At 37.0% G+C, this 72089-nt stretch overlaps 2 protein-coding genes and 1 long non-coding RNA gene across 4 annotated transcripts; 2 read left to right on the top strand and 1 right to left on the bottom strand.

Moving 5' to 3' along the window:
- The first annotated feature begins 48280 nt into the window (after window positions 1-48280).
- On the top strand, window positions 48281-51175 carry LOC123879963 (protein ALP1-like). 2 transcript variants are annotated; one of them, XM_045927820.1, is made up of 3 exons: window positions 48281-48736; window positions 50063-50277; window positions 50542-51175. In XM_045927820.1, exons 1-3 carry the CDS (start codon window positions 48438-48440, stop codon window positions 50949-50951), a joined length of 924 nt encoding a protein of 307 aa, XP_045783776.1. In that variant the 5' UTR covers window positions 48281-48437; the 3' UTR covers window positions 50952-51175. The 2 variants fall into 2 exon arrangements, with proteins under 2 accessions (XP_045783776.1, XP_045783775.1); XM_045927819.1 differs by having other exon boundaries at window positions 50063-51175.
- Window positions 48933-51826, bottom strand: LOC123879964. The gene is made up of 2 exons (XM_045927821.1): window positions 51487-51826; window positions 48933-49691 (listed from the first exon to the last, which is right to left on the bottom strand). Exons 1-2 carry the CDS (start codon window positions 51752-51754, stop codon window positions 49012-49014), a joined length of 948 nt encoding a protein of 315 aa, XP_045783777.1. The 5' UTR covers window positions 51755-51826; the 3' UTR covers window positions 48933-49011.
- Window positions 51827-58360: 6534 nt separating this feature from the next.
- Window positions 58361-67493, top strand: LOC123879968. The gene is made up of 3 exons (XR_006799122.1): window positions 58361-58371; window positions 61203-61205; window positions 67422-67493. It is a non-coding gene; the product is annotated as an uncharacterized LOC123879968 (long non-coding RNA).
- The last annotated feature ends 4596 nt before the right edge of the window (window positions 67494-72089 follow it).

Raw genomic sequence — 72089 nt, 5'->3', positions numbered from 1 at the left:
CAAAAGAGGATCAGGATCCAAAGGTCTACTCGATGAATAGAAAAAAAATTCAAAATGGCGGAATTTATTTTCCCATACATTTTGTATGGCGAATATTGAATGTCTCATTCTCCTAGAAAGAGACAGAAAACGATACAATAATGTAAGGGAGATGTGTTCGGGTGGGGGAGGCAAGTAGGGAAAAATTATGATATTTCAGAAAAACAAGATGGCGGCCTATATGATTTTTGCAACTCTTTTGTTTTCCAACCGATTTCGTTGAAACTCGCAATCTTTAAAGAATGTAGGAAACGATTAATAGAAAAAGTGGAAAATTTTGGAAAAACAAGATGGCCGCCGTACAAATTTCGTCGGTGTCTATCTCGGAGGCTATAAAAGATGAAAGAGTGGTTTCGTGGCAAAAGATGATCAGGGTCCGAAGGTCTACTCGGTGGAACAAACTCTGCATGCTCGCGGACCACTTTAGTGGTCCGCGCACCCACGCACCCTACTAAATTATTATCCTAATCTACAAAAAATAATATGGATGTCGTTTTCAGGGTTTTCCAGGGTGCTGATTTTGATAATGACATTCATTTTTAAATCCAAGATGGCGGATTTATATTTTCTACAAAAAATAGAAATGCCTGTCATTTTATGGGTTTTTTCGGGGTGAATTAATCGGGGTTAATAAATAAATTTAGTTTTATATAATAAAGTCTACCTTATCACGTCACGCGAGCTGCTTTAGCAGCTCGCGCACCGAGCAAAACACTAGTTATACTATATATAGCTCAATTACCACTCACTCACTCACTCATTGACATAATTGTTCTCCTAGAAGGAGACGGAAAATGATATGGTGATGTAGGGGAGATGTGTTTGGATTCGGGAACCCTCTGGGGAAAAATTATGACATTTCGGAAAAACAAGATGGCGGCCGACGTGATTTTTGCAGCTCCGTTGTTTTACAACCGATTTCATGGAATTTTACAATCTTTAAAGAAAATAGTAAACGGTTAATAGAAAATGTGAAAAAAATTGGAAAAACAAGATGGCGGCCGAACCGTAGCGTTTTGAAAATTTTGAATTTTCGACCCCGAACCGCGGCGCCACAGATCCAAGACGGGGTAGTCGAGGATAACTATTTTTTCGTGTTTCGCCCACGATTATCCTGTATTTTGACAGAACGGGAGTGGTTTTAAAAAATTCAAGATGGCGGCTGTCATGGCGGCCGTTTTGTTCGAAGTACGAAATAATGCAATTTTAAAAGTTATATATCTCAAAGTTGGCAACATCGGAGCGATTCGGCTTCTATCAAGCGATTGTACGTATAGGCTCGAGGTGTAGATCGGAGGAAAAAAATTACCCCATTTTTCGGGAAATTTTGAGATTTTCGGGAAATTGTAAAAAATCGAAATACGGACTTTTAGCAAAATTCAAGTATGAGTGATTACGTGTTTTGCTCGTACAAATGACATTTGGGTATTTTTGTCACCGGAGACTGGCAACACTGGAATTTATCAAAGTAAAAGTGATTTTCGACACGGTCTTTTTCACGGTATCCCCTTTCGCGTGGGTGCGAGCGAGAGGAAAGATTGAAACGTCATCGGGCGCGGTATATCCTGTAGTTAATAGGAAAATTATGAAACCGTGTAAAATCTTTCTGTGAAACGAGTTGGCGGCCATTTTGTATTTTTTTTCATTTTTCGAAATTTTGATCACGTTTTTGAGGCAGTTGGCAACATTTTGGAAAGTCAATATGTATGAATCGATTGTGTATCTCGGCTGGCAGTATAGAAATATGCAACCGGTGTTGCCACTTTTGCGGAGATTTTCGAGATTTTCAACTAAGAAACTGCTGTAAAATTTTGTATGAAAAATTTTTTTTTCACTGATGGTGTTATATAGAAAACAAAAACTTAGTAAGCCAAAATTATGGAGAGAGCTGATGATTGAGGATATCGGAGACGGGTGAAGGGCCCGCTTAAGGTATTGAAGATAGGTGGGGGGTGCTCGAGCAAATGTCATTCATGACGTCATCCAATTGCCAAAAAAATGAAAAAAAATTCAAAATGGCGAAGAAAAGATGGCCGCCATACAAATTTCGCCGGTGTCCAGCTCGGAGGGTATAAAAGATGGAAGTGTGGTTTCTTGGCAAAAGAGGATCAGGATCCAAAGGTCTACTCGATGAATAGAAAAAAAATTCAAAATGGCGGAATTTATTTTTCCATACATTTTGTATGGCGAATATTTTATGTTTTATTCTTCTAGAAAGAAACAATAAACGATACGATGATGTTCGGGAGATATGTTCGGGTGCACGATATGAGTAGGGAAAAATTATGACATTTCAGAAAAACAATATGGCGACCGACGTGATTTTTGCAACTCTTTTGTTTTCCAACCGATTTCGTTTAAACTCGCAATCTTTGAAGAATGTACTAAACGATTAATAGAAAAAGTGGAAAATTTTGGAAAAACAAGATGGCCGCCGTACAAATTTCGTCGGTGTCTATCTCGGAGGCTATAAAAGATGGAAGAGTGGTTTCTTGGCAAAAGATGATCAGGGTCCGAAGGTCTACTCGGTGGAACAATCTCTGCATGCTCGCGGACCACTTTAGTGGTCCGCGCACCCACGCACCCTACTTTATTAACCTCAACTACCCCGTTTTTTACAAAAAATGATATGGATGTCGTTTTCAGAGTTTTCCACGGTGCTGATTTTGATAACGACATTTATTTTGAAATCCAAGATGGCGGACATGCATTTTCTAAGAAAAAAATCGATGTGGGTGTCGTTTTATGGTGTTTTCGGGGTGAATTTTGTATCTTAATAAATCAATTTGGTTTTATATAATTAAATTAACCTTACCACGTCACGCGAGCTGCTTTAGCAGCTCGCGCACCGAGCAAAAGCTAGTTATACTATATATAGCTCGATTACCACTCACTGACTGACTGACTCATTGACATAATTGTTCTCCTAGAAAGAGACGGAAAATGATATAATGATGTAGGGGAGTTGTGTTCGGTTTCGGGAACCCTCTGGGGAAAAATTATGACATTTCGGAAAAACAAGATGGCGGCCGACGTGATTTTTGCAGCTCCTTTGCTTTTTTAGGGACTCCGTTCAAATTCGCAACTATTAAAGAATGTAGTAAACGATTAATGGGAAATGTCGAAAAAATTGGAAAAACAAGATGGCGGCCGAGTCGTTGCGTTTCAAAATTTTTGATTTTTCGACCCCGAACCGCGGCGCCACAGATCCGAGACGGGGTAGTCGAGGATAACTATTTTTTCGTGTTTCGCCCACGATTATCCTGTATTTTGACAGAACGGGAGTGGTTTTTAAAAATTCAAGATGGCGGCTGTCGTGGCGGCCGTTTTGTTCGAGGTACGAAAAAACGCAATTTTAAAATTCGAATATCTCAAAGTTGGCAACATCGGAGCGATTCGGCTTCTATCAAGCGATTGCACGTATAGGCTCGAAGTATAGATTGGAGGAAAAAAATTACCCCATTTTTCGGGAAATTTCGAGATTTTCGGGAAATTGTAAAAAATCGAAATACGCACTTTTCGCAAAATCCCAGTATGAGCGATTACGTGTTTTGCTCGAACAAATGACATTTGGGTATTTTTGTTGCCGGAGACTAGCAACACTGGAATTTATAAAAGAAAAAGTGATTTTCGACATGGTCTTTTTTAGGGGCGATCGGTTCGCCTGGGTGCGAGCGAGATGAGAGATTGAAACGTCATCGGGAGCGGTATATCCTGTAGTTAATAGGAAAATTATGAAACCGACTAAAATCTTTCTGTGAAACGAGTTGGCGGCCATTTTGTATTTTTTTTAGTTTTTCGAAATTTTGACCACGTTTTTGAGGCAGTTGGCAACATTTTGGAAAGTCAATATGTATGAATCGATTGTGTATCTCGGCTGGCAGTATGGAGATATGCAACCGGTCTTGCCACTTTTGGGGAGATTTTCGAGATTTTCAACTAAGAAACTCCTGTAAAATTTTGTATGAAAATTTTTTTTTTCACTGATGGTGTCGTATAGAAAACAAAAAGTTAGTAAGCCAAAATTATGGAGAGAGCTGATGATTGAGGATATCGGAGACGGGTGAAGGGCCCGCTTAAGGTATTGAAGATAGGTGGGGGGTGCTCGAGCAAATGTCATTCACGACGTCATCCAATTGCCAAAAAGCTGAAAAAAAATTCAAAATGGCGAAGAAAAGATGGCCGCCATACAAATTTCGCCGGTGTCCAGCTCGGAGGGTATAAAAGATGGAAGTGTGGTTTCTTGGCAAAAGAGGATCAGGATCCAGAAGTCTACTCGATGAATAGAAAAAAAATTCAAAATGGCGGAATTTATTTTTCCATACATTTTGTATGGCGAATATCGAATGTCTCATTCTCCTAGAAAAAGACAGAAAACGATACGATGATGTTCGGGAGATATGTTCGGGTGCAAGATGGGAGTCGGGAAAAATTATGTTGCCGTCCATAGTTATTGTTAGGCGATTCAAATAAAACTGGCTTTTGGGATCATGAAAATCATTTATTTGGGAACTTGTTATATACAATTTTGGGACTTACGAAACTGACTACATACACGAGTAGATTATTCGCAATCGACAAATCATAAACCGCAATATCGGCGCAGGCGCAACAGACAGCTTCGAGCAATAAGTGTCGTCTATATAAGGCAAGAAACCGTGTCTTCGAAACTCAGTCTACAGCGGGCAGCGGTGCGGCGTGGAGCGACCATCCATCGGCGAATGCATCTCTCCGGGCAGCCTCTGTATGTGGAATGCACGGCCGCATGAAGCTCAGTCCGTCGCCGAACGGCGCAGCGTGCACACGCGCCAATGAGGATGTTCATAGCCGCTACACCACCCCCTCATCAGCGAAGCGTTTGGGTTGTTTCGAGACTCTTCCATATCTTGTTACATGAGCGTAGCTTTTAGGTTCTTGAGCTTCTTCTTGATCGGGGCTCTTCACTACATAGGCAGGCTTCAGTCGGTCGATGGAAATATTTATTATCTTCTTATTTACGGAGATCTTGAAAAATTTTGCACATCGCTCGATGACTTGAAATGGGCCGTCGTAGGCGGGAGTGAGAGGCTTGCTTACTGCGTCGTGTCGCACAAATACATGTTCGCACCTTAAAAGGTCTTGAGGAACAAATATTGGACGACAATTTGGCTTTCTTTGCTCTTGTGATTTCTTTATTGCATTGCTTATGTTGGTCATTAGTTTTATGTTGGATTCAGTTGAATTATTGTTCGCTGCACCATAGAACTCCCCTGGCAAGCGAATCGTCTGTCCGTACAATAACTCAGCTGCACTGTACCCGATATCTTCTTTGACAGCTGCTCGAAGTCCTAACAAAACGGTAGGTAATTCGTAAGACCAGTTATCAGCGTTTAGGCGTGTCGTTAATGCACATTTCAGGGTTCTGTGCCATCTTTCGATTATACCGTTAGTCTGTGGGTGGTAAGCTGTGGTGCGGTTCTGCAGTATTCCCATACGTCGTGCTAGATTCTTAAATATTTCACCCTGAAATTGCCTCCCTTGGTCTGTTGTAATCTTCTCCGGTGTCCCAAAACGGCTTATCCATACTTCATAGAATGCTGTGGCTACAGTTTCTGCAGTTATATCCGTTATAGGGCATGCTTCAGTCCACCTCGTTGCTCGGTCTATCATAGTCAGACAATAACGATATCCGTTGGATGTGGGTAGTGGTCCAATGATATCCAAGTGCACGTGTTGAAGCTTTTCTGCGAACTCGAAACTTTCCAGGGGTGCGTGGACATGTCGTTGAATTTTCGATTTCTGGCAAGGTATGCAAGTTCGAGTCCATTCGTTTACATCTTTATTCATGCTGGGCCAAAAAAATCGTGCAGTGATCAATCTTCTTGTTCCTCTAACGCCTGGATGACTGAGCTCGTGAATTGCGTTATATGCTAGTTTACGAAACTCCTTGGTCAGGTATGGGCGTGCGCTTCCCGTGGACATCTCACAGATGATAGTTATTGAAGTGTCGGGTAGGGTTACAGATTGGAATTTCAAGTTGCTGCGGTCTTGTAGATTGACAAGCTCGACATCGTGTTTCTGACTCTGGGCCAACTGTTCGTAGTCGATCGGAGAAGGGCAGAATAAGGTTTCGACTCTTGATAAGGCGTCTGCAACTTCATTCTCTTTGCCGGAGATATATTTAATTTCAGACGCGAACTGGCCAATGTAATCCAGGTAACGTGCTCTGCGTGGAGATTCTGTCTTGCTTTGCGCAGTCAGTGCATATGTTAATGGCTTGTGGTCAGTATATACCGTTAGTTCCTGACCCTCGAATATATGCCGGAAATGACGAATGGCCATGTAGATCGACAATAGTTCTCTGTCGTATGTGCTGTATTTCCTTTGTGCTTCATTAAACTTCTTGGAGAAAAAACCAATAGGTACCCATGATCCTTTTCTTTTTTGCTGTAGGACAGCGCCGGCGCATGAATCTGAAGCGTCGGTCATAAGAGAGTATGGCATTACTGAGGATGGGTGGTATAGCAAAGCCGCGGACTTGATATCTTCTTTACATAACTCGAAAGCCTTTTTAGCTGCGTCTGTCCAATGTACTCTTGTTGTGTCGTTCTTCTTAGTGTTGTGAAGGTATCTATGGAGGTCTTTTTGGTGCTCTGCTGCTTGTGGTATATTTTCCCGGTAAAAATTTAACATTCCCAAGAATCTTCGGAGTTGTTGTATTGTTTCAGGTAATGGATATGTAGATATAGCTTTGACTTTCTCTTCTGTAGGTCTGATGCCCTCTTTAGACACGGTGTAGCCCAAAAAATCTAGCTGTGGTACACCGAAGATACATTTTGAAACGTTCAGTGTCAACCCATTTTCTTCCAAGCGTTTAAAGACTTCTTCTAGATGTTCTCTGTGTTTCTCTTCGGTCTCCGAAGCTATTAATATGTCGTCGATGAAAGGAAATACTGGTAGGCCCCTTAGTACGTTATCGATGTGTCTCTGGAAGGTTTGACCTGCATTTCTCAGTCCAAAACACATCTTGGTGAATTCAAAAAGTCCGAATGGAGTGATGATCGCAGTCTTTTGAATGTCGCTTTCTCGGACTTTGATTTGGAAGTAAGCTTTCTCTAAGTCAAGTTTTGAGAAAATGTTCTTGTTTTCCAAACAATGAGTGAAGTCGTGAAGGCGCGGCACGGGATACCGATCAGGAACTGTCATCGCATTTAGTCTTCTGTAGTCACCGCAGGGGCGATATTGGCCATTTTTCTTTTCCACCATATGTAATGGACTAGCCCAAGAGCTGCTGGAGGGTCGACAGATCCCTTGGTCCATCATGTGTTGGAATTCTTCCTTGGCAATTTTGCTTTTCTGTGGTGATAGTGGTCGTGCCTTAGCGAATACTGGTGGGCCGGTGGTCTCAATGTGGTGTTCTACGTTACTTCGAGAAGTTTTCATTGCATTGGGTCTTGTGATGTCGGGATACTTCGCCAATAAATCGTGATAAGGTTGCCTATCGTCGATGGTACGTATGCTTGGTTCTACAGACGAAGATACACATCCTCTTGCTATCGAAGTACCTCTTGAGTCGATTAATCTTCGGCCTCGAATGTCGACCATCAGGTTGTAATGCTGGAGGAAATCTGCGCCTATGATGGGTCGGCTCACTGAAGCTATGACGAACGTCCATTTGTATGATTGTCGTAGACCTAGGTCGAGCTCTATTGTTTGGCTGCCGTATGTAGGTATGGAAGTCCCGTTAGCTGCATACAGGTAATTTTGAGGATCACGCCTTTTTCTTTTGCAGTTTTGCAGTGGCAGGACTGATATGTTGGCTCCAGTATCGACTAGGTAACGTAATCCGCTTGATTTGTCCTTGATGAATAGACGGTTCACTTGTACTTCTTCGACCCGGGCTCCCGTCGCAGCTTGAGTCGTCGTTAGTTTCCCGTACTTTGGTTGTTGACCTGCTTCTTGTAATCACAAGGTGATAGGCAGCGATAAGCTTGGTCTCCAAACCGACGATGGTAGAAACAAACTCTTGAGCGATTAAACTTCTGTTCTTGCGATACAGGCGGGCGATACAAATTGGCTCGGTGGGGCCGACGAGAGAAGTGTGATTGGTTCAATTTAATAGCGGCGATTTCCTTTGATAATTCTTCGATTTTGTTCAAAACTACATCACTGTTGCCCTGTGTTGATGTTGATGGTTGGCAGACGGAGTTCACTTCTGAATTCTGTTGTTCAATCATCTTGTCAGCTGTCGTGGCGAGTTTATCTAGGCTCGTTTCTGTACTCATAGTAAGCGGGGTGCGAACTCCTTGAGGGAGATGACTAATCCATAGTAGCTTCAATGTGTCTTCTGGAAATAATTTCTGTGCCACATCTCGCATTCGCCTTAACAGTTGTGATGGCTTCTGACTCCCAAGCTCCATTTCATGTATTACCTTGTGTAATCTTTTCGTATTTGTTTCTTCGTAAAGGTCTATTAACCTCGATTTAAGAGTTTCGTACTTTGCGGTCGCGGGGGGGTCCAACACGATGTCGCCGATTTGCTCGATGTCGCATAATTCAAGCTGTCCGACGGCGAATTGAAATTTAGCTTCATCGCCGAGTTTCTGGCTTGCTACTATACATTCAAACTGGGCGAACCATAATCGTGGTTTATGCCGCCAAAATACCGGAATGCGGGACTTGAGTGATATTGCTGCGAGTTCTGTAAGATCTTCTTTTTTTACGTCGGAGTTACCAGTGTTGCCGTCCATAGTTATTGTTAGGCGATTCAAATAAAACTGGCTTTTGGGATCATGAAAATCATTTATTTGGGAACTTGTTATATACAATTTTGGGACTTACGAAACTGACTACATACACGAGTAGATTATTCGCAATCGACAAATCATAAACCGCAATATCGGCGCAGGCGCAACAGACAGCTTCGAGCAATAAGTGTCGTCTATATAAGGCAAGAAACCGTGTCTTCGAAACTCAGTCTACAGCGGGCAGCGGTGCGGCGTGGAGCGACCATCCATCGGCGAATGCATCTCTCCGGGCAGCCTCTGTATGTGGAATGCACGGCCGCATGAAGCTCAGTCCGTCGCCGAACGGCGCAGCGTGCACACGCGCCAATGAGGATGTTCATAGCCGCTACAATTATGACATTTCAGAAAAACAAGATGGCGGCCTAAGTGATTTTTGTAACTCTTTTGTTTTTCAACCGATTTCGTTGAAACTCACAATCTTTGAAGAAAGTAGTAAACGATTAATGAAAATAGTGGAAAAATTTGGAAAAACAAGATGGCCGCCACACAAACTTCGTCGGTGTCCATCTCGGAGGGTATAAAAGATGGAAAAGTGGTTTCTTGGCAAAAGATGATCAGGTTCCGAAGGTCTACTCAATGGAATAAACTCTGCATGCTCGCGGACCACTTTAGTGGTCCGCGCACCCACGCACCCTACTAAATTATTATCCTAATTTACATAAAATAATATGGATATCGTTTTCAGGGTTTTCCAGGGTGCTGATTTTGATAGTGACATTTATTTTCAAATCCAAGATGGCGGACTTTCATTTTCTACAAAAAATAGAAATGCCTGTCATTTTATGGGGTTTTTCGGGGTGAATTCTGTATCTTAATAAATGAATTTGTTTTATATAATAAAGTTAACCTTACCACGTCACGTGAGCTGCTTTAGCAGCTCGCGCACCGAGCAAAAACTAGTTATTATATTATTATATTATACTATATATAGCTCAATTACCACTCACTCATTGACATAATTGTTCTCCTAGAAAGAGACGGAAAATAATATAATGATGTAGTAGAGATGTGGTCGGATTCGGGAGTCCTCTGGGGAAAAATTATGACATTTCAGAAAATCAAGATGGCGGCCGAGGTGATTTTTGCAGCTCCGTTGTTTTCCAACCGATTTTTTTGAATTTTGCAAACTTTGTAGAAAGTAGTAAACGGTTACCAGAAAATGTAGAAAAAATTGGAAAAACAAAATGGCGGCCGAGATGGAGCGTTTTGAAAATTTTCATTTTTCGACCCCTAACCGCAGCGCCACAGATCCGAGACGGGGTAATCAAGGATAATTATTTTTTCTGGTTTCGCCCACGATTATCCTTTTTTTTGACAGAACGGGAGTGGTTTTTAAAAATTCAAGATGGCGGCTGTCGTGGCGGCCATTATGTTAGAGGTACGAAAAAACGCAATTTTAAAATTCAAATATCTCAAAGTTGGCAACATCAGAGCGATTCGGCTTCTATGAAGCGATTGTACGTACAGGCTCGAGGTATAGTTTGCAGGAAAAAAATTACCCAATTTTTAGGGAAATTTCAAGATTTTCGGGAAATTGTAAAAAATCGAAATACGCACTTTTAGCAAAATCCGAGTATGAGCGATTATGTTTTTCGCTCGTGCAAATGACATTTAGGTACTTTTGTTACCAGAGACTGGCAACACTGGAATTTATCAAAGTAAAAGTGATTTTCGACACGGTCTTTTTCACGGTATCCCCTTTCGCGTGGGTGCGAGCGAGAGGCAAGATTGAAACGTCATCGGGAGCGGTATATCCTGTAGTTAATAGGAAAATTATGAAACCGTGTAAAATCTTTCTGTGAAACGAGCTGGCGGCCATTTTGTATTTTTTTTAACTTTTCGAAATTTTGATCAAGTTTTTGAGGCAACATTTTGGAAAGTCAATATGTATGAATCGATTGTGTATCTCGGCTGGCAGTATAGAGATGTGCAACCGGTGTTGCCAGTTTTGGGGAGATTTTCGAGATTTTCAACTAAGAAACTCCTGTAAAATTTTGTATGAAAATTTTTTTTTTCACTGATGGTGTCGTATAGAAAACAAAAAGTTAGTAAGCCAAAATTATGGAGAGAGCTGATGATTGAGGGTTTCGGAGACGGGTGGAGGGCCCGCTTAAGGTATTGAAGATAGGTGGGGGGTGCTCGAGCAAATGTCATTCATGACGTCATCCAATTGCCAAAAAGCTGAAAAAAAATTCAAAATGGCGAAGAAAAGATGGCCGCCATACAAATTTCGCTGGTGTCCAGCTCGGAGGGTATAAAAGATGGAAGTGAGGTTTCTTGGCAAGAGATGATCAGGATCCGAAGGTCTACTCGATGAATAGAAAAAAAATCCAAAATGGCGGTTTTTTTTTTTCCATACATTTTGTATGGCGAATATTGAATGCCTCATTTTCCTAGAAAGAGACAGAAAACGATACATTGATGTATGGGAGATATGTTCGGATGCGCGATATGAGTAGGGAAAAATTATGATATTTCAGAAAAACAAGATGGCGGCCTATATGATTTTTGCAACTCTATTGTTTTTCGACCGATTTCGTTGAAACTCGCAATCTTGGAAGAAAGTAGTAAACGATTAATGGAAATAGTGGAAAAATTTGGAAAAACAAGATGGCCGCCACACAAACTTCGTCGGTGTCTATCTCGGAGGGTATAAAAGATGGAAGACTGGTTTCTCGGCAAAAGATGATCAAGATCCGAAGGTCTACTCGGTGGACAATCTCTGCATGCTCGCGGACCACTTTAGTGGTCCGCGCACCCACGCACCCTACTTTATTAACCTCAACTACCCCGTTTTTACAAAAAATGATATGGATGTCGTTTTCAGAGTTTTCCGGCGTGCTGAATTTGATAACGACATTTATTTTGAAATTTAAGATGGCGGACATGCACTTTTTAAGAAAAAAATTGATATGGGTGTCGTTTTGTGGGTTTTTGTAGTGAGTTGTGTATCTTTAATAAATAAATTTGGTTAAATATAATAAAGTTAACCTTACCACGTCACGTGAGCTGCTTTAGCAGCTCGCGCACCGAGCAAAAACTAGTTATATGTATATAGAGGAATGGTGCAGCACCCAGACAAGTCGACGAGACTTAAGGGCGCTGAGAATATATGTAAATAGTTTTAAGCTTATTAGTTGATATAATAAAATAAATAAATCATCCGCAGGAACTAATGATCTTACATGTATGTAAACAAACAAACAAACACATACATAGACTACTATGACCAAAATATGGAGTACGAATACGTATTCATACAGCAGTCGAATGTGTGTGTGAACTCTTTAACAGTTGAACATTTCACATTAGATTAGGATAGCAATGCTAATTTAATTATGGCGACCTTTCTATATTGGAGTCAATTGTCGGCCGAGATAGCGATTAGCAGGGTCCATACTGAGTGAGCAGCCTCGCGAAGCATCGTGTAGGTTAACACTGTCCAGTTAAGTAGCTTAAATTTATTTGCGTGAGGCTGAAAAAAGAGAAATTGTGCGTGCAAATATTTTATCCATTGAAAGGTCAATGCAGCACTTGAGCGATGGTATACATAATCTATTTGTCCTTATATTCATACTTAAATAGTAAATAAGTACCTGCTTCCCGCTGAAATGCGTAAGAGGCGCACTATACGCGGCCCCGCCAGCCAGCCCCGCAGGCTGCGCGTTCAAAGTGTACTCGGCTATTAAAGAACTTGGGCTGAGGACTAAAGTTATGTCGTAGGAGATCTATAGAGAATACTTTGATATAAGATACTGTTAAAACGAGACAGTGTTATATCGCCGGCATCAATCTATCCCATTTTGACCAAAACTTAAGTCTAAGCGCAGTCAAAGTACGCTCGATAGGTACATCGACCTTAGATTGAAATGTATAGAGCGCACTTTGACTTCACATAGACTTAAAACGAGACAGATTTATGCCAGCGGTATAACGCTGTCTCGTTTTAACAGTGTCTAAATTCTGAGCAAAGTCAAAGTGCGTTCTATAGATCTCAGGCTTAGTGTAGGGTGTAGGGGCTTAGGGTTGTGACAGATCGTTCTTCCATTCGTTATACCGTTGTCAGAGTGAAGTCGAAGCTCCATAACTATTCTGAACTGTGTGGTTGTGAAACAGCGGTTGACCGATCGTAGAGAATCGAAGCGTCACATGCGTCGTGAAGTTAACTCGCTATCTATTAGCGAATAGGGTGCCCACCTTTACCAAGAAATATACAAGTGTAAATTAAAAATTTTCAACACCCCCGACAAATCATTTTCAAATAAATAATTTGTAACGCGCGATGAGCGGCGAGAGAGAGAGAGAGGGAGAGAGCAGCGAGTAGTGGCGAGGCGAGGCGTGTCGAGCCGAGGCGAGGAGAGGTGCGGAGAGGAGAGGAGAGGAGAGGAGTGTTGGCTACGCATAAAAGCGGTTGTCGGGCCGCGTGCGTGCATTATTACGTGTAGTTTTGAGTGATTTATTTACTGCATATAATCTTGTGAATATCGGAATTAAAGTCCTGTTGGTTTTTTACAAGTTAATTTCTTTTATTTCTGAGTGTCGTCACATTCAGAAGCGGGATGAATAAGGCCCACAAAAATCTCACAATGAAGCGAGAAAAGCCAGAAATATCCCTGAGGTCGAAGAGAATGCGAAGGTCAGCAAGAGATTGTGAGAGTGCTGATTTTTTTCAAGACCCGTAAGTGAGTACAGATGCAAATTTAGTTGCCATTTCACAGACTGAACTGAAGGTTATGTTTGATAGACGTTGGTAAAGCCGCTAAATTATTATTTTTTTGGGGGTACTTCGGAAAATTATCCGAGAAAAACGTGTTATTACATAGATTTATCATGTGTTATTATGTAGAAAGCTGGATTAGCAAAATTGTTCAGTTGGACGAGATCTATCAGTGGAGTGACGAAATAAAATAATTGAATTTGTAATCGAAATTGCTGGGTCAGGCACATGGTTAGAATAACCATAACCTATTAAAGTCATACAACCGCACTTGGAAAAATGGAAGACGATGTTATATATACCATGATTGTGTAACGCGTGTTGCTAGAGGAGTTGATGTCCAGGAAAAAAATTACTAATGGGATAATAACAAAATGTTTTCAAGAAAATGCAATGCGAGAGGTTCTTATCGGACATTAACAAATATTAGACCACAATAGAAAAGAGAACAGCATTGCTCATGCTGAGCAGTGTTCGGAGATAGCAGAGGTAAGTAAGGTAAGAGGTACGTGCAAATCTACTGCTTTATTATATTGTACCTAAATGTGTGTTCTTTGAAGACTTTGGATTTTGACATCGAGATAAGATTTTGATATAAAGTTTTTAGTTTAAGATTCTGATGTTGAGTTTAAGATTTTGATATAAAGTTTTTAGTTTAAGATTCTGATGTTGAGTTTAAGATTTTGATATCACGTTAAGATATAGAGTTGATGTTGATATAGTGTTTAAGGTAATGATATCGAATTTAAAATTTTGATGTCGAGTTAAGATTTGAAATTGAGTAAAAATTTTGTTATTGAGTATATGATCTTGATATTGAGATTAAGATGTAGACATTGAGTTTAGGATTTTGATATTGGAATTTAAGATTTTGATATTGAGTTTACAATTTTGATATTGAGTTTAAGAATTTAATATCGAGTTTAAGATTTTGATAACGAGTTAAAGATTTTGATAACGAGTTAAGATTTTGACATCGAGTTTAACATTTGATATTGAGGTAAAAATTTTGTTATTGAGTAGGTACATGATTTTGATATCGAGTTTAAGATTTTGATAACAAGTTTAAGATTTTGATAACGAGTTTAAGATTTTGGTAACGAGTTAAGATTTTGATAATAAGCTTAGATTTTAATAATGAGTTCAAGATTTTGATAACGAGCTTAAGATTTTGATAACGAGTTAAGATTTTGATAACAAATTAAGATATTGATAATGAGTTCAAGATTTTGATAACGATTTCAAGATTTTGAGATTGAGTTTAAGATTTCGATATTGAAATTGATAAAGATTTGGATTTGGATTGAGTTTAAGATGTAGACATTGAGGTTGGGATTTTGATATTGAATTTAAGATTTTGATATTGAGTTTACAATTTTGACATTGACATTAAGAATTTGATATCGAGTTAAGATTTTGATAACGAATTCAAGAATTTGATAACGAGTTAAGATTTTGACATCGAGTTTAACACTTGATATTGAGGTAAAAATTTTGTTATTGAGTAGGTACATGATTTTGATATTAAGTTTGAGATTTTGATATTGAATTTAAGGATTTGATATCGAGTTTAAGATTTTGATATCTAGTTTAACATTTTGATATCGAGTTTAAGATTTTGATAACGAGTTAAGATTTTCATAATGAGTTCGAGATTTTGATAACGAGTTAAGGATTTTAATAACGAGCTAAGCCTTTGATAATGAGTTCAAGATTTTGATAACGAGTTTAAGATTTTGATAACGAGTTATGATTTTGATAACGAATTAAGATTTTGATAATGAGTTCAAGATTTTGATAACGAGTTCAAGATTTTGAGATTGAGTTTAAAATTTCGATATTGAAATTGATAAAAATTTGAATATGTAGTATATGATTTTGATTTCGAGTTTAAGATGGAGTTTAAGCTTTGATATTGAGTTTAGATTTTGAAATCGAGTTTCAGATTTCACTTTGAGTTAACATTTTGACGTTGAATTTAAGGTTTTGATATCGAGTTAAATAACGAGGTTTTGGTATAGAGTTTTATATTGAGTCTTAAGATTTTTACACTGAATCTAAGATTTTTAGATTGATTCGAAGATATTTCCACTGATTTCTTAGATTTTTACAATGAGTCTAAGCTGTTTACATTGAGTCTAAGATTTTCACATTGAGCCTAAGTTTTCACATTGAGTTATTGGTTTAGATTAAGCAGTTAATTTAAATGGAACAGTTGATTTAGATTGAGCAGTTAGTTTAGATCGAACAGATGGTTAAAACTTTGGATTGAGCAGTTAGTTAGATTGAGCAATTAGTTCAGATAGAGCAGTAAGTTTAGATTGAGCAGTGTGTTGAGATTGAGCAATTGGATTAGATTGAACAGTTTGTTCAGATTAAGCAATTGGAATAGACGAGCTGTTGGTTCAAGTGAGCAGTTGGTTTAGATTGAGCAGTTATTTAAGATTGAGCAGTTATTTAAGATTGAGCAGTTAGTTTAGATCGAGCAGTTGGTTTAAATTGAGTACCTAGTTGGTTTAGATTGAGCAGTTAGTTTAGATTGAGCAGATGGCTAAGGTTAAGCAATTAGTTTACATAGAGCAGTTAGTTAAGATTGAGCAGGTGGTTGAGATTGAGCAGTTGGATTAGATTGAACAGTTAGTTCAGATAAAGCAGTTGGTGTAGACGAGCAGTTGGTTCAAGTTAGCAGTTGGTTTGGACTGAGCAAATAGTTTAGATGGATATTTTAGTTTAGATTGAGCAGTTAGTTTAGATTGAGCAGTTGGTTAAGATTGAGCAGTTAGTTTAGATTGAGTAGTTGATTTAGATAGAGCAGTTGGTTATGATTGAGCAGTTAGTTTAAGTAGAGTAGTTAGTTTAGGTAGAGCAGTTAGTCTAGGTAGAGCAGTTAGTTTGGGTAGAGCAGTTAGTTTAGGTAGAGTAGTTAGTTTAGTTAGAGCAGTTGGTTAAGATTGAGCAGTTAGTTTGGAATGAGTAGTTGATTTAGATAGAGCAGTTAGTTTAGATTGAGCCGTTGGTTGAGATTGAGCAGTTGGTTTAGATTAAACAATTGGTCCAGATCAGCCAGACCAGATGAGAGTTGGTCATGATTGAGCAGTTAGTTTGGGTAGAGCAGTTAGTTTAGATTAAGCAGTTGGTTAAGATTTAGCAGTTAGTTTAGATTGAGTAGTTGATTTAGATAGAGCAGTTGGTTATGATTGAGCAGTTAGTTTAAGTAGAGCAGTCAGTTTAGGTAGAGCAGTTAGTCTAGGTAGAGCAGTTAGTTTGGGTAGAGCAGTTAGTTTAGGTAGAGCAGTTAGTTTAGTTAGAGCAGTTGGTTAAGATTGAGCAGTTGGTTAAGATTGAGCAGTTAGTTTGGAATGAGTAGTTGATTTAGATAGAGCAGTTAGTTTAGATTGAGCTGTTGGTTGAGATTGAGCAGTTGGTTTAGATTAAACAGTTGGTCCAGATCAAGCACTTGGCTGGGATGAGCAGTTGGTTCAAGTGAGCAGTTGGCTTAGACTGAGTAGTTGGTTTAATTTGAGCAGTTTGTTTAGTTTGAGTAGTTGGTCTAGTTCAAACAGTTGATTTAAATTGAGCAGTTGTTTAAGATTGAGACTGAGTAATATGTTTAGATTGAGCAGTTGATTTAGATTAAGCACTTGGTTTAGTTTGAGCAGTTGGTTACATTGAACAGTTGGTTAAGATTGGGCAGTTGGTTCAGATTGAACAATTGGTTTAATTTGAGCAGTTGGTTTAAACTGGGCAACTGGTAAAGGTCAAAAATCCTAATTGAGTAAAGTTTAAAATTGTGAGCTGAGGAGATTCAATTGGAGAGCTAAAGTATGTTTTTGCGCCGCGCCAATTGCGGTGCAATTGTTTCAGGATGGCCGACTGTAACGCGCGATGAGCGGCGAGAGAGAGAGAGAGGGAGAGAGCAGCGAGTAGTGGCGAGGCGAGGCGTGTCGAGCCGAGGCGAGGAGAGGTGCGGAGAGGAGAGGAGAGGAGAGGAGTGTTGGCTACGCATAAAAGCGGTTGTCGGGCCGCGTGCGTGCATTATTACGTGTAGTTTTGAGTGATTTATTTACTGCATATAATCTTGTGAATATCGGAATTAAAGTCCTGTTGGTTTTTTACAAGTTAATTTCTTTTATTTCTGAGTGTCGTCACAAATTATGTATATCTAGGCAACGTCCATCTTGACAGCTTGACATTTGTCAATTGACACTTGAATATTATGAACCTAAGGGTTATCTAACCTTCTTTTCTACAAGAAAACTAGAAAATAGCTGATAACTTTTAAACGGCTGAACCAATTTTTTTGGATTATAGCTAAGAACACTCGATCAAGCCACCTTTCAAACAAAAAAAAGTAAATTCAAATCGGTTCATTCGTTTAGGCGCTACGATGCCACAGACAGATACACAGATACACAGACACACAGATACACACGTCAAACTTATAACACCCCTCTTTTTGGGTCGGGGGTTAAAAATAAACACAAAAACCCGCCAAGTGCGAGTCTGACTCGCGCACCGAGGGTTCCGTACCTGGGGATTTTTTCCGACATTTTGTAGGATATATCAAAAACTATTAGCTTAAAAATAAATGAAAATCTGTTTTAGAATGTACAGGTAAAGTCCTTTCATATGATACCCCACTTGGTATATTAATCTTACTTTAAAAGTTGATAATACTAATTTGTTCATGAACAAACACATTTTAATTTTTTTTTTTGTGATGTAACCTAAGTAAATGTAACTAATTTATAGTTTTCGGATTTTTCCTCTTAAGTGTGCTAGACACCTACTTGCCAAATTTCGTGATTCTAGGTCAACGGGAAGTACCTTATATAAATAGGTTTCTTGATAGGCACGACTGACAGACAGACAGACAACAAAGTGATCCTATAAGGCCTCCTTTCTTCTTTTTTAGGTACGGAACCCTAAAAATAGACTCGTTGGTGATTGTTTGGTGACTCAAAATGGTGAGCGTCCGCTGACTTTTTTGTGACTATACCTACTAACTTATTTCCACGACAGAGTAAACTTAAAACTAAAAAAACATACGAGGATTGTTTGATGAATCAATCTCAGACGTGGGCGCGTTTGAAACCCTCGTAGCTTTAGTTTTAAGTTTACGTAATTAATTATCACCATTACCATCTTACAGAATAGAATAGAATATGTTTTTATTCAAATAAACTTTTACCGAGAAGAATCAGCAAGAAACTCGGCGGTTGCTCTTTTCAATTAAACTCATTGAAATTCATTTCAATTCAATTCAACTTATAATAATATTCCATACTATACAAGCAATTGCAGCCCCGCGCATTGCTGGAGCGAGATCTAACAGACATCAGACTGATCTAACAATTGTGACCCTCAAAAGGTGTAGGTAGGTACATACCTACATTGTATTGAATAAATCATTGAATTTGAATTTGAATTTGAATTGAATAAATGATTTTGAGTTTGAGTTTGGATGTACTCAACGTTTGGCCACCCTACCGATTGCGCATGTCTCCACAAATCACCATGATAGTAATTGGCGGGCAATTAGGAGAATAAAAGCAGTTGGCGCAACTCAACGGTCGGTAACGCGATTTGTTTGTGCGAAATGAAGATAAAACCTTTACTTGCTATTACACAATCACATCTGTATGTAAGTGCTCGTAGTAAATTATTCATTTATTTTACAACGCGCAATTGAAAATGAAAGCTTCTTAGGTTGAAATGCATCGAGAACACTTTGACTTTGCTTACAGACTTAAGAGGGCTCCCTCCGTCACTTACTCCATACAATCGTAGTTCCAATTTCATTTGAATATTAAGCAACCAAAGTCCATGTGCAGACATATTCTAGAAACTAATATCTATGCCTGTGGTTTTCCAGATTTCTGTTAAAATATTCGGTTTAAAAGTTACGCGGTCTTAAAAATTCACATACAAATCTTTGAGCCCCTGTAATATTAAAACTACATATTTTTAGAAAAATCTAAAACACCACAGGCACAGATATTAGTTTCTAGAATATGTCTGCAAAATTTCATGGACTTTGGTTGCTTAATATTCAAATGAAATTGGAACTACGATTGTATGAAGTAAGTGACGGAGAGAGCACTGTTAAGTTTCAATTAAAACAAGACAGATTTAGACCTAGTTTCACCATACTCCGTTTGTCAATTTACCATCCTGTGAAATGGTTTACCAGACTGTTAATGGAAATGAATGTCCCACCATGCACAAACGAGGCATTAACTTCCTTAACGAGGCATTACATTTAATGACAGCTATGGAGGTCCGTTAACTTTGTAAGGGACCGTCAGGTTCATAATATTATGTCAATTGACAAATGCCAAGCTGTCAAGATGGACGTTGCCTAGTTACATAATTATTTATATTTTGAAAATGATGTTTTGGAAAACTCCGATACTTTGGATCGTAGGCGCGGAATTTCTAATTTATAAAATATTATAATCACAGTCAAACGAGAAAACATCAATTCAATTATAATATTAACAATCAACAAAAGGCCATGAACAATCAACCCAAATGCTTGAGATTAACATAACATTGGTGTTATTTTTGAAGAGACATCAGTAAATGTCTCGTTTAGATTTTTTTGGCGAAATTAGGGCTATAATAAGGAATATATATATATATATATATATATATATATATATATATATAAGGAATAAGCGTTATGCAGCTGGCATACCAGCTGCATAACGCTTCTCTCATCAGAAATATTTATGAACATGTGAACATGACAGAACATCTTCTACGAATGACTTGTCGGTATAATCTTTCCATCCTTGTCTACCCCTCTTCCTCTCTGTTAGGACCACCAGTACATAATATGATGAATTGAGGATTCAAAACAATTAAATAGAAACTGTGTTTATAGTACGAGACCCTGAATTGGATACCGACTGACAATGGCTGGATATTATAGAGTTTTGCTGTTTTACTGAGGTTTTTCCTTTCAGCCTTAATTACTGCATCCATTGACCAACCAGCAACTCGGAGACCTTGCATTTTCAGTCCAAAATACTATGAAACCATTTAAGTTATAGTGCGTACATTTTGAGAACTCATCGTCATTTTTGGTGTTTTTGCTCTATGTGTGCCAGACCTTCGTTATAGGAAGTTTTTCTGCATAATATTGTCCCCAACACAGGGAAGAACGATCAGCGGCTATGTAGTGTGGATCATGGAGGACACTTTATACTTTGACGTAAAAAATATTACGTCATTTTTACCTGTTCTCTCTCAAAGCCATCATGATCCAAACTTCATAGTCACTGATCGTTTTATGTGTTGGGGACAATATGCAGAGAAACTTTCGGCTTTTATTAAATAACGGAGGTTTGGCACGCGCTGGCTCTCTCTCTAAAAGAATTCAATGAATGAATGAATGGATATACACCACAGAACAAGTGTAAATTAAAAATTTATAACACTCCCGACAAGTGAAGGCTGTAGTAACTGGAAAAGAGCTGATAACTTTCAAACGGCTGAACCGATTTTCTTGGATTATAGCTAAGAACACTCTCGATCAAACCACCTTTCAAACAAAAAAAACTAAATTAAAATCGGTTCATTAGTTTAGGAGCTACGATGCCACAGACAGATACACAAGTACACACGTCAAACTTATAACACCCCTCTTTTTGGGTCGCTCGGGGGTTAATTAGTACAGAAAAACACATTCAAAGCACAAAATCAATCATCGTCATCGTCATAAGTAATGTTTGTGTAATTGTTTAACACCCTTGCGGCACGTCGACCTGTTGGCAATGACAGTTTTTGTTGGTCTCTTGTTTTTATGTCGCTCGGTATAAGGAAATAATAATGAGATTGTGATAAAAAAGTGTTTAGACTTTTAGCCTTCCAAAGCCGAAGTCTATTGACAATATCACAGTTCACAACAAATAGGGCACTTCTAACAAAATGTCGGTGCTTCGACGTCACTGGCAGGCGTCAAATGTTAGTACATTTGACGCGAGTAGCCCTAAAGTAGCTCTATTTTCTTTGATTTTACTTAACTGTAACCAAATATTTGATATAGTTATCGTCGAATTAGGATAAAACCGAGAGTTCCCTCACTCTACAACATTCAATTACCAAATTAAATTGTTTATGTTCGTTGTCGTCATAGAATTCTGCATAACTTAAACTGAGCGCCACACACACTATAAAATTGCGGCTACAATAAGGTTAACGTCAATGCCCAGTGTGCCTAGTGGGAGATTTTTAACCTATTCGATCGCGTAAAAGTAAAGTGCGTTTTGTATGGAATTGAAACAGCGCTATCTTCTTGTCACTAGATGGCGCTGTTTCAATTCCATACAAAACGCAGTTAACTTTTACGCGATCGAATAGGTTAAAAATCTCCCACTAGGCACACAGCAACGCCATAATTATCGCGATAATCAACTCGTTAACAGTTAACAGGGCTCTCTCCGTCACTTTCTCCATACAATCGTAGTTCCAATTTCATTTGAATATTAAGCAACCAAAGTCCATGAAATTTTGCAGACATATTCTAGAAACTAATATCTGTGACTGTGGTGTTTTAGATTTTTCTAAAAAATGTAGTTTCAAAATTGCAGGAGTTCAAAGATTTGTATGTGAATTTTCAAGACCGCGTAACATTGAAACCGAATATTTTAACAGAAATCTGGAAAACCACAGGCACAGATATTAGTTTCTAGAATATGTCTGAAAAATTTCATGGACTTTGGTTGCTTAGTATTCAAATGAAATTGGAACTACGATTGTATGGAGCGAGTGACGGAGAGACCCCTCTTAACGTCTAATGCCAATTGAATTGGGCTTAAAATCGTCTGACGTCAAATGGCATTGTGAATGCCGTTGTAAGTCAATTGTGGCGACATTTACGGTAACGGGAAACGCCGTTGAACATCGCGTTTGGCCGATAATGTGGCCAGGACATAACAATGTGTGCGTGTAGTGTGCACTCATACAAACATAGCTGAACGGTTATCGTGAAATAGAACAACCTATACTTCGATATCACATTTAACCCCCGACCCAAAAAGAGGGATGTTATAAGTTTGACGCATGTATCTGTGTATCTGTCTGTGGCATCGTAACTTCTAAACTAGTGAACCGATTTTAATTTAGTTTTTTTTTGTTTGAAAGGTGACTTAATCGAGAGTGTTCTTAGCTATAATTGAAGAAAATCGGCTGAGCCGTTTGAAAGTTATCAGCTCTTTTCTAGTTTTTTATAGAGGTTTTTGTGTTGGTGTTTTTTTTTTTTAATTTTGAGTTATTACGCCAGTTAATTGCAATTTTAGCAGTTACGGCATTGAAACCAGTTGCCAAATATTGTGAAGCAGTCTGCCCAGCCAGCTGAGACGTCTTCACGCTCATCATTTGTTTATCTCAAGCATCTTGGCATTACGTATCATAATTTTTGCATTACGAAAAAAACTAAAGGCTCATTCTCTATCTCAGAACACACACAAATATAAACTTACATACATACATACATAGACTGCTAAAATCATAATCCTTACTGTTAGGTTGCCGTGTGTCAAGTCGAAAAGATATTTCTTCCGGTGTCACAGACAGATACCTCCATTCTATTTATACTTGTATAAAGATCCTTACAGCCAGATAAAGGAAAGGCACAAGCAAAAGTCGTAAATGGGTTATATTTACGTAATTCCGGCCGAAATTGAAACTTATCAATTGTGAGTGCGCTATGCCGAAACCGAAACTGGACGTTTTGCAACACTGCGCAACACACAGGGCTGGCAACCTTCTCAATCAAATCATTAATTAATTATTTTGGGAAATGTTACTATCCTGCAAATATTATAAACGCGAAAGTTTGTAAGTATGTATGGATGGATGTTTGTTACTTTATCACGCAAAAACTGAAACACGGATTTGGCTGGAATGGTTTGATTGACTGACTGATTGATCTATCAACGCACAGCTTTTAACTACCTGCACTGGTGACTGGACGGATCGGGCTAAAATTTGGCATGCAGATAGCTATTAGCATTTATGCTGAGTTGGGACCTTTTTTCGTATTGTGCCACACATGACACAGTTTATTCCGGTGCTTCTTCTGCTTGAGGTCTTTTGACTTTAATGATGGGATAGTAACCAGTAGGTATAACTGGTTATGTGGCACAACTTTAAAAAATAAAAGTTTTTTACTTATAAATAAAAATCCGTCTAGTGCGAGTCGAACTCGCATAGGAAGGGTTCCATATCATCGTACAAGAAACAACACTTTTTTTTAAAATTCGTACTTATTTGATGTTAAAGCGGCAACAGAAATACACATTCAGTGAGAATTTTAGATCTCAACCTATTATGGTTCATGAGATACAGCCCGCTGACAGACAAACGGACGAACGGACGGACGGACGGACGGATAAACAGCGGAGTCTTAATAATAAGGTCCCGTTGGCAACCTTCGGATACGGTATGGATCCCTAAAAGCTGTTTCTGTCAAGTGTTAACCCTGACGATGAATGTTGTCACCGAATCCGACTTGCGATCGATTCACATTCAACTGCTTCTGATGGACATTCACTTTCTGAAATAAACATTTTTATACATTTTATAGCTTGGAAGTCCTATAAACTGACATGGATTTTATACTGTACAAAGTACAAAACCTACGCAAGTAATATCATATTATTATGACGTAATAATGTTATGTGTTTTATCTTTCAACCTATTAAATACCACTTACCAAAACGGACGGTGAAGGCAAATGATATTATCGTGGGATTACTACTTATGCCCACGACATCGACGGCGTGGATTACGCAAATTTCAAACCCCTATTTGACCTCTTTATGAGTTGAATTTTCAAAAACCCTTTCTTAGCAGATGTCTACGTCATAATAGCTATCTGCATGCCAAATTTCAGCCCGATCCGACCGATTAGAGCTGTGCGTTGATAAATCAGTCAGTCAGTCAGTAGCTTTACCTTTTACGAGTATATAAGTATAATATAGATGTAGTTGAGCGTTTATGAATCATAATAAACATGAAAACCAATTGTGACTATAACAAATAGGTACCTGCTTACTTTTCTAGATGACTCAAAGGTCTTTATTAGCTTCTTCGAATACGTTTTTGATATGAGAGTGACTCAGAATTCAGAAATGAAACGAGATAATCCCTAATTCTATACTGATATTATAAACTAGCTGAGGCCCGCTCAATCGGTCGTTTTTAAAAATCCCGTGGATTTTCTGGGATGAAACGTAGCCCCAATTTTTTTTTTTTTAAATAGCCTTTGACTGCAATCTCGCTTGGTGGTAAGTGATGATGCAGTCTAGCCAATTTAAGATAAAAGGCGGCTAAGCTAGAAGGGGTTGTGTCAATCCCAATCTCAAGGTCTTTAACTATGATTATGCAAAACTCACGTTGATCCGTTGCTCAGTTATGACATGATTGAAGGACAAACTAACTAACCAATAAACCAACGAACACACTTTTGCATACCTAATTGTAATACAGGTAGTGATGCGAAAGTGTCGGGTTGGTATCTCTTTTCACCTTTTCACGGCTCATCCATTTAACAAATTTTGACGAAAGGTGCCGAAATAGCTTGCATACTGGAGACAGACAGGCTACTTTTTATAACGAAAAAATCAAGGAGTTTCCTCGGGATTTTCATAAAACCTAAATTCACGAGAACGAAGTCGCGGGGACAAGCTGTTTTAAGATGATTATAAAAAAATATGGCCATTAAAATAATTATTTACAACGAAACGCGTCGACAGAACTCGAGTTTTAACATACTGTGCCAATTTTGATGAAGATTAAATGAAAGTAGATGTATTAATTATTCTTTCTTGATTGAGTAAAAAACATGTAATTAAATAGCCTGAGACCTTAAACTATCAGTCATTAAAATACCAAGTGATTCATAAATCACTAGATACTAGATAGCTATTGCTCGCGACTTCGTCCACGTGGATTTCAGTTTTCAAAACTCCCGTGGGAAATCTTTAATTGCCGGAAGCCTATGCCCCTCTCCGGGATGTAACCTAAATCTATGTTGCTACCAAATAATTGACGATCGCGTCTTTGTCGAAATTAGGTTTGAACCCGCGGGAACTCATTGATTTACCGGGATACAACTCAAAAAAAGTGGTCTATGCCCGTCTCCAGGCTGCAAGCTTTCTGTGAACCAATTATCGTCATTTGTTTCTTTAATTCGGATCGTTTTTCTTAAACATCGGATTTGTTTTTTTAAATTCTATTTAAAACAAATATACTTACATTTTAATACAATAATATTTATTTTAATAATATACTTCTTTTATAATAATTTATTTACAATAACCATTCAGGTGTTATCATAAACCTGGTCGGTGGGGATGGTAACAAACAGACTAAAACACATTTTCGCATTTATAATGTTATTAAGAGGGCTCTCTCCGTCACTCGTTTCATACAATCGTAGTTCCAATTTCATTTGAATATTAAGCGACCAAAGTCCATGAAATTTTGCAGACATATTCTAGAAACTAATATCTATGTCTGTGGTTTTCCAGATTTCTGTTAAAATATTTGATTTCAAAGTTACGCGGTCTTAAAAAATTTCATACAAACCTTTGAGCCCCTGTAATTTTATAACTACATATTTTTAGAAAAATCTAAAACACCACAGATACAGATATTAGTTTCTAGAATATGTCTGCAAAATTTCATGGACTTTGGTTGCTTAATATTCAAATGAAATTGGAACTACGATTGTATGAAACGAGTGACGGAGAGAGCCCTGTTAATATCAAAGTACAATAGGTACATGCAAAGGAGCATTTTTGTCAATTAATTAGACTAACCACTACTTTGACAAAAAATATTTTACCGCGTTTGTCATCATATTTTAATTTGTTCAATAAATAAACAAAATAATAAGAAAATGAATTGAAAGTTTAGTTTATCGCTTGAAATCTGTGCTCCGAACTTGATGCCTTAATATATTATAGTATCTATCTGTACTATTGCAAATATCTTGAATCAATATTAAGCTGTCACTTTTAACGCAATTACAGGACAAAACTATAGATAACGATTATTTCTCGACCGAATCGCGAGTATCAGATCACCCTCCCTCCGCGCCGCGCCCCGTTTGACCTTCGAGCATGATCGCTTTTTATTTTTATTGAGAAACCGTATATGGAAGGTTGTTGAACAAAGTACCCATGTATACGAAATACTTGTTTTCATTTAAGCAACTTAATTAGGGTTCCCTGGGAGGCAAAAAGTGGAATAACATGAACTCGCTCGTTGCTTGTTATTTGTGGAGCAAGATGCTGCTATACAATTCATTCGCAATTAATAAAGAGGATAATCTAGTAGCCCATTAAACTTAATGAGCTTGGGGTTAGTTTTTACGTCTTACTATAATTGTCATCTGGCGTCAACAACTACTTAACGACAAACAGAGGAGCTGGAGCACGAATTTATACATGTTATATTTATTACTAGCTGATACCCGCGACTTCGTTCGCGTGGATGTAGGTTTTTTTAAAATTCCCGTGGGAACTCTTTGATTTTCCGGGATAAAAAGTAGCCTATATGCTAATCCAGGGTATAATCTATCTCCATTCTAAATTTCAACCCAATCCGTCCAGTAGTTTTTGCGTGAAGGAGTAACAAACACACACACACACACACACACACACACACACACACACACACACACACACACACACACACACACACAAACTTTCTCCTTTATAATATTAGTGTGATAGGTAGGTATAGCGCTTAATTGAGTAGGCTCCTGCGGTAGTGAAGTGGTGCGGGAAGGGGCACAGTTGCTTGTCACAAGTTGCCGAATCAATCAAACGAAGTCATTTTATCGGAATGGGTGTAATATTTTTTTATAAGTAATAAAATTCCACAGTCAATTTTAACTTGCCCTTACGTAAGATAAATTTTCTTGCTATCGATTCTGATGTCTTTCTCAAAACTAAATTTGGAGTAGATCTGCATTTTTTTCTTTTTAATATTGCTTAAAGAGGATTGAAAATGAATTTTAATTAAATACTCCAAAAGTGCGACTCTTTAAATTCAAATGCTATGCGCAAGAGTGGCACCTAAAGTCACCACGTTTGACAGTTTTAAATTAGCTTTGTCAGTAATAAATAAATAAGAATTCCTGGTTGTATTACGGAACCCTGCAAATTAATATCAAATGTATCCGGTCGAAAACGGATAAGAAACCATACAGTTACGAAACCAACTCTGCTTAGCCAAACGTTAATTAAGTACCTACCCATGATTAACTTTTCAAGTAAACTCCTACGTATCTCTCTTTCTTATGAGAAAAGACTAACATGAGAGCCCTCGAAGGGGCGCAAGTCACGTGAGTGCGTTTGCGCCCTCCATTCGTATTCGGTTTGTTTCGTATTCATTTTCGAATTAGTATTCATTCGTATTCGGTTTGTTTTCGTGATTCCTGAAAATACGACTCAATGTGAAAAAAACACTTATATACACGAATACGATTCGTAATGGCCGTCATATAAAACGTAAGTACGCGTGTGCACTCATTCGTATTTTTGGGATTCGTATTTTGACGGATCCGTGAAATCACAAATCGAATGAGCACCACACGCACACGCGTACGTACATTTTGTATGACGGCCACTACGAATCGTTTTTTTACTAAAACTAATACGAACCGAATACCGTACTGTATTGTATTCAATGCGTATTCGTTTTCGTAAAAATACCGTATGCTACCGTATGATCCGTAGGCTTACGTCAAAAATCCATCAATTATGCTTCGCAGCTTCTTTCTTTGCGATTTGGTTTACATATTGTAGAACGCGTCCCACGCATCAGCCTAGCACGGATTTTTAGATCTTTTTTGACTTTGAAATTGGCAACACTGCCTACCCGCATTCAATCCCCGACCAGCGCCCTCCCACCACAGCTCGGACCACTTCACGACCGGCTTGTCATTACGTGTTTCCGTGCCGAAGCCTACGCACGTCACAGAAACCCGCGCGAAATATTATTAAAATCATCGTTCTGAACATGGGGAAGAAGAGGAAAAATGAGGACCCAGAGGAAAGAATTAGGAGAAAAATAAGGAGGCTAAATGAAAAACGCCAGAGAAAACGAGAACACAAATCGTAAGTAGAATCCATTTTATTAAAATTAAACCAATACAAAAATATAACTTTAAAGAAGACTTCGTTCTTTCAAATATTCATAATAAATACCTGGATTGTATACATCAAGCTTACCACAATGATGCGTATTTGCCAAATTCTGGGCTCTTACCGTCAAACAAAAATAAATGGCGAATAGCTGTATTGTGGGCTATTTCAATTTAATTTTAACCAGTGGTAGATGCTTTTGACGATTCAAAAGAATCTTTTTAAAGTCTAATTGAATAGAAATATTTGAGTTTTAATTTAAATTTGAATTTTCATTCTTTCAAATATTCATGATGAATAGCTGGAGTTTATCCATCAAGCTTACCACATTGATGCGTAATTGCCAAATTCTGGGCTCTTACCGTCAAAACAAAAATAAATAGCGAATAGCTAAATTGTGGGCTATTTCAATTTTATTTTAACCAGTGGTAGATGCTTTTGGCGATTTAAAAGAACTTTTAAAAGTCTAATTGACTAGAAATATTTTGAGTTTTAATTTAAAGAATTTTTATTCTTTTAAATATTCATGATAAATAGCTGCAGTTTATTTGATGGATAATTATCACATTGATGCGTAATTGCTAAATTCTAGGCTCTTACCGTCAAAACAAAAATAAATAGCGAATAGCTAAATTGTGGGCTATTTCAATTTTATTCTTTCAAATATTCATGATGAATACAGGGATCTTATCCATCAAGTTTACCACAGTGATGCGTATTTGCCAAATTCCTGGGTTGTTACCGTCACGATGCGTATTTGCCAAATTCTGGGCTCTTACCATCAAAACAAAAATAAATAGCGAATAGCTAAATTGTGGGCTATTTCAATTTTATTTTCATTCTTTCAAATATTCATGATGAATACAGGGATTTTATCCATCAAGCTTACCACAGTGATGCGTATTTGCCAAATTCCTGGGCTCTTACCGTCACGATGCGTATTTGCCAAATTCTGGGCTCTTACCATCAAAACAAAAATGAATTGCGAATAGCTAAATTGTGGGCTACTTCAATTTTATTTTAACCAGTGGTAGATGCTTTCGACGATTCAAAAGAACTTGTAAAAGTCTAATTGAATAAAAATGTTTTGAATTTGATTTAAATTTGAATATTCATTTTTTCAAATATTCATGATGAATACCTGGATTTTATCCATCAAGCTTACCACATTGATGCGTAATTGCCAAATTCTGGGCTCTTACCGTCAAAACAAAAATAAAATAGCGAATAGCTAAATTGAGGGCTATTTCAATTTTGTTTTCATTCATTCAAATATTCATGATGAATATAGCGACGATGCTTCTCTACTTCACGTGCTGGTTGCACGTGAAGTAGAAGTCAAACACGGTTACTGAAATTATGTCACTCGAAAATTGATAAAATTTTAACTCCAATTTTGAACTGAGAGGCTAAAAGCAGTCCTAACGGAACCCTTTGTAAAATGTAATTATGTAATTGCACAAACAACTCGGTAACACCTTAACTGCCTTAACTCCAGCACTAGAAATCATAATATACGAAGGTTTAAACCAAGAGCAATAGCGAACGACGCCTGCCGAATCTTATGTGATATGCACCACAACGAAGCAGGAAGAAATTCGTGGTGTCTTCTATAGACACTCTTGAAAACTCATATACTAACAAGTATATATTCGGCGATAATGTGTCGGAAAAATCAAACAAGATATAGGGAAGAGTCGGCTAGTTCCGCGCCAGTACCAGCAGCAGAGCAGCCGGGCCCTCCGCGCCGCGGCACCCGAACGCTCGCCGCCGCCGTCGCCGCCGCGCCGCATGCGCTCACAGCCGCCGCTAGTGCTACACGAGGTATCGTACGCATGACGTTTACGTCATTTCTCACATGAATGATCATGTATTTATTACAAGTGATCTAATTGTTTTATAATGGATCGAAGGCTACATTATTCCTTTTATAAGCACGCCTATCCAAAATAGCAATCCCAGTGATTGTTGCCCAAAATCACCTCACAAGTCTTTAGATTTTCAAAAACCATTTAACAAATTACTCGAAATAGGAGCGATTCGTAAATGACGAATCACAACTCTCAGTTCTAGATAAGAACTATTATAGTATATTTTAGTATTTAAACCTTATAAACCTATTTAGGTTTATTAAAAGTAGTAATTTTAAAATAGAGGATTATCGCACTGCATCAAAATTAATTACAACAAATTGTCACTTGGCTTAAATCAGCCTAAAAGATGCATGTTTTTTAGTATAACTATATCACAGCGAAAATATTTACGTTTCAAATGTCGTGAGCATTCTGACATGATACTTAAAACTTCTTGATGATAAGAAAATTAAAATTAATTATTATTATTATTTTTTGAAAAGATATTCACACAATCGAAACGCAAACTTCGTGATTTTGCTAGATTGTTTGAACCGTTAATTTCAGCTTATCCTGGAGTCCAATATTCATGGGTTATTATACGAAAATGTTCAAACGTCACAAGTATCATTGCTTACTAGATAACCCGAGTTACGAACAAAAACATTCACCGCCTTAGCAATTTGAAATAGTTAAATTTGAGTTTGAGGATTTGAGAAAGTTAAATAGTATCAACAGTGCATTTTCACCTTTAATTAATTGATAATTAAACACTCGGACGCATGCTTAACTGGAGTGCTTTTTATTATAATAATGTATAGTGTAGCTACAGTGTAGCGTCCGGTCGTAAGAAGAAAGACTTGTTTACATATAAACGAGTTAGAATTAAAGGCAGTTCCTAGCTTTGAAGGTATTTGCAAATGATCTTTGTAACGTAGACAATCCTTTTAAGGATTGATAGTACAACAGTTATTTTCTACGTAAATTGTACGGGGGAAGCGCGCAGTACCCGTAATTCTTATGTATTTACATTTTTATTATTAATTAAAGATAATACCTAAGCTAATATTTTGTCGAGAAAATCTTTCCAGGACACCGAATGGGAATTAACCAGGAATTAACTGACTATGCTTTTAAAACGTTGACTCAAGTGTTTGACAGTTTTGAAATAGATTTGTTCGCTAGTCGTTGCAATGCAAAATGTGAGACTTACATCACATAGAAAATCAATCCTGATGCATGTACTGTTGATTCCTCTACGGTGTCCTAAAAACATTTGTACTATTATGCGTTTCCACCATTGATTTTAATTTTAAAAATGATAAGAAAAATAATAATTTAAAACCGATAAAAATAATAACTAGCCATCGCAAGCCTAGTTTCCTTTGTTTACAAGATCGGTCTGCTGACCATGTACCTATGTATACTTTCATCCTAACGTTAATCTTTTAACCTTTCAGAAAACCTCATAATCTTCACAAAACAATCCACTTAGTCACCGTGAAATTATGCGACAAAAATATTTGAAAATGTCGGTACCAGCAATAATTGTTGATCTTGTGATTAATTCACATTCTGACCATTACGTACAGACAATACGATACACGTATTAGGTCCTAGATAGAATATCGTAAACAAAATGATTATCATTATAGTCATAAAAATGTTATTGTGATTTTAGACTTTCTTACAAAAATATTTGATAAGAGTACAAAAAATGGAACTGTAAATTTGTACTTATCTGCCTTGTTATTGGGTTTTCCTAATATGTTAGATGACTATCAAATTAGGAAGTTTATGAAGGGAGTTGCAGGTCAAGCCCAACTCAACCAAAGTATAATATAACATGGGATACTGACACTGTTCCTAGTTACTTATCTGAACAATGGCCACATGAGAACCTCAACTTGGGAAATCTTTCAAAAAAGACCCTTACTTTGTTGGCTTTAATGACTGCTTACTCATAGAGTGCTTACTTTTTCACTGATAAAAATAAGCAACGTCAATAGGCTGAACTAGATTACTATTAAAATTTCAGATTTGATAACGACCTCTTGACCTAATTCATCTCAATTCTCAACCCTTTTTTGAAATTACCTTTCTTTAGTGAAAATTTTAGTATATCTGAATAGATACATGTTTAAAGTAGTATATTAATAAAACAAATTCTATTCGTGAAACTAATAATGATTATTTGTTTATTTTGGTTACAAAGGGCCTTACAAAATGTTATCATCCCAATGATTGAGTCATTGGATAACAATTCATAAAAGTGTTATTGATATGACAAAATTTAGTGCTCACATAACACGCCATGCATCCACATCTGGAGCCAGCAGAGCAGGTGTCAACAATGATAACACTGCTGATTACAGCCAGTTATCGGCTACTTTCGCTAAATTTTATAAAAGAGAGATAAAGATACTTAGTTAACGATAACTTTTGTTGATTTATTAAATTTATTATTATTTATTTTATTTAACATGCCGATTTATTATGTAGATAGTAGGTATATGTATAAGATCACAAATGTATTGTATAAGTATATACCTACTCAATTAAAAAAGTTGATTCAACAAGCTATAATATACCATAATCTATTATGTTCTTAATGTAAATTTTTATTTGTAATATTCACAAATACTTACGTAATCTATTTATTTTCCAAATAGGTTACTCATTTTATATTTGTTAGCTCTGAACATCTACAATATGTAAACCAAATCGCAAAGAAAGAAGCTGCGAAGCATAATTAAAAATCAAACGAACTTACCAAGTGAAGTTCGATTGTAATTATGCGAGCAGCTTCTTTCGACGCGATTTATACACACCCTCCCTAATTTTATTATTTTCATAAAGTACACAAAAGTACACCCTACCCTAATTTATATATATATATTATATAAACAAATATAAAATGTATCTATCTATAACTATCAACTAAAATGACAAGCCGGTCGTGAAGTGGTCCGAGCTGTGGTGGGAGGGCGCTGGTGGGGGATTGAATGCGGGTAGGCAGTGTTGCCAATTTCAAAGTCAAAAAAGGTCTAAAAATCCGTGCTAGGCTGATGCGTGGGACGCGTTCTACAATATGTAAACCAAATCGCGTCGAAAGAAGCTGCTCGCATAATTACAATCGAACTTCACTTGGTAAGTTCGTTTGATTTTTAAATATGAATCGAAAACATACGAATGAGTGCACACGCGTACGTATGCTTTGTATGGCAGATGGCGGCAACTTTGAATCGTATTTTACGAAAACGAATACGAATTGAATACGGTACGGTTCGGTATTCGGTTCGTATTCGTTTTCCAGCCATAAAAAAAGATTCCGTTCGGTCGCGTCGGCCTACGGTATTTTTTCCTGAAGTCGAAATAAAAATGAAAACTCTATTGTTATATTTGATTTTATTATTGTTATACTAACAGTGTTTAGCTCGTGGCATGCGGTTATTTTTCAAACATCTCTTTTGTTTTTAATAATATCTGCATTGTGTTATTTGTTTTGTCTTTCGTATTTTGTTTCGTATTTTATATAATAATAATAATTTATCATGAATCGCCTAATCAGTGTACCTAAGTGGCACTGCCGTTCCAATTGGATGTAAAATAAATTAAAAATAAAAATAAATAAAATATGATAAAGATTTCATGATAATCGGTGCTGTAATTTGGATTCGTCGAACCGTTGTATCATTTAGACCTATTTAAAAATATACAACTATTTAAAAATAAATATACTATTTAAAAAAAAAAAACAAATAAACAAATCATTTCAAATCATTGCAGACATAGATCTTATTTGCTGTATCTTCTTTTATTATCATCGTTTTAGACCCCCCGCTGCCACTACTGAATCAATGAGAATGGTTTTCAGGCCATTACCTACCACGCTGTGTGTGGATTGTCAGACGTCACACATTTTTGAAAATATTATAGAAAACTCAAGCATACTTAAGTCCGGAAAGCTAGAGATGGGTGACCGGTATCGAATCCCACACCCGTGAATAGAAACCCGACCTCCGTCCTAACCACTTGGCTAATACAGCTTTTTCTACGCTTCTATGTAGTAATATAACAGGATAGCTAATTAACCATGAGTTGGTTGTCGATATAGGCCCTGTGCATCGGTAGAAATATGAGAGCCCCCTCGAGCGTGGAAGTTAGGGTTACCACTTATTACCGTCCAGCGAGCCTCTTAATTTGTGAATTAATATTTTGCGTTGAATATAGCCACTGAGAGCACTGAGAGGTTTTTAGTGGGCAAAAATCCCGCGCCTAACAAAATCTCGGTCCAAAGATATCACGTATCTCAAAAAAAGTTCTGTCCGTCTGTCGTGTCTGTCAAGAAAACCTATATAGGGTACTTCCCGTTGACCTAGAATCATGAAATTTGGCAGACAGGTAGGTCAGGTAGGTAGGCACGAGTAAAGAAAAAATTCTGAAAACCGTGAATTTTTGGTTACATCACATATAAAAAATTAAAATGCATGAACAAATAATTTGTATTTTCAAATTTCAAAATAAGATAACTATATCAAGTGGTGTATCATATGAAAGGGCTTTACCTGTACATTCTAAAACAGATCTTTACTTATTTTTATGCATAATAGTTTTTGAATTATCGTGCAATTTTCGAAAAAATACCTGAATACCTACCGGACCCTTTTTTTTACATGGAAAGTGACTTAGGATATTTTTTATCCCGGAAAATCACAGAGTTCTCTCGCAATTTTTAACAAATCTAAATCCACGCGGATGAAGTCGTGGGCATCAGCTAATAGATAATAAAAAAATTGATAAAACAAGTACTTTGTTATTATTTTAAAAATGAACAATAAATATTTTAAAAAAATTGCTCGCTGTGATATGACAGAAATTTTAAGGAATCAGGCATTATCCTATTGTACATATTACACCTGGCACCTGGTAACCCTACCGCGAGTGGCCTGGCACGCACGATTGCGCAGGCGCGGCCAGCGCAGCGTGGAGGATGCATGTAGGCACAGAAAAACGGGAGTACCCTCTATTTGTGCCGTTAGAGCTTCCAGTAAACCTACTTTACATTACAGACCTACTGTAATGTATTATGCACTTTTGAATAAAATTTTACTATTTATTTCCAACTATTCCAATTTCCAACCCTTCTCATTCTGAGAGGAGACGCGTGCGCAGTAGTGAACTGGCGATGGATTGATGATGGTCATAATGATCCACTTAAGGGCAGGCGTGCCCTTAAATCGATAGTACGACGTGTGTTCAGCGTACCAATAGGATTATCAATAAATTATCACATCATCTATCAATAATTTGGCTATATTATTATAAGCTATAATAACCCAGTGGTTAAGACATCCGCCTCCTAATCGAAGGTCGAGGGTTCGATCCCGGGCACTCCTAACTTATCGGAGCTGACAATGGGTTGATCAAGATTCATGCTGACTATAATTTTCATGGCAGCCATTTCTAAATTGGTTTTTTATTTGTTGTTATAGCGGCAATAGAAATACACACTCTGAGAAAATTTCTACTCTCGACCCTATTACGACTTATGAGACAGACGGACAGACGGAGGGGCAGTGAAGGCTTAGTAATAGGGTGCCGTTCGGGTACAGACTACAGAACCCTAAAAATGCTTCCACACAGTATATATTGGTAGGCCGTAGCCCGTAGCCCGTATCACATATCCCCTTTCCTTTGACCACAATCTGTCCATAAAGTCGCCTCGAAATGTTCATCCACTACAGAGCCCTGCATCGTGAAATTCTATATATTTATTATGGTTACTTGATCCGTAGGTAGGGTTTGAAAACCTAACCAAAGTGAAGTAGAGTAACGGAAATATGTATTCATTATGTTAAATCTAAATGCGAAAGTGTGTCTGTCTGTCTGTCTGCTAGCTTTTCACGGCTCGACAGTTAAACCGATTTTGATGATATTTAGTAGGTACAGAGTCAGCTTACACCCCGGGGAAAGGACATAGGCTACTTTTTATCCTGGGAAATCAAAGAGTTCCCACGGGATTCTTAAAAGCCAACCTTTCAAACGATTTATATGAGGTACAGAGGTAGCTTGCGTCCCGGAAATTGAGACAGGCAACTTTTATCCCGGAGAAGCAAAGAGTTTCCCACGGGATTTTTGAAAAACCTATACCTATCCACGCGAACGAAGTCGCAGGCATCAGCTACTCATGAAATAAGCATAAAATCATTAGGCTATCACTGCTTTTTACCAGGTTACAAGTTATCAATTATCTATCAAACAAGTGTCAATTAAAAATTTATAACACCCCCGACAAGTGAAGGTTACAGTAACTAGAAAATAGCTGATAACTTTCAAACGGCTGAACCGATTTTCTTGGATTATAGCTTAGAACACTCTCGATCAAGCCACCTTTCAAACAATAAAAACTAAATTATAATCGGTTCATTCGTTTAGGCGCTACGATGCCACAGACAGATACACAGATACACACGTCAAACTTATAACACCCCTCTTTTTGGGTCGGGGGTTAAAAAAATATGAATAGTTTCTCGAAAAGATTTCGAAAATCTATTCAAGAATTTATTGTTATTTGTTTATATTCGCCGAAGTAGTCCGCTTTTTGAATGCCACCGGTTCTTTCGCCACACTAATTCATTAGCGCAGTGGTTCCCAAAGTTGACTGGGCTACGACTCATCTGATTTAAGTTTACAAACTCGGGACCCACTCTAGGAAATTTAAGCGTTAGCAATATTAATAAAGGACTTTTGAAATAACAAACTGTTTTAATACAATCTTTTATTACTTAATTATATAAATTTAATGGGAAGGATGAAATTGTTTCCTATGTTTCGCCATTACAGTTTTGACATCAACTTCAACTTTAGTTACTTTTAATCGCAGTGAGTTTGATAAGTCCAATTTATTTCGGTATTTAGTTTTAATTCGGACGGTTGGTACTATAGGCAGGGCCCACTCAATATTCGCTCGCGACCCACCAGTGGGTCGCGACCCATAGTTTGGGAAACCCTGCATTAGCGTATGAATATTCGGATGAGATAACAGGCGACCTTGAAATCTGAATGTTTGTTTTGTGTTACCCGGTCATCCGTGGGCAGGTATCGAAATAACCTTTTAAGTGTGGATGTAAATAATAATTTCGATGTCAAGATATTGAATTGTTTTATTATGAACGCGCTATTTTTAACTCCCGACCCAAAAAGAGTGATGTTATAAGTTTGTCGTGCGTATCTGTGTAACTATCTGTGGAGTCGTAGCTCCTAAACTAATGAATCGATTTTAATTTAGTATTTTTTGTTTGAAATGAGGCTTGATCTAGGGTGTTCTTAGGTATACTTAATCCAAGAAAATTGGTTCAGCCGTTTGAAAGTTATCAGCTCTTTTCTAGTTACTGTAACCTTCACTCGTCGGGGGTGTTATAAATGATTAATTTACACTTGTTAATGTCAAAACAATGAAAATAATAAAACACCAACAAACTAACCCAGCGAAGAGTTATTTATATTTATTTAAATTTGGAATATATTAAATATATATTATATTTTAAAGCGAAAATTGTATGTCTATGATTTTAATTGCATCGCGATTAATAGCCTCATCGGGTGACAGAAGGGCTGGCTGATTTTTTGCGCAACGGATCAGCCTGGCTGTCCAGCGCGGAAATGCAGCCAGTATTCTTGGCACTATTCCACGCGGGTATGATTTGTATAGTAATTAGACAAGGCAGTTCCCGCAGGATAGCATCCTACATATATCTTTCACGCATTTGTCGTTCAGTAACACCGCAACAGAGCTATTTTGCATAGACATACTTGAGGACATAGAAAGTGATACAGAGTACTTTTTATTCCAGATAAGTTTTGAAAAAGTAAGATTTATATGGAATTCGGTACAGCGGTAGCTTGCGTCTCGGAAATTGACATAGCCATCTTTTTGTCCCGGAAGTTCAAAGAGTTCGCATGGGATTTTTCAAACTTAAATCCAAGCGGACGACGCGACCGACGTCGCGGTCATTATCTGGGGGCACGGTAGTGCCCCCGGCCAAGTCGAGCTAGCACACCGTACCATCCTTTTCTCGAACCCATTCGTGTCACTTTCGACCCCCCTGTAACTTCGTTGCAGATAAAGCTAGAAGTCTGAATTTTCAGTGACCAAGAGGACATAGTAAAACCAGGTATATGCCCAAATTACATTTAATTTGAACCAGTAGTTCAAGAACTATTACAAGTCAAAGTTCCTTGATTCTGTAAGTGACACACTCACCGATCATCAAAATTCTAAGGTACTTCTAGCAGACCTACAAGTTTCAAATTTTGCACACAGTTAGTGTTTAGAGTATAAAGCAAGGAAAAATTTAAAAATGCCTGAATTTCAGTCCCGTTTTCAAGATATACTTATTTTTACTTATTACTGCATAAGTAACTTTGTAAACCTATATAAAAAGATTGTAAACTTGCGTGATTACAAAGTTACATTTGCAGTGAATTTCGAATAACTTAAGCGCCTATCTTTAGGCGATAATACTTGAAAATAGACAATAATGAACCCTATTACAAAGTAATAAAAAGGTATATTTGAAAATAGGCAATAATGAACCCTATTACATCGTAATAATATGGTGTATTTGAAAATAGAAAATAATAATGGACCCTTTTACAGAGCAGGTAGGCAGTGGGAGTAGGTATGTCATATTTGAAATAGACAATAATGAACCTTATTACATAGTACTAATATGGTACAGAATATGGTATATTTACTTCGAAAGCAACTTATACGCTACAATAGAAATCTATACTAATAAATAAAATTGGAGTGTCTGTCTGTAATTTCGAAATAACTACCGCATATTAAGGTCATATGGTTATTTGAACGATACTATAACTGAATCACACGTTTTTAAAATTTTTGTCTGTCTGTCTGTTTGAAAAGGCTAATCTTCGGAACGGCTGGACCGATTTTGACAGGGTTTTCACAGACAAGTAGAGAATTGACCAGGGAGTAACATAGGCTACTTTTTTAACCGACTTTCAAAAAGGGAGTTGTGTTTTTCTACCTATGTACACCGAAATCTCCGAGATTTCTGAACCGATTTGCGTCATTTCTTTTTTAATCGATAGAGGAATTTTGCGACATCGTTTCATAAAAAATTTGGAGTCCAACTCCTCAATCCTGATGTTGCAGGGGAATCTGACCAATCCACGCGGGCGAAGCTGCGGGCATCAGCTAGTATACAATAGAAAGCTCGAGTCGGAGTCGCACACAAAGGGTTCCATACCATCGCTCAAAATTGAAAATTATGTGCTTTTTAAATAGGTATTTTGGTTTAAAAAAACAAAAGAGACGCTTTAAAAATATCACATTTCGTGTATAGAGGCCCCCTTTATTTATTTTATTTTCATTATTTACTGTTATAGCGGCAATATAAATACACAATCTTTCAAAATTTCAATTATCTACCTTCTATATTTCATGAGATACAGCCCACTGACAGACAGACGGACAGACGGACGGCGGGGGCTTAGTAATAGGGATCCTGTTGGCACTCGATGGATTCGGTCTTCGGAAAAAAAGCTTGTTTCTTTTCAATGAATGCTATGCATTGTTTTTTACAGACTCAGTCGTTAATAGAGTTATTTGTTAATTTTGCCAGATGTGGTATGTCAGTAGGGTTGACAGTTGCCACCTATTAAATATAATATCACCCAATTTACATTAATTGTAAACAGATCTTGTATAAGGATACAAAATATTGAGGCGGAAAACTCACGTTAATAGTAAACTAGAGCAGTTAAAAAGTGAACTTACAAAAATACGATGTATTGTGGTTACTTGGCAGATGGTAGCTTATTAAAATGTTCATTTTAAAAACCTGTTCAATAGTTCCAGAGATTACGTCCTACAAAAAACTTACAAACTTTACGTCTTTACATAGATATAAATTTATTTTAGTATAGATTTATTTGTTTAAGTAAAGAATTAAAAAAAATATAAGTGAAAATAGGCAAAAAAAAATATATTGCTCTCATACGTTACGTTTGCCCGAAATAAGGTAACATACTTTATTATTAAGTATGGTTGACAGCCCTAAACGTCGAGGTCCATTCATGGGTTGTGTCTGATGAACATTTGGTACTCATAAAATATAATTCAATTGTTAGTTAGTAGTATCAAGTTTTAAGTAAAATAGACGAGTTCGAGAACTCTACGAAAGAGTTGTATTATTTTCCCGGATTGTGGTGTTATCTTCTTATAATATAATTGTGAAATTAATATCAAAAAGTTCGCGTAGCGATGTTTTATTATTTTGGTGTAAATTTTAAACTTTGTCTTTCTCTATGTATGGGAATATTGAGTCGTCTTACGATATTAGGCGTACTATAGTCGAGTATGTGGTAGTGCACTGGGATGGATACAACTTTATACTTGTGACGAGCGTGGGGACCCTTACATCGACGCTGATCTGTACTCGGCGGCAATGTTGAAAACTACCACCTACTATACGGTTCCGTATCTGAACTTAAAAGGATGGTTACCTATCTACAAAAAGAAATGAGATCCCATCAAAAACATAACATGTACAAAAATCCAAGTCTCGCAACCTACCTAGTTCTTCTACCGCAAAAAGTTTTGAGATCTAACATAAAACCAAGTCAGTTAATTTATTCAGTATCTATAATCCCACCAAAAACATTTCATGTAAAAAGGTAGCCAAGACTCACAAGTTCATAATGTTTTCACTGTTAAAAAGTTATGAGATCTCTAGTAGAGCCAAGCCCCTAGCTGAGCTTAGATTTGTGCTGGCCATGGGACCTATCCCAAGTCCAAAGTAATATAGCTCTTAAATGTTCTTGACTATATCACATTTATAACAATAAATAACAAATCACTCTACTTACAAGCTCTGATTCTACAAACCCTACATCTTGGTAAAAAAAGGACGGCTTGGCCGTTTAATGTTCGTAAAACTATTCGACAATTACTAATTTGTATTTTACTTCGTGATGGTCGCAGAAGCTATTCCGGGCTTAAATGTCATTTCAGTTAAAAAATCCACGAACTGTAAACGGCCAAGCCGTACTTTTTTTACCAAGATGTAGGGTTTGTAGAATCAGAGCTTGTAAGTAGAGTGATTTGTTATTTATTGTTATAAATGTGATATAGTCAAGAACATTTAAGAGCTATATTACTTTGGACTTGGGATAGGTCCCATGGCCAGCACAAATCTAAGCTCAGCTAGGGGCTTGGCTCTACTAGAGATCTCATAACTTTTTAACAGTGAAAACATTATGAACTTGTGAGTCTTGGCTACCTTTTTACATGAAATGTTTTTGGTGGGATTATAGATACTGAATAAATTAACTGACTTGGTTTTATGTTAGATCTCAAAACTTTTTGCGGTAGAAGAACTAGGTAGGTTGCGAGACTTGGATTTTTGTACATGTTATGTTTTTGATGGGTCTTATTTACTAGTAGCCGATGCCCGCGACTTCGCCCGCGTGGATTTAGATTTTTCGAAATCCCGTGGGAACTCTTTGATTTTCCGTGATAAAAAGTAGCCTATGTGCTAATCCAGGATATTATCTATCTCCACTCTAAATTTCAGCCAAATACGTCCAGTAGTTTTTGCGTGAAGGAGTAACAAACATACATACACAAACTTTCGCCTTTATAATATTAGTGTGAAGTGTGATAAGATTTCGAACGGCCAATTTCGAGCTAGTGTGATAAAAAGATATCTTTAAGAAAATAAACCCACGCGGACAAAGCGGAAAAAGCTAGTGCTGCTAGTAAGTATTATATAAAAATAAAAGACATGAAAAAATCTCTCTCGTCAACAAGCACAATACAATGGCGCGTTACATTATCAACGATGCAACGAGACGAGATGCGCGATAATGATGTGAAAGAGACGGGGACAATTCAATTATGTGCATAGATCATATAGATGGTGTACATTTGATGAAAACGGGGTATATTACTATGGTGATTTAATTCCGTATTACTTTGTCGATTAATACATTACTAAGATAACCCAAGTTGAAGTTGAGATTGCAATCAGATAATAAATAAATTATTGAATAAAATTGTTTGATTAAGAGGGGTCTCTCCGTCACTCGCTTCATACAAACGTAGTTCCAATTTCATTTGAATATTAAGCAACCAAAGTCCATGAAATTTTGCAGACATATTCTAGAAACGAATAGATATGTCTGTGGTTTTCCAGATTTCTGTTAAAATATTCGGTTTGAAAGTTACGCGGTCTTAAAAATTTACATACAAATCTTTGAACCCCTGTAATTTTAAAACTACATATTTTTAGAAAAATCTAAAACACCACAGACACAGACTTTGGTTGCTTAATATTCTAATGAAATTGGAACTACGATTGTATGAAGCGAGTGACGGAGAGAGCCCTGTTAAGGTTACGCTTGTCACTTATTGTCACCGAGCATATAAATGGCGGCAAATCTAAATAGACTTCCGGTTTAATATTCACTAACATTTGCCCGCAACTACATCTGCGTTACGTTTAATTTGTAATCTACGAGCTGGTGCCCGCGACTTCGTTCACGTGGATATAGGTTTTTAAAATCCCGTGGGAACTCTTTTCTGGGATAAATAGTAGCCTATGTATCTAGGGTATAATCTATCTCCCTTCCAAATTTCAGCCAATTGGTCCAGTAGTTTTTGCGTGAAAGACATACACACAAACTTTTATCTTTATAAACCCTAAGTCTAACTAAGAACTAAGACGAAGTAACTAAGAAGTTTAAGTGTGACGAGTGACCAGTCCCGGCTTCACACGGGTAGCTTAGTACAATAACGCAGGGATCTCTTATTTTTTTTTTTTTTTTAAATAAAATGTAACCTATGTCACTCAGGAACACTTACTTTCTACTGGTGAAACAATTTCCAAAATTGGTTCAGTAGTTCCAGAGATTTCCTTCTACAAACATACTTAACCTCTTTATAATATTAGTATAGAAGTATAGATATCACTCGGACTTCGTCTGTGGTGGCGTTTGCTGGCGCGTGTGTTGTGACTTTTTGGAGTGTTTTTTTTGTTAAAACTGACTGGAAAGCGCTCTAAGGGGGTGCCGTGCGTATTTCGGCGAGCGCCGGCACAGACAGGGTCCATACTTGTATAGTTTAGCTAACTTGTTACAAATAACTACAAACTTGACATTGGCTAATCATTGTAAAAGCCAGACGAGAGAAAAAAAAAGATATCACTCGGGGATAAGGTAGCTTCAATCTATCTATCACAAAAAAAAATTTTTTTAATCGGATGAGTAGTTTCGGAGATTACCTCCTATACCCAAACTTACAAACTTTATTTCTTTACAATTATATTAGTGTGGATACGGAAGAGTAAGTTCTATCGCAGGGAGCCACTGGATGGTAAGTGATGATGCAGTCTAAGATGGAAGCGGGCTAACCTGGAAGGGGTATGGTACCTAGTTTTTATTAAACCCTTACCCCTTTGGCTTCTATATGGTACCGGCACGGCTTAACCAGTAGGGAGGTAACTAGTCATGGCTGAAGCCTTCCACCAGACCTGACCAGAGATTTAGAAATCATAAAATTCCAAACCCCTGCCGGGAGGGAACCGAACCCGGACCCTCCTACTAATAAGACCACACCGCTTACATCTTGTACCATAGGTGCAAGAACTCATTAATTTAAGTAATTATTAAGTACTTCATTAACAAGTGTAAATTAAAAATTTATAACACCCCCGACAAGTGAAGGTTTCAGTAACTAGAAAAGACCGAAAAGACCTGATAACTTTCAAACGGCTGAACTGATTTTCTTATTTTCTTGGACTATTCCGCGCCTACGATCTAAAGTATCTGAGTCATTGAGTTTTCCAAAACATCATTTTCAAATAAATAATTATGTATTTAGGCAACGTCCATCTTGACAGCTTGACATTTGTCAATTGACATAATATTATGAACCTAACGGTTATCTAACCTTCTTTTCTACAAGAAAACTAGAAAAGAGCTGATAACTCTTAAACGGCTGAACCAATTTTTTTGGATTATAGCTATGAACACTCTCGATCAAACCTTTCAAACAAAAAAAAGGAAATTAAAATCGGTTCATTCGTTTAGGCGCTACGATGCCACAGACAGATACACAGATACACAGATACACAGATACACAGATACACAGACACACAGATACACAGATACACACGTCAAACTTATAACACCTCTCTTTTTGGGTCGGGGGTTAAAAATGCTACTAACCTGCTACTATTTTTAACTTTGTTTATAGGTACTTGATATGACTTGCACAAGATGGATAAATTAGTTTTCTTTCTTTCTTACCTCTGCGCCCAGGGAGTCGAAGTGTGGATTCGAACGTAATATACGACCAGTTTTATATTAATTAAACCGTTGACCGTTAACAGGGCTCTCTCCGTCACTCGTTTCCACTCGTTTCATACAATCGTAGTTCCAATTTCATTTGAATATTAAGCAACCAAAGTCCATGAAATTTTGCAGATATATTCTAGAAACTAATATCTTTGTCTGTGGTGTTTTAGATTTTTTAAAAATATGTAGTTTTAAAATTACAGGGGCTCAAAGATTTGTATGAAATTTTTTAAGACCGCGTAACTTTGAAACCGAATATTTTAACAGAAATCTGGAAAACCACAGACATAGATATTAGTTTCTAGAATATGTCTGCAAAATTTCATGGACTTTGGTTGCTTAATATTCAAATGAAATTGGAACTACGTTTGTATGAAGCGAGTGACGGAGAGACCCCTCTTAATTTAAGTAATTAATTTAAGTACTTCATTAAAAATACTACTAACCTACTACTATTTTTAACTTTGTTTATAGGTACTTGATATGACTTGCACAAGATGGATAAATTAGTTTTCTTTCTTTCTTACCTCTGCGCCAGGGAGTCGAAGTGTGGATTCGAATGTAATATACGACCAGTTTTATATTAATTAAACCGTTGACCGTTAATGACATAGGTTATGCGGCTGTTGACGTAACTTACATTAACATTCACACTGCTCAAACATCTGTCTATTTATAGCTGACCACTGGAATTTAAAGGGAATTTAATAGTGTTCTGTAGGTATTTGTGTTCATGTTATTTTGCGTTGAATCCACTAGGCATAGCCAAGGTCTGCATCCCTACATAGTCGAAATCCCACGGACTCGTACGAAGCGAATTGCTTCCTCGTTTCTAATACGCACTGCTAGAATATGGAATGCCCTTCCGGCTTCCGTTTCTCCCACTAGCTATAATATTGGTACCTTCAAAAGGAGAGTGAATAGGCACCTTCTGGGCAGGCGCGCTCCACCTTAGGCTGCATCATCTCCTGCTTGGTGTGATTGCAGTCAAGCGCAAGCCCATTTAGTTATTTAAAATAAATGAATCGACGGTGTGTGCTAAGGACTATGTTGGTCCTCTGAGGAGGGTCCTCATTATACTCTATCCACGGAAATAAGTTAGAATAGATCACAAACGAAACTATGTCTTCGAATTTAATTTTGAATGTTTTTTTGAAAACATGTTTGTGATTGGTTAGTGACTCAAAATGTTTAAAACCCACTGAGGTTTTATTCTCTGTCATTTGTACGGGATTACGTAATGGAGACAGTCCTATAGGTACTAACTTCTTTCCGTGGTTAGAGTATAATAATGGTATCTCTGGTAACGTTAATGGATGTGGTACAGGTGTCGTGATTTTTATCGCTATTATTTTATCTTATTTTATATCGCTAAAATAACAGTAGAGGTAGGCACATGATTGGCAACTCTACAAATAATATATCCGTAATTCGGTAACGAATATCAAAATAAGTTCTTCTATATTCTGTTAGTTAGTTATTGGGCTTTATATCTAATAATGACTATAATATAATATTACGTATGTTTGCAACGGCGCCGTATAAACAGGTGCCGACTGGAAAACACCGGAGGTTATTCACAAAAAAATAAATATAATTAAACATACAATTCTTGAAAATGTCCCCCTTCTCTTGTATAAAATTATCTTGTATTGCTGCCGAAAGACGACCTTGTGTAACCCGATCGAAGTAATTGGATCGCATTTAATATCCGCATCATACTAGGTGTTCGGTGGAGCCAGGGTCGGTTTTACGCAATTATTATACTTCGAGTTAAAACCATCTTTCGTAATTTTGTTATACTTATACGAATAGCCATTTTTTAAATTGCTTAAAAATCAGATAAGTAAATGTACATTTAAGTCTTCTATCGTCGTCGTATTCCTCTTTACCGAGGGTTGTGAGCAGAACCGATGGCCGCTGGACGTGTTCTGGAGTGGAGACCGCGTACCAGCAAGCGCAGAGTGGGACGACCTCCGACCCGCTGGACTGAAGACTTTAAGAAGGTAGTGGGAAGTGAGTGGACGAGGAAAGCGGAGAACCGTGGTAGCGCGCTTTTGAGAAGGCTGTGGATGCAAACAGGCACACGAGAGCTACCGAATCCAATACATCAAGCTTGGTAGAGCCATCCTATAAAAATCCTTTGAGGAAGTCGATGTGTGTGTGAAAAAGTGAAGACATATTCGTATGCTTGTACGTGTGACATGCGTGTACGTAGTGGCTGAAACTACATAGATATTGGAGTAGTGTTTACGCATCTTTGGGTAAAACAGTGTACGGGAGCTGTGTCTGTGTGCACATCAACAGCATCTACGGGCATGCTTCAAAAGTGACAAAACATGGCGAGTGGCTACCCGTTACCAGTCTAATAAGTTGTTGCTTGTAAACAACACCGCAGTGAAAGTCGTCAAATCGATCCAATCTTCGATCTACAACACTTTCATTGGCGCGAATCGATTGTCATTCGAGGGCGATCCTTGCCAGCGATTTCCCTCTTTAAGAGGGGTCTATTCGTAGTGAGCTTCAGACAAACTAAGTTTGACTCTCATTTTAATATTGACCAACCAAACTCTTTTAACTAAACTAATAAACTAATTTTCTTTCTTTCTTTTTTTTAAATTCAGATACAAGTTAGCCCTTGATTGCAATCTCACTTGGTGGTAAGTGATGATGCAGTCTAAGATGGAAGCGGGCTGACCTGGAAGGGGTATGGCAGTTTTCATGAAACCCATACTCCTTTGGTTTCTAAACGGCATCGTACCGGAATGCTAAACCGCTGGGCGGTACGGTTTTGCCGGTAGGGTGGTAACTGACGAAGGCTCCCACTAGACCAGACCAGTTAAGAAATTTTAAAATTCCAAATCTATGCCGGGAATCGAATCCAGGATTTCCCATTAATAAAACCACAGCGTTTATCACTGCGCCAGGAAGGTTAATGAGTAATATCCATGTCTGTGATTTTAAAATATTGAGTTTCAAAGTTACACGGTCTCCAGAATTAACAAACAAATCTTTAAACCCGTGTTTAAACTAGTTAAGTAGGTATTTTTATGGCAAACCTCAGATATTATAATGCGTAAATAATGACTTCTCCCGCGCTATTTTTTTTTAAACTATATCAGCCATGCTAATCATGACTAATATTCACCTTTCCCCTCGAATTTAGCGTAAAGCTTGTGTCAGGAGTGGGTACGACAATAATTGTGCAACGGGTGGGGTTTGAACCGCTGACCTTTCGGAATTCAGTCGGCTCCGCAACCGTTGAGCTATCGAGGGTTTTAACTTTATGTGTCAAATATTATGTCTAAACTACGATATAAGTCCTTATTTTAGGGCCGAAACACATAACGCAAACTGCTTATTTTTGCGGCGCCGCAACGCCAAAATCGGCAGTTGCGTTGCCGCGTTGCGGCGTCGCGAAACAGGGCATTATGGTAGGGCAACCATTTTCTCGTGATTTTTGAGTGTGGATAGACGTCTCTCTGCGATGGATCGTAATAAACTTATTGCTTATTTGTTATTAAGAAGACATTATTCTATCTTAAAAATACGGCAAAGAAGATACTGGATACATCCATTAAGTAAGGGTATGAATCCAAATGGCGAGTTCTTTTCTAAAAAATACGAAGCATTAAAGATAGACGAAAAAAAATTTGTTGCCTACTTTAGAATGAGTATATCATCATTTGAAGAGCTATTAAGCGAGTTATCAAAATATATACAGAAGAAAAAAAATAAAGGAAGAAAACCAGTTACTGCTTTGGAAATGCTGGGCTTAACTTTAAGGTAAAACAAATAGGTTTCTTATTTTTTTTTATTGATGTTTATGGCACTCGGAATCAAATGTTTAGTTTTATTTGTACCCCTGGCTTTATACACCTGTGGTACTAGCGGGGTGTCGATAAAAATTTTGCATCACTAGTGTTCATGGTTTGGGGGTACCTAGTGGTACAAAGCCAGGTTCAAATGAAACAAGACAGAATCAAATTAAGCTTTTTGCATTATACAATTTTCTTACTTTAAGAATACTTTAATAGGCCTTAAAAAATGTAATGATCAATTTAAGAAAAATCAAACTCCTCATCTTGTGAAACATAGGAAGTAGCTGACGTTTCGTCCAGTAAAAATGGTGAATTTATTGGACGTTGTTGGTTTGATGATGAGGTAGTCCTCTGTTCAGTAATCGAACTTCCAGGAGTAGAAGTGTGGTAGCCACTCTGAACCGTATTATCGTATCTCATAGTTGAATATCCTTGATTGTAACCCTGATGCTGATATTCTTGATTATAGCCGTGATGTGTATTTTGATGAATTGAAGGTTGAAGAATGTCGGTTAATATTTGAAGCACCCGACTTTGAAATATCAATGTTTGATTCTCATTTAACGATTGTAGAGATGGTAAAATCCCCTTGAAAAAATGCAAATGTCTATTCTCCGGTGTTTTTAATATTGCCAATAAATCTTCTTCAATATCATCCTTATCATCTGCCTTTCGTTTTCGTGGTTGACTTTTATAACGAGGCAATGCCGTTATTTCATTCTCAATATCTCCTTCCGCTACGCATAAACTGGAATCAGTTGCATTTTGTGAAACCTTTTTCAAAAACTGTAATTGTTTATTCAAGTGATATTCTTTAATTTTTGCAGCTCCAGCTCCTGATCGATTGGCATCTTTTAGTTTTTTTTGATATTTAGCAAAATTATCTTTTATGGCCTTCCACTTCTTGACTAAATCATTACCTGCAACAAAAAACTTCACAAGTGAAAAATAGTAATAAAGACTAAAATTCCCTAGATTCCATTTATACTACATATAAAATTTGATATAACTTTCATAAGTACTTTCGGTCCATCCAATTTCATATAAATGGCTGGCCGCCGAAAAAGAATAATTTTCTGCTTTTTCTTGACTTAGGCAAGTTAAAAACTGATTGACTTTGCCTAGAACAACCATAATGTAAAATATTTATTGAGTACTTCTTTGAAAAACTACCTGTCTATCTTTGAAAATCTATTCCTTTAGCAACACTATTACCTGCGCGGTTTGAGTTTGATTATACCTACATTTGTATTATTTTATTATTTGCCTACTAATTATTATTTCATTTTAGATTTCTAGCAACCGGCAGTGACTTTAAAACCATGCATACGAATTACTTCCGAGGAGCAAGTACAATAGCAAAAATTGTAAGGACAGTTTGTCGCGCCATATGGAAACATCTATCAAGTCAAAATATACCTCCTATAACAAAACAGGTTCTAGAAGATGTCGCTATTGAGTTTGACAAGAAAGCAAATTTTCCTAACTGCATAGGAGCTCTTGATGGTAAACATGTCCGTATTACATGTCCTGCGCACAGTGGATCACTGTTTTACAATTATAAGGGCTATAATTCAATAGTTTTATTAGCTCTTGTAGATTCTAGATATAGATTCATTTTTGTCGATATAGGAGCGTATGGCAAGGAAAGTGACTCCACCGTTTTCCAGAACTCTAAACTTTATGATTTGATTATGACACGCAAATTACCTATTCCTGTACCAAAGCCTTTACCAGGTTCTCAAAATGAAACTCCATTTGTTTTTGTAGGAGATGAAGCATTCTCAATTTCGAATAACGTCATGCGCCCTTACTCAGGAAAACATTTGTCGGTACAACAAAGAGTTTACAATTATCGACTGAGTCGTGCCCGAAGATATGTCGAGTGCGCTTTTGGCATCCTAGCCAATAAATGGCGCATATTTCATCGATCTATGAATGTGCAATACGAATTTGCGACAGACATTATCAAGGCATGTTGTGTAATGCACAACTTTGTTTTGAATCGAGATGGAGTACAAGCGACCGATGACATTATCTTTGATGATTCTGATCTGCAAATGTTGCATTTGCCCACAGCAAATGAAAATAATTTAAGCCCACATCTAATACGGAATGATTTTTGTAATTACTTTTCCAGTGATGTTGGCGCCCTAAGTTGGCAATTAAACAAAATATGAATGTTCGTATACCTACTCAGTTCAAAATACAAATAATACCTTAATACATTTGATTCAAACTATTTAACATGTTGTGAACAAACATAAAAAAAGCATATATACGGTCGAACTGAGTAACCTCTTCCTTTTTTGAAGTCGGTTAAAAATGTGTATTTTATTTCTTTTCTTTCATTATTAATTATTTCACTGTTAAAATTTTCAATAAATGTGATTTACTTTTGTAAGATGTTTTATTTCTTATCTATGTACTTTTGAATAGTTTTGAATCAAGTGTCCACTCTACGACTATAAATGTTACTCTATGCACAAGAAACGTTTGAAGTGCAACCATTAAAATTATAGCTATCTCTTTCAATTGCGTTTTATTTCATATCTTTTGGTTTGCTAATCAGTAAAACTTGCAAATGTGTGCAGTTTTGGATTGCTGGGAGGTAATGATTTAAACACAGGAACAGATTTAAAACGTAAATTACTATGAACGTAACTTATCTTTAGTTTAAAATATCATTGCCTAAGACTATATGTTACTACTTACCCAGTTTTGATTTTTCGGTTGAGTTTTTTTCCTTGTAATCAACATAAACGATCTCACAAATGCTTTTCCATGCTTCTTGTTTTATAAATTTGTCTTTATAGGTTTCGTCACTAGTATCCCACAAACAACGGTGTTCCTGAACCGAAGATATAAACAGATCGACGTCAACGTCAGACATTTTAATTTTAAAACTGCTTCTCGGTTGACACGTGTTGTTTGCAAGAGTGTTAGAAACAAACTGCATCCTTGTCAACAAGTATGACGTCATAACGCTGGAATTCACGTCGTGCGTTGCGGCGCCGCACCGCTATAGCGCACTGCCGATTTCAGCGGCGCGGCGCCGCAACGCGCTTATGTGTTTCGGCCCTTAAAGGTGAACCATACTTTTGACATGACAGTTGACCCATAAAGTTAAAATGGCACGTGAGAAGTCATTTTGTATGGACTATAGTACATACTGATATTAATTTATAGAACGTATCTACAAAATGACTTCGAGTTTGATTGGTTAATATTCAAATGAGAACCTAACAACGTTTGTATGGAGCTAGTGCCAGCCAGAGAGACCGCCGTTAATGGACCGAGACAGGCGATCGCGGACTGTTTTCCATTGATGAATACCAAAAATCTTACATTAAAATATGTCTCAGTCTTTGTCTTCCTTGATTCGAACGACTTCGTCCGCGTATAATTTATAACTTCCTATGATATAAAAAAAAACCGGCCAAGTATGTGTCAGTCTCGCGCACCGAGGGTTCCGCACTCGGATGATTTTTCCACGATAAATGCATAAAAATAAATAAAAATCTGTCTTAGAATGTACAGGTAAAGCCCTTTCAAGCCCTGTCTGTCTGTCTGTCCGTCCGTCCGTTCGTCCGTCCGTCCGTCCGTCCGTCCGATACCGAAACCACACATTGATAACTGATTGTCTTGCTTCATTTATCCTTCCTCCTGAACGATGCGACCAGCCCAAATAAGGTTCGGCTATGGCTGTCACCAAATACCTGATTGGAAAATAATAATTTTAAACCACAAAACTATACTTACACTACCTGACGTCATTCTGAACAGGAAGGAAACTATGTGCATTGTTTTTGTATGAACGGGTCTTTAGCTTCAATTAATGTAATACAAGGTCTTGTTATTATCAAACGCTCGCGGTGCACTGCTATTTTGATTACCTAAGCGCTAAGCCAATAATTACAACGCTGAGGCAGCGGCGAAATAATAATTGTTGACACTCAGATTGAAAACGTCATAATTTATGAAATAATAAGTACTTCGCCTGTAATCTTTTGAGTCAAGAATATTAAATGAAAGCATTACTAAAAATATTATACAAGTCAATATTGTTATTCGGTTGAACCGTGAAAAGATAATACGCAGAAACATTTTGGCATTTATAACATCAATGTTTCATACAATAATATTTGCCGTAAATAGCTTTAGGACTCATTTATTGAAAACAAGTTAGGTACATATTTACAAACATAGTAGATAAACAGTTCAAATATGTTTTTTAAAACGGTCATTAAACATAGACTTTTCTGATTTCACATGAATATTTTTTTCTAAATAGAATTTAGAAGGTGAGAACATTACCGCCCAATATTTTTATCTGCGGATCTCATTTTAGACGAATATTGTGGCTAATTCTATTGCAACAATCTCTCAACTAACCTAAATTGATAGGTCTATATCTAAACATTAGATTTAGATCTGTCAGTTTAGTTTAGTTTAGAAGTTGTGTACAACATAATAATTGTCACATTGAGTCTGCAAATTAAATCGTCAACGAATTTGACAGAGATCTTAGGTGGTTCTGAGAAATTGAGAATAACGCACCTACCCGGTTTGGGTTTCGGCGTTTGAGAGGTTGCGTAAATAGACTCGACTGAAGCTGGGTTCAGGTTTCTAACTCTGTGTTCAGGATCAAACAAACAGATCGCAGAGCGGAGTGGGACTTCGTCTGCGGTGGCGTTTGCTGGCGCGCGTGTTGTGCCTTTTTGGAGTGTTTTTTTTTTTGTTAGAAGTGGCCGGTTTTTGTGTTTATTGGTGGTGTTACTGACTGGGAAGCGCTCTAAAGGGGCGCCGCGTGTATGTCGGCGGGCGCCGGCACAGACGAAGTCCATACTTATACATATAGTTTCCCTAACTTGTAAATAACTACAAACTTGACATTGGCTAATCAGTGTAAAGTCAGATGAGAGAGAGAAAAAAAAAGAGCGGAGTGTAGTAGACCGCGAGCCCCACAACACAACAGTGTTCAGTTCACGTTTCATGACGTTCCTCTTCTGATGTTGGTTTCTTCATAGCGACAAAGAATGCAGAGGTTGACTGACTAGACTGCGAAGATGAGTGTAGTGAGACATCCAATGCTTCGCTTTCCGGTGTGAGTTAGTAGGCACTAGACGTCTATCGGTTGATGATGATGACCCAGATTGCAAATTCCATCATTTCTCCAAAACACAAAGTACGTAAGAGTACTAAAACACTGGAATTCATGGTCAATATGGGGGCTTCTTTACAGGCCCTTTCAGATGACATGTACCAAATTCAACATTTGTGCAATGCATTAAGGTTGAATATGACACTTGCCGTCTGAATGGTTCTCTAAAGAACCCTATATCTTCACTATGAGACAACGAATTCCATTGTAAGGGTGCTGGCATAATACATATACCAAGTTTTCGGTATTGGCAGGTCGGTATGGGTCGGTACTCGGTACCGATCATAAAAAAATGACCCATATGAGCTCTCGCATAAAGACAGGTAACAGGTATAAGATAACATGAGGCGATACCGACCCGTACCCGGCGTCGGTTTGGTTCAGTTGCAGCCCCGGGTTCTGTTTGATTCAAGCTTTCCTCTGCGTTCATTATGAAACCGATTCCGGTCACCGGTGTTAGTTATACGTGATGTCATAATAATAATATTGTGTTGATCAATATTGCACCACACTATACGATACTGCTACCAAATGTTAATGTTTCAAACAATGTTATAACTTTAATTGAATTTAAAGACGTAATATTCATGTGAATTGTAAAGGTTTGCGAAATTATTACGACTGAGGCCTACGAATAATAATTGAGGTAATAATTTTATAAGATAAGTAGCGGGTATACACAGACCCCCACTATATACATATATTAAAAGTTCACAATATTATTGCAAATAAAACATCTGACTGACGCTAGAGGTGAACGAACGTTACGTAGTCAATTTCCAAGTAGTTTTGCGGGTTTGATAAATACTAAATCACTAAAACTGCAATGTAGGTAAGTCAAATGCTTATTGGCATTGGATTGTGTTTAGGTAATAAAATAATAATTCTCAGTTTTTGCTAGCATTCTGGTTACACCTTGTATACTTACTTAGGGATTATTCTATTCTACTATTCTATTCTATTCTTTTCTATTACATTTTTAGGGAATGGTCACATCCAGTGAACAACCACAATCATAGTGCGTCCTTTTCCCTTCCATACAATTAATTGTACAAGAGAAAGCGCCTCATGTTAGCTCTACTCAGTTAACAAGGTATAAGTAAAATCTAATTTTCTTAGCTGATCTCCCTCCGATGAGTTACCAGTATTGTTTACCATTTAAGCCAGTTATAGTTTATAAATAGCTTAAAGATTAATTATGGTATTCGATAGTATATACTGTTGAGCTCTGATTTGTGTAAAAGAATGGCTAAATACTTTTTGAAACATTGCCAAATGATTTTAATGTTGTATCAATCAATGTCTGAAGAAGATTTAGCTGTGTATGAAGTCGGTATGTGAACGATTATTAGTTTCACAGATATTAGTTTCTAGAATATGTCTGCAAAATTTCATGGACTTTGGTGGCTTAATATTCAAATGAAATCGGAACTACGATTGTATGAAGCGAGTGACGGAGAGAGCCCTGTTAAAGACTAGCACTTGGTTGCATGAGATGCTACCAAGTGATGAGTGACGATGCAGCCTAAAATGGAGCGCGCTTGCCAAGACGATGCCTCTTGACTCGAAGGAACCCCTATTCTCTCTTTCTAATTTTAATTTAAGTGTAATCTTATTTTAGTTTTATTACTTTATTTCATTATTTTTAATGTCATTTCATTTTATTGTTTTTAAACTACATTTGTATGTAATTTTATGATTCGAATGGGTTTAACTCGCCTGAAATAAATGACTATTACTAGTATATTAAAATTCGAGGGGAAACCGATACCGGGCGTTCCAAATCCTAGTTGTATGGACCGCCCTTCAATTCGAATCTAGTTAGGTATGCAAAATTTTTTATTTATTTATTGTATCAGAAAGTGGTAACAATAAAGAGAAATAGAAAAAAAAGGGAACAGGGACGCACTTATCTCTATTTAAGAGATCTCTACCAGTGACCCTGTAATGTGACCCTTTAAATGTTGTGTGAATGTGTGATGTGTTGATGAAATTTTTAAATCCCTCAGGGGCTTTCTTTGGCAGTAATATTTTCGTTAAGAATCCCACTTTCACTCTCATCTCATGATCTCACTCACATCTCACTTAAGAAGACCACTTCCAAAGAAAAGCTGTATGGATTGCGTGGAAGAGGATATGCGTGTAAAAATGTGGATTGACGTTCACGGAAGACAGAAGCGAGTGGAAGAAGAAGACATATTGTGTTGACCTCAAGTACCGTGAGATAAGGATGGGAAGAGAAATACTTACCTTATTCAATTGAGCACGCTTATCACAGAGAGCGACCGTTGGCGGCTGCTAGCATTATGTAACGAGTAACGGTCGAGGGCCCATGGCTTGCAAATCTTACACTAGTATCTTTGAACCCATGTTTCGACACTAACTAAATGCCAAGCTACTTTGTATAATTGTTTTCGAGCTAGAATAAACAATTGCTGGACTTTGTAATAATAATGTTAACTAGCTGATGCCCGTAACTTTCTCAGCGTGGATTTTAGGTTTTAAAACACCCGCGGGAACTCTTTAACTTTTCGGTATAAAAAGTAGCCTATTTCACTCTTCAGGTTAACCAAACCCATGCAAAAATCGGTCAAGTGCGAGTCAGAGTCGCGGACCGAGGGTTCCGTACTACAGTCGTATTATTTCGATATTTTGCACGATAAATCAAAAATTATTATGCAAAAAATAAATGAAAATGAGTTTAAGAATGCACAAGTAAAGCCCCTTCATAGTATGATACCCCACTTAATATAATTAATCTTACACACACTTTCAGAATCTGATGCAAACATACACATAGACTGCAAAAATCATAACTCTTCCCTTCGGCTTTGCCGTAGCCGGGTGAAAAAGAATTGCCCTCAAAAAAATTGTTCGGCTTTCCGAACAAATTTTTTTGAGGGCAATTCTTTTTCACATCTCCTGCTGTATCCTTACGCACAAGACGGGTCATTACCCGTCTTGTGCGTAAGGATACGAGGTTGTTGTTATAAAAGGATAAACTGACTGACATAATATCATCTTATGTATGAATGAATGAATCAACCAATCAATGAATATTGAATATACTTTTATTGTACACCACAAAATTCGTACAGAAAAACACATACAAAGCATAACAAAATATAGGTACAATTTGGCGGCCTTATCGCTACCTAGTACCTAGCGATCTCTTCCAGACAACCAAAATGGTGCAAAGGACATAGCTACAGATATCAGAGGTAGGTATTATGTACTGTATGTATCAACTGTAGAATTTCATTGAAGCCTAGTTTCAATGAAACGTGCGAAAATTTAGCTATTCAGAGTGAGTAAGTATGTACTTATCTATTTTTCGGTTGGATTATTGCCTTCAAGATCAAAGTCGCCGGAAGTAAGCGCTGCGCGCAAACTGTACTTGGCTGAGGGCCATATTATTAAGGGCATCGAAAACATTTTTACTAACTCAACCTAATAATACTCTTAAGAGCTCCGTTCATGGATGCGACAACTCGTTGGTGGGTAGAGCTCAAAATAGTGCCGTTTCCACAGGTGAAGGAAATAACGTTATCTGTGCAGTGCATGCCACCCTTTTCCCCTAACCGAATCTCACCCCGAGAGAGGCCGGGTGAATGAATTTAGTTTGCGATGTACACGATTTTTTAAATCGACATTTGAAATCACGCCTATTTTTCAAAATAAAACATTTTATTACACAAACTACATATTTGAAATTATTATAAAGTAAAGTGTGACATGACTTTGTTAATTTTTTCATTTTTCTAGTTTCTTATATAGTTTGCCTCAAAATTTACCCTAAAATGGAGATTTTTCAAGGGTCATAACTTTCAAAATAAATATAATTTTACTAAATTTATTATTTTACGGCATAAATAATGAAGAGAAAACTCGATATATGGCTTAGTTATAGATCTAGAACAATAATTATATATATAATATACAATAATAGGCGTAATATTATAGGTACCTAGTACATACTAATAGGTACCCTTAAAAAATATATCACTACCGTATTTCACTTTACCACCCATGACAACGACATATATAGATATGATGGAAAGATGGTAGTGGTCATTGGATAACGCCACTTTTTAGAGTTCCGTATACGAAGGGTGCCAACGGGACCCTAATTATTACTAAGCCTCCGCTGTCCGTCCATCCGTCTGTCTGTCAATGGGTAATATTTCTTGGACCGTAATAGGTAGAGAATTGAAGTTTTCACAGAAATGTGTATTTCTAATGCTAATGAAAAATTATAAAAATTACAAAATGGCCGCCGTGAAAATTAAAGAAATTCGAACAGTGTTATTTCTTGTACGATGGTATGGAATGTGTGAGTCCGATTCGGACTTACTGTTTTTTTGAAACTCCTTAGACCTCAGACGCAAACTAGTTTGAGCAGATTGCTCAAGTTTTGATGTTTAATTTATATCGTGGTCTTTTTATATCAAGAACATTTAATTCAATGTTTAGCTAGAAAGTCAATTTGATTGCTTTGGTCGAACCTTTATGAAAATCGGCCTTGATGCGAGATGGTACGAAAATAACCATTACACAAATAGGTGAGTTTAAAATGTTTCACCACAGTTGTACGATTTTTGTAGCTTGGAGAGCGCAGAGAGGGTTAGCCAAGCTGGACAGACTTTTTTCTGTCTATGGGAACCACAGATCTTTGTTTTTAGGGTTCCTTATCTCAACGGGAAAGCCGAAACCCTTATAGGATCACTTTGGTGTCTATTTGTTTGTCGTGTCTATCAAGGAAACCTATAGGGTATTTCCCGATGACCTAAAATCATGGAATTTGGAAGGTAGAAAGGTCTTACAGCACAAGTAAAGGACAAAATCCGAAAATCGTGAATTTGTGGCTACATCACAAAAATGTGTTCATAAATACATTTAAGTAAGATAACCATACCAAGTGGGATATCATATGAAAGGGCTTTACTTGTACCTTCTACACCAGATTTTTTAATGCTTAATAGTTTTCGATTTAGAGCTCGTTCACACAGGCTGCGTAAGCGTTGACGTAGCGCGTACCATTGCGTTGTAATTTATGGAACTGTATGAAACATGGCACACCGCTTGCGTAAAGCGTGGACGTTTGCGTAACCCGGTCTATTAGGGGTTTACGCGCGTCACTATACGCACGAGTCACGTGTGGGCAACTGGTGTCAATCGGCCTTTATCGCGCAAAATATCGGAAAATATACCCGGGTACAGAACCCTCGGAGCGCGAGTCTGACTCGCACTTTGCCGTTTTTTATTTCATGATCACGGTTAACACGACAATCATGCTTAAAAAAGGAGTGATGAGGTTTGGGGTGGAGCCAGCTTGCTTAGAAGATGCCTATTCACTCTTGTTTTGAAGATATTTAGGTTACACTTACGCGGCAGGAAACATGGACACCTTAGCGGTTCGTATCTTATTATTCAGAACTCGCCGCGACTCATAGCATCTTGACTCAACTCGCTGGCCTTTTCAATTCGTACACGTGTACGCGCGCGCTCTGTAGCGTTCAGTACCGTTGCGTGTTGTGTGTGTCGGTGGTTCAGTGACCGATATCGCCCAAGCGTAGTTTTTACCAGGTTTTATACTATTTATATTTTAATACAATTTATGCATAATGTTTTTAAAATGTAGATTAATTTTAATAGAAACTTTTACTTAGATATAAAATTCAACTTCTTCAAAAAAGTAATATATGTGCGTTTTAAAGATAATTTGTTATTATTATTTCACTTTCCCTTCTATACTTTAGTTTTCCGTAGTTTAGGTAGGTACTTACTTAAGAGGGCTCTCTCCGTCACTCGTTTCATACAATCGTAGTTCCAATTTCATTTGAATATTAACAGGGCTCTCTCCGTCACTCGTTTCATACAATCGTAGTTCCAATTTCATTTGAATATTAAGCAACCAAAGTCCATGAAATTTTGCAGACATATTCTAGAAACTAATATGTGTGTCTGTGGTGTTTTAGATTTTTCTAAAAATATGTAGTTTTAAAATTACAGGGGCTCAAAGATTTGTATGTAAATTTTTAAGACCGCGTAACTTTGAAACCGAATATTTTAACAGAAATCTGGAAAACCACAGACATAGACATTAGTTTCTAGAATATGTCTGCAAAATTTCATGGACTTTGGTTGCTTAATATTCAAATGAAATTGGAACTACGTATGTATGAAACGAGTGACGGAGAGAGCCCTCTTAAGCATCCAAATGCCATGAAATTTTGCAGACATATTCTAGAAACTAATATTTATGTCTGTGGTTTTCTAGATTTCTGTTAAAATATTTGGTTTCAAAGTTACGCGGTCTTAAAAATTTTCATACATATTTTTAGAAAAATCTAAAACACCACAGACACAGATATTAGTTTCTAGAATATGTCTGCAAAATTTCATGGACTTTGGTAGCTTAATATTCAAATGAAATTGGAACTACGATTGTATGAAACGAGTGACGGAGAGAGCCCTGTTAAAAGTTAAACAATTAGGTAGTGTTTTCTCGCTGATATGCGTACAAGGCGCATTATAAACAGCCGCACTATAAACCACCACGACCTGCAGAAAGAAAGATAAATTGGTGAACAAAACAGTTTGAAATATTTTTATTATAGGTAGGCGTTTGCCTTCTACAGTACGCGACAGGTCGAGATGACAATCAGGGTACAGTCTCCGGTGCAGGATAGCGCGGGAGACGTGCGCGTATTGCGGGCCGTCCCCCCGCCTCATACTCCGCTTGGCATACTACCTGGCGCGTACTATAAGCTTCACTTGAAAGTAGCAAGGTTTTGTATAAGCCCATATAATGGGCCGTAAACGCCGTTCCTAACTATGTTACCACTACGATAATTAAAAGTCGCTAAATGATAGTAATCAGCATCTTCAGTCTCTGTTTAGAATTTGATCTCTACTTCCTTGTCTTTGGCATTGGAGAATATGGATGACTGTTGACTAGCTGACGCAATTACCGCACTAGTTCGTAAAAACATCTTTTCTATTTAGTAGGCTAGGTTTAATCCGATCCAGCTGGGTGCGTGGGGACGCACCCAGCTCTCGAAAATGCCTATGTCAGCAGGGGTGCTGACATAGGCATTTTCGAGAGCGCACTACCAAACATGGTCTTCCACCTTCCTCATCCACCTGCTTTCCTGCACGACTGTTCTGTCAATACACGGACTAAAAATTGACAAAAAAACACATTTGAAAATGGCGCCATATTGTTTTTTTCTCTAAAATAATTATGGCCAGTGTCGCTCGGTAGAATGTGAGGATACAAGCGATATCTGAAACCTACGTCCTTTGTTAAGGCATTTAGAAGTTATGGCGGAATAAAGAAACTCACATAATTCTAGTACGCGACAGGTCGAGATGGCAATCAGGGTATGAGGCGGAGGGACGCTCCGCACACCCGCACGTCACCCGCACTGGGTTAAGTATACATACATCAACCCTGAAATAAGACACTTTTTTTAGGCAGTCATGTAAAAACCAATTTTTAACCCCCGACCCCAAAAAGAGGGGTGTTTATAAATTTGACGTGTATATCTGTGTATCTGTCTGTGGCATCGTAGCTCCTAAACTAATGAACCGATTTTAATTTAGTTTTTTTTTTGTTTGAAATGAGGCTTGACCGAGAATGTTCTTAGCTATACTTAATCCAAGAAAATCGGTGCAGCCGTTTGAAAGTTATCAGATCTTTTCTAGTTACTGTAACCTTCACTTGTCGGTGTTATAAATTTTTATTTTACACATGTATGCTTATCATTGTTGCAGCAGCAGCAAGGAAGCCATTGGTAATGCGGCGACACAGCAAGAGGCGGAGGACGGTGCGGCAATGAGTCGCGACGTGTCCACCAAACTGGCGGCTGGCATGGACCGCTGGCAGACCACCTTCGAAGACATGATCCACCTACGCTCGTCCAACAACCATGCCTTCAAAGACAACTATTGGGTAAGTTTTTTAACATTGCTTTCCGTAACTTAAAAGGAAAATGGAACCCTTGTAGGATCTTCGTTTTCTTCTTGTCTGTCTGTCGTGTTTGTCAAGAAACCTATACGGTACTTCCCGTTTACCTAGAATCATGGGCAGATAGGTAGGTCTTATAGCACACTTAAAGGGGAAAATCCGAAATTTGTGGTTCCATTGCAAAAAAAATGTATTAGAGTGCTAGTATCAGAGGAACCGCTAATACGTTGCCGGCCTTTGAAGAATTTGTTGATCCGCTTTCTAGTGGGAACGCCGCAGAAGGGAGTTGATTCCACAGTTTGCATGTACGTGGAAAAAAGATCTGGCACAACGGGCGGTCGATGTGCACCAGGTACCCAGGTGGTGAGAGAGTTGCGGTGGTGTTAATATTATATAATAAATGCCTGGGAAGGATTTGGATACACCCATTATAAGTGTGTATGGAGCTTTGTATCTGATTAGCTTATAGCCCCTATAGCCCCTACCATTAGGTATGTGATTGTATTCAATGAGACATTCTTTCTTCACACATTTCTCGAGCTGCATTACGATTCTCCATTGTTGTGACGTAACTGCAAATAAAAAACAATTAAAAACCATTATTGTTCTCGTATTCTCGCCGCAACGCGATACATCAGCTCGCGCGCGCGAGTGAAAGTCACTTAATTGGGGTAAAAGTTTACTCCATCAAATAAAGTATCACTACATATTATAATAGCCTGGTGGTTAAGACGTGGGTCTTCTGTTAGGTAGGTTGGGCTTCAATCCCGGGTACCTATACGTCGTCTAACTTTTCGGAGTTAGGCTATTAAAATAAATATATCTTGTTAAAAAGTTTGAAGAGGTCCGGCAGAGGTTTGCCATATTCTCTGGCAATACATGACGTGATTTCTAATAGTACTTGCTCTGAAAAAAATATTAAAAAAACTAGACTTTATACTTTGATGTATGATTTTTTTACACCATTATTAACTTGTTATCTCCCAAAGCCACCATGATCTAAACTTCATAGTCACTGATCGTTCAGGGACAATACGCAGAGAAACTTTCAGTTTTTATAAAATAACGAAAGTTTGGCTCCCATCGGCTCTCAGTCCATATGTAGTGATGAGATAGCATTGTGACTAGGCTATCATGTTTCACCACATAATTAGCTATCGATGCCCGCGACTGCGTCTAGCCATTGATGAAAACTGGATAATAATCCCGACAGTAGTTTACCAGATTAGCGCGCACATACAGACAGTCTGTGAACGGAATTCGTATTATAATAAATAGATAATCTTTATGCATTATTTCAGTAATAAAATTAATTACTTATGAACTGAGTTAGTAGGTTAATTTATTTTATTTGTATACCACCTTTTTTTTTTTTTTTTTTTTTTTTTTTTTTTTTTTTACACAGGAAATGCCTAACGCATACCCTTCCGTCAGGGGAAACGGAGGGGTTATGTGGGGCTTGCACCCACTAAAACCTGTGTTTGTTCCTCAACGGACTGGCGGTTGCGCGGGTATCACTAATGTAGTATTCACCGCACTCCCGCCAGGACTTGACCCGCCGCCAAGCGGACGGGTCCCTTCGCTAGGCTGGCTGCTACCAGCTCCGTCTCGGAAGCGCACCCGGAACACGGCGCGCTACCTCCTGACCTGGTTATGTATCGGCTGACGAACGCATTTGTATACCACCTATGAAACACTGAAATACGTGCATGCCCATACAACCATTATTATAAATAGAGAAGTGTGTTTGTTTATTGGTTTTTGTTTTTTTTTTTTGGTTCATGTTGCTACAGAGCAACGGATCGACATGATTTTTGAATGAATATAGTTAATCCTGGAGAGTTACATAAAAATACTAATTTTTGTCCCGCAAAATCAAAGATTTCCAAGGGCTTTTCATGAAACCTAAATTCACGAGCGTCATTTAGTCTAAATATATAGAAGGAAAAGGCGACTGACTGACTAACTAACTGATCTAACAATGCACAGCTCAAACTAAGTACGTGACGGACCGGGCTGAAATTTGAAATGCAAGTAGCTATTAGACGTAGACATCCGCTAAGAAAGGATTTTTGATTTAACGCCTAAAGGGGTTCCGAAAATCAGTACCGAAAATCAAATCTGTGAGTACTTGAGCAGCCCGTACGAAACCGGGGCGTGTGGCTAGTAAACTATAAAATTTGGAGTGAAAGGATTTTTGGTAACAGATTCGCTTAACCGTGTCAAGGAAGGCCGGGTTATTATAGCTTCCTGACTGTGCCTTTTGGACATACAAGACCCCCGGTTCGGTTGACAATGGTGATGAAAAGTTTTTCATTTTTAACCCCCGACCCAAAAAGAAGGGTGTTATAAGTTTGACGTGTGTATCTGTGTATCTGTCTGTGGCATCGTAGCGCCTAAACGAATGAACCGATTTTAATTTAGTTTTTTTTGTTTGAAAGGTGGCTTGATCGAGAGTGTTCTTAGCTATCATCCAAGAAAATCGGTTCAGCCGTTTGAAAGTTATCAGCTTTTTTCTAGTTACTGTAACCTTCACTTGTCGGGGTGTTATAAATTTTTAATTTACACTTGTATACTAGGTGATGCCTTCGTCTGCATGGATTTATCTTTTCCTTTAATCCCATGAGAACTATTTAATTTTCTCGTGCCCTGATTTAAAAACCCCAAGTCGGGTTTTTTAAATAACGTGGAAACTATTTAATTTCCCTAATAAAAAGTTGCTTATGTCAACTTACAACAATAACGTATGGGCTTTTAAGAATCCCATGGGAACTCTTTCTTATAAGATGTAAGCTAACTTTGTACCAAATTTTATCAAAATTGGTCAAACTGTTGGGCCGTGCAAAACTAAAAGACAGACAGACACACTTTCGCATTTATAATATTGATATTGATTTACTTGTATTGTTATTCGCATTTATAATATTGGTATGGATTTACCTACTTGTATCTATACTAATAAATAAAATTGGAGTGTCTGTCTGTAATTTCGAAATAACTACCGCATATTAAGGTCATATGGTTATTTGAACGATACTATAACTGAATCACACGTTTTTAAAATTTTTGTCTGTCTGTCTGTCTGTCTGTCTGTCTGTCTGTCTGTCTGTTTGAAAAGGCTAATCTTGGGAACGGCTGAACCGATTTTGACGGGATTTTCACAGACAAGTAGAGAATTGACCAGGGAGTAACATAGGCTACTTTTTTAACCGACTTTCAAAAAGGGAGTTGTGTTTTTCTACCTACGTACACCGAAATCTCCGAGATTTCTGAACCGATTTGCGTCATTTCTTTTTTAATCGATAGAGGAACTTTGCTACATTGTTTCATAAAAAATTTGGAGTCCAACTCCTCAATCCTGATGCTGCAGGGGATCTGACCAATCCACGCGGGCGAAGCTGCGGGCATCAGCTAGTTGTTAATATTATCAGTATGACGTGATTGTAGTCGTTACGTGTACTTAAATGCCGCGACTGCGTTATCTAAGTAACGAGCAACAACGTTTGCTCAACCACACCGGTTGACGGAGTTACTGTTGTTAGTAAAAAGTCTAGACTCAGATTCTGGCTTGTTCTGAGACCTGAAAGGTTACATTGTAGCTTAATTTTAACCGACTTCCAAAAAGGAGGTGGCTCTCAATTCGGCCCGCATTTTTTGTTGAACGCAATCTCTAAATTAATCTAAAAATCGGCCAAGTGTGAGTCAGCCTCGCGTACCGGGGGTTCAGTACTCGGGTATTTTTTCCGACATTTTGCACGATGCATCAAAAACTATTATGCATAAAAATAAATAATAATCTGTTTTAACAACAAGTAGGCCGTCCTCTTTTATTCGTCCATGCACAGCAAATATTATGGAGAGTGCATTATCAAAATGCACTAGGTACCTGTAGCAAATTTTTTGTTGTTGTAAACAATCTCCAAAACTAAACATAAATGACAGACTAACGGCCAAAGTTAATAAATTTAGTCGATAAATTATTTAGCGACGTCTTTGATAATTGGCACAAACGACCAATTTTGGACAAATATTGGGACGAATAACAAAGTTTCTAAGTCACCTATCGACAGGTTATAGATAGGATTTTCCTATTATTATTAATTTTCGCTGTTAGAGAGTAGGTATAATAATTCCTTTTATTTAGATACCTATCATAAATCAAAGTGACTTTTTATTCTGGAACATATACTTCTCAAAGTACGAGTATTTTTAACCGACTTCCAAAAAAGGAGGAGGTTCTCAATTCGTCGGAATCTTTTTTTTTATTTTTTTTATTTTTTATGTATGTTCCCCGATTACTCAAAGACCCCTGGACCGATTTGGAAATTTTTTTTTGTTTGAAAGGGTATACTGTGCAGGTGGTCCCATATAAATTTGGCGAAGATCTGATGAATATCTTCGGAGATGGAGAACAGAACTCTTCAATGGATAAGAGCAAATTGCTCGCGATCAGTGTAATAGCTTAGTAAACAGTAGGGTTTTAACTGGGCATAGCATATTATAGTACAGTGGGGCCACTAAAAAGTGTGAAATAAAAAATTTTCAAAAGAAAAATAAAACCGACTTCAAAAACCACAAACACTAAAAAGTACAAAATAATTTTTGTTTAGCTACACGTGTAATGTACCTAGGTATGAAGTCGGGCGAGCTTCACTCTTGGATTTCTAATTTTGTTTTAATATGCTCGCTCGACTTCATACCTAGGTACATTACAGGTGTAGCTAAACAAAAATTATTTTGTACTTTTTAGTGTTTGTGGTTTTTGAAGTCGGTTTTATTTTATTTATCACACTGATATTATAAAGGCGAATGATTGTGTGTATATACGTGTGTATGTATGTTTGTCACTCAAACTACTGGACGGATTTGACTGAAATTCAGATTGTAGGTAGATTTTACCATGGATTGACACATAGGCTACTTTTTATCCCGGAAAATCAAAGAGTTCCCACGGGGTTTTTGATAACCTATACCCACGCGAAAGAAGTCGCGGGCATCAGCTAGTATTATCTAAATCCACGCGGACGAAGTCACAAGCATCAACTTAATTAGTTGGTAAATGTAGGTAAATGAGTTTACAAAAATTAATTATGTAGAGCTACTTATTTATGTACCTAGATCCAAAAATAACCACAAAAGTAAAATTACAACGTATCATTATTATTAGGTATTTCGTTTTGAAAGTTTTAATTTACGATCCTTGAAATACATCAATTTTACAGACTTCACGAGTTTATGATTTCTCGAACGTAAGGTTATTTATAAAAATAGATTTGAATTGTTAGAAATAATATGAGATCATTAATTTATCTAGTGAAGATACTTAGTAGTTTAATAAAATCGATATTTGGCTCATTCGATGTCATACGCTCTGTTGCTAGGATAGGCTAGCTCGAGTGAATTTGTACCATGGACGTATTATACTACTTTATGATTTGTACAAATACGGATGTTTTGAAGGTGTTTGTTGTCTCCTTCCGAGATTCGGAGCAATCATTGAATATTTTCTGGAAGTAGATAATTAAATGTTGCGATAGCAATCGTGCTCTACTTAAATTATTTATTTTGCCATTATTTTTTTTGATTAAAACTCGAAGAACGTCTACACGTTACGAGTAGATCTGTGTTCTTCGCGTAGGTTTTGGGAGGACATTCCAATAATAATTCATTAAAATTATTTAAATAATACCTGCCTTTCTGAGTGAAGCTTATACAAAATACAATACATTAGATAGTTATTTAGTCAAATAAATATATAGGGGGGATATTTTGACACTACGTATGACTACATTATTTTGTTGATGATGTGGTTTAATTAATCACTAATAAGTGACTAATATTATCTACAATGGGCCTGCTTATATCGAAAATTTGGAGCTTGTTCGGGAACGAAGGTAAGAAATCTTCTAGATATTACCTAATTGTTCATTTAGATCACAATATCTTTGATGTCGTAACATGCCAAGATAATGAGCTCATAACACTACAGCATGCAGTGTGAACTAAAGCGTTAAGACATGTAATATGTTCTTCACGATAGTAATTTTACTGTTAGTTTCATGTAGAGAAGGTTTACATATATAAAAGGTTTATATATAAAATAATGGAAAGTGTTTAGCCATATACACTATGCTGGCCAAACATCGAATGGCAAACTTCACACAGCTTGGAAATTATTCTGAAGAACTTTCAGGCATGCAGGCTTCCTCATAGTATTTTCTTTCTCTGTTAAAGCAACTGATATAATTAATTGCTTAAAAACACATAACTCCAAAAAGATTGAGACTCAGAGGTAAGCGCCCCAAGCAGCGATCAAAACTTGAACCCCCAAACATAAGGCAAAAGTCTTAGGTTGAAATCTATAGAGGTTGATTTGACTTTGCTTAGACTTAAGTTTCAGTTAAAACAAGACAAAACAACCGTGCGACGTTCAAATTTTCGACGTTGTTTCTTTTGTTAGTATCATCTACTCCGTGACTATTGAATAAGTAGTATTTGCCGTTGTGACGCCAAAACGACATTGTTTTTAGTTGGCCCGTAAACAAATAGTTGTCCGTGGCGTCAACATGCGTTTCGCTAAAAATTTCAATTAAAAGGTTTTTTAAAATAAGTATTGAGTTTCTCACATTCCAATTATTTCCATTTAGTGGAAATAAATTATTTGCAACCCAATTGTTGGTTACATGAGCCAAAAAATTACCGACGCGGATATCAGACGGCAATTCTGATTCAGGATCTAAATAATCGCTTTGATATCTATTAGTTTTTTTCAAATCTTCAATGATTCGCGCGTATAATTCATCTCCGCAACATAAAATTGAATCAATTTCATGGGAGGTAAAATTGAGTCTCCTTTTGAGACTTGAATAAATGGATGCGTATGCTGAAGTAGCAACACATTGCGCGTTGACCATTCTGCCAGTTGATGAATCATAACGCAATTGTGCCTGATGCATCGAACCTATAAATAAAAACATGTTGTAATGCATGCAATTACTACAAAGGTGTATTGCGTGAATAGTAATAATTTTCATTTTCTATTTATGATAAGAAGCCAGAGGTATTGAAATTTTGTCGTCAGAAATGTGAGATGTCTACATAGTATAAAAAGTATAAAATAAAGTCGCTTACCGCTTTTTAAACTACGCAACGGATTTTAATGTGGTTTTCCAAATAGATATAGCTATTCAAAAGGAAGTTTTAAATGTATAGTTTAAGATTGTTATATATCAATTTGTTGAAATATGACGATAATTGTTCAAAAAATTTTTTTTAAATGTCTTTCAAAATAAAATATTTTTTGTTTCTACACGTGAATGTTTGTATGAAGTTGGGCGAGCTTAACGCTTAGATTTCCAGTTTCTTTTATTATGCTCGCCCGATTTCATACCTACAATTAAGGCTGCATAGAGGATTTAGCTCAAGTTAAAAATCTACTCGATCGCTAGAATGTTAAAGCAGTTAAAGTATTGACGCACATTACTATAGTTCCTCTGTGTGCTCGAGGTTGAACCATAAATACGAATCATTTTTAATCGATTAAAAAAAAAGAGGTTCTCAATTCGTCAGAATCTTTTTTTATGTATGTTTCCTGATTACTCAAAAACTCCTGGATCGATTTAAAAAAATTTTTTTGTTTGAAAGTTGTGCAGATGGTCCTATATAAATTTGGTGAAGATCTGATGAATATCTTCGGAGATGGAGAATAGAATTCAACCTCAATAGATAAGAGTAAATTGCTCGCGATCAGTGTAAAAGCTTAGTAAACAGTAGGATTTTAACTGGGCATAGCATAGTACAGTGGGGCCGCTAAAAATTGTAACATAAAAAAAAAATTCAAAAAAAAAATCGACTTCAAAAACCAGAAACACTAAAAAGTAAAAAATAATTTTTGTTTCTACACATGTAATGTATGTATGAAGTCAGGCGAGCTTCACACTTGGATTTCTAGTTTTTTTTTTTTAATTATGCTCGCTCTATTTTAGGTTTTTTTTCATTGTTATTGGATCAATTTCTTTCAAAATTGATATTTAGGGTTCCCTGTGATCTTAAAACAGAAAACTTTTGTCAAAATCAGATAAAATTGTAGCTATTTTGTGTTATTTTTTCGTTAACACATAGACTTCTTTCAAAATCGATATTAAAGGTTTCTCGTAATTCTAAAAGAGAAAACTTTTGTCGAAATCAGAAAAAACTGTGTTAAAATATATTTTTTTGTAAAAAGTGCATGTCCGCTATCTTGGATTTCAAAATAAATGTCATTATCAAAATTACTACCTTAGAAACCCCTGAAAACAATATTCATATCTATTTTTTTTGAAAAAGTGCATGTCCGCCATTTTGGATTTCAAAATAAATGTCACTATCAAAATCAGCACCTTAGAAAACTTTGAAAACGATACCCATATATTTTTTTTTAAAGTTCATGTCCGCCATTTTAGATTTTAAAATAAATGTCATTAATAAAATGAGCACCTCAGAAAAAGATGAAAACGATATCCGTAACTATTTTTAGTAAAAAAAAAGTACGTCCGCAATCTTGGGTTTCAAAATAAATGTCACTATTAAAATGAGCACCCTAGAAAACCCTGATATTGTAAAAGTTATATTTTTTACACGCTATACATACGATTAACACTTAACCTACCTAAAACCGTAATTTTCTTGAAATTATCTGCTCACATCGCTACGATATTGACCTAGAAAAAGCACTGAATAATGTAGTTTTCGATGAAAAAGCTATATATATGTCCTGTTAAATATACGTGTAGAAACAAAAAATATTTTTCTACTTTGTAATGGTTTTGAAAGTTGGTTTTTTAGTTAGATGAAAATAATGTATGATAAAATTGTTTCTCTTAAAGTTCAAAAAAAATCCCCAATAGCATACATCTGTCTTTTGAGATTGACTCACAATAAAATGATACAAGTAACTTGCCTGTAAATGAACTTCAATCACCATTATACAAAGTTAACATCTCGTCTAATAACTATGTAGTTTATGAGTAGATAGGAATTGGCTTATCTGGATCAGGGATCATTCATTCATTCGAATGATCCCTAATCCAGATAATCCAATTCCTACATTTTGAATACTGAAAATGGTAGTATTCGAATGCTTGAATAGTGAATGATACCATATTTAAATACTGAATAATGGGTATATTTGAATACTTGAATACTGAATAATGGATATATTTGAATACTTGAATACTGAATAATGGATATATTTGAATACTTGAATACTGTATAATGGATATAATCGAGTACTTGAATACTGATACTTCATCGAATGGATGAATACTGAATAGATACTTCATTCGAATGCATGCATACTGAATAGTTACTTCATTCGAATGAATGAAAACTGAATAGATACTTCATTCGAATGCATGAATATTGAATAGATACTACATTCGAATGCATGAATACTGAATAGATACTTCATTCGAATGCATGAATACTGAATAGATACTTCATTCGAATGCATGAATGCTGAATAGATACTTCATTCAAATTCACTGAGTGACTACGGAGGTAGTATAATATATACGGATAATAAAACAACCGAACTCCAGTACAAAATTTTATTCTCTAAACACCATTTTCTTAAACATAGTACATTTTTTAATGCGCATATTTTAGTATGAAAAATACAACTATATGAATCACTTGCCATATTATATTTTTCATGTAAACTTAACAAATTTGGGCACTCTTTATCTTCTAAATTATAAATTGTGCTATTTTGTAACATTTGCATTAACCATAACCGTTTTTCAAGACCTTTGACATAAATTGTTTTATTTTGTAAAATCTTCTGAATAATATGTTTACAGTTCGAATACGGTATGTATCCCTCATTCCAAAGAATTCCTCTATTTCTTTCAATCCAACTAACATGCCGTCTTTCAGTTTTAGTCAAATCATAAAATGGATATGGTGATTTGATCAGGAAAGTTTGTATGCGGGTATTACAATGAATAGCAATTTCTTTTAAAATAAACTCATTTTCATCAGTTTTAAATCCTTGGACATCTACTATTATGGCATTCATGATATTTTTCGCACTATATTACTCAACGGCTTATATTCTATTAACCGGTCGTTAATAATAAGACAGTAAGCAGTTGTATTTTCAGGGATATCTTGCGAACATTCTATTTCTAATCGCACATCCAC

Source organism: Maniola jurtina, chromosome W (assembly GCF_905333055.1).
Source record: "Maniola jurtina chromosome W, ilManJurt1.1, whole genome shotgun sequence".
NCBI classification, from domain to species: Eukaryota; Metazoa; Arthropoda; class Insecta; order Lepidoptera; family Nymphalidae; genus Maniola; species Maniola jurtina.
The sequence above is the reverse complement of the archived record's forward strand: the minus strand, read 5'-3'. Positions and strand labels throughout refer to the sequence as shown.

Excerpts from the sequence above, each read along its gene's own strand:
- LOC123879963 (XM_045927819.1), top strand. The coding sequence starts at position 48,438 with ATGGATCGTAATAAACTTATTGCTTATTTGTTATTAAGAAGACATTAT. Across the intron at positions 48,737-50,062 it reads ATGCTGGGCTTAACTTTAAG|ATTTCTAGCAACCGGCAGTG; the intron begins GTAAAACAAATA and ends ATTTCATTTTAG.
- LOC123879964 (XM_045927821.1), bottom strand. The coding sequence starts at position 51,754 with ATGACGTCATACTTGTTGACAAGGATGCAGTTTGTTTCTAACACTCTT. Across the intron at positions 49,692-51,486 it reads AACCGAAAAATCAAAACTGG|GTAATGATTTAGTCAAGAAG; the intron begins GTAAGTAGTAAC and ends TTTTTGTTGCAG.